Below are 71457 nucleotides of genomic sequence, written 5' to 3' on the forward strand. Positions count from 1 at the left end.
GCATATGGAAACAAATTGGGAGACTGGGTGGATTGGGTTTGGCAAACGTTGCGTACCTCTAGACACATCCTAGCCACGGTCCCTGATTGCATACGTTTATATCTATATAACTTGAACAATGATGGAAGTGTCACAACGCTAGTACTTCCGAGGTTTAAACAGTCCTGATCTCACTGATGTTTTCAACTTCAATTTCAGTGTTAAAGACAATCCCTCCAAAAAATGAAACAGCAAACAATATAGCCAAGCATTTCCTTGGCAGAACGAGTGGAATTCATGGACCTCCAAGCTCCCAGGATACGTATGTGTACAACGTGGCCTACATCATAGACGACTCGGGTTCAATAGGCAACAAAAGTTTCCAACAAGGAATCACAGCTTTACGAATGATGATCGACAGAAAAGGAGATAGATCTGATTATGCCGCCATCAAGTTTTCTACCACCGCTAGCGTTCTATTCCCGTTCGTCTTAGGATGCCAAGCCAGGCAGAAGCTGTTGAACGTGCCTTACACCGGCGGCGCAAGCAACACTCAAGCTGCCTTACGATTGGCTAGAACAGAGCTGTTCGAAAATCCCAATTCGGGTATTACTCCAGGGGGCGGACGCTCAGCATTAGTGATGACGGATGGTCAATCGAACATCAACAAGACTCAAACAATACCCCAAGCACATTTACTGAAGGCCGCGGGAGTCGAGGTGTTTGTTCTAGCCGTAGGAAAATATACTTCCGCCGCCATTCAAGAGATGAGGGGAATCTGCAGTTCCCCTTACCAGGATCACTTGTTCCGCGTCGCTGATTTTAAGTCTTTCGTGGATGTTGTTAAACTCATTCCCACGAGTAATAACTTATTACCATGTAAGGAAACATGAGCATGATTTTTTACATTTTGTTGAAAAAAAATTTCGAAGCTTTAGAATTAGAAAAACTTGACTAAACCTTGGACGAGGTTTTGAAACCGTTTATGGAGTCTAAGTGGTATGAGATTTCGCTTTTGTCGGTGCTTTTAGTTTTGTGGTAATACAGTGATACGGTAAGCACATTATATAATCAAATATGGGCTCGTGTGGGTTCTAAATGTAATTGGCTTGTTTTGAGGGGACGTCGAGTGTGCTATTCTACTAGTGAGCTTAAGCAATGTAGACGGCGACGACAACGAGAACGGCAAAAAGCAATAGGTTTGGATTGGCAAAACAACAACTTTGCACGTGCATCACGCTTTTTTACACAGTTCTTACCTGCCGTTGCACGACTACTGCTTGAAAGTGCCTAATTTCACGTTTTGTCTAGCAGGACGGGAACACAAAACAACAATTTTATTTTTCGTTTCTTGAACTTTGATACAATCCTTTAGAATTCAACTGCAAAGAAATTTGCCAACATTTGACGAATTAAACGAGATGGAATAAGCGCAAAGGGCGACTTCACTTTTTAAGTGCCGTTTTCGTAGCTGTCGCCCCGTTGTTGCTTAACCTCTCTACCATCTCAACTCACCTCACCCTCTAACATCTACCAGAAGTAAGATTCATTAAAATCCTATTATTTTTTCTATTCTTTCTATATTTTACTTTACATTTTCGTTCTTAATTTTTTTCCATTAAATAAAAGTTGGGAAAAAAACTGCCGTACCCTCGACCAGGAACCCTCGCCTTCGACATGGAACCCTAGACCCCTGACCAAAAGATAGACTCGGTCCAATCAAAAAATTTCCCGAGGGAGAATGCGCCCGGGCCGGACGAAGTATTTGATCTTTTTAATCGTACCTCGTACCTCGTTTGTTCGGATTTTGACACAAACAACTCGTGAATATAACCCCGTACACGGCATTTTCTCAGTGACGTAAACTATATTTATTAGCGTACTACACTTACGAGCAACGATGGGTAATTGGTTCACATGAAGCACAAATAAAAAAGGTCTGACGATCGATCCCTGGGGCACACCAACAAAAATAGAGCGAGGCAAAGAGCGAAAACAAGCAATTAAACAAACGAGACCAGCCAGCCACTGTAAAGCACTTTATAAGAAATAAAAGATTTAGTTAAACTTAGTACTTAATTGGTAAGCAAGTGGACACGAGGAACTCCTGTAATGACACCCACCTTTCCAGGACTGCAGTGTCAAGTTCTACTGGATAAAAGGGTTGCTATTTTATATTGGCAAGCAACCCATCGAATTGGTTGGTTGCCTACAACTTCCCCAGTTCGGTAAGCGCCAGTTTGTTATGAGATGAATAACCGGGGCATTGGAGCCTACATTGAAGGGATAAAAATTTTATTTATATCACGATATGTCTATGTTGTTTGCTTGACTGGTTATATTACCTATATTACAATTCTTTAATAAAAGATTTTTTTCTGTAGAAGAGATTTTGCCATTATTACCGAGTTCTAATAACGAACAGTTTCCTCAAATTGTTATTTGAGTTACGTCCACAGCAAGCGGCCTAAAGCTCATACCGAGCCTATCAGAGATTTTTAATCATTCATCAGTTTTTCATCATTCACTATTTCCTTGATTACGAGGATTTTTAATTAGTCTTTTTGAAATAGAGCTATCCGTTCCTGCTGACAAGAAAGTCATACTCTCTTGATAACTCATATGGTTTAAGAGTTAATGTGTCCATGCAACTTGTTGTTTCTTAAACATTGCCAGCACTTGCCCCCTTATTTCTCTTATTCGCCAAAAATAAACAAAAGGATTTAGCGAAGAGTTTACCAGTATAATGGTATATGAAATTGAAAGAATAAAGAAGGTAGAGCTATTAACACCGTACGCAAACTGCAACGCCAGTGCCAAAGAATATGGAACATAGCAAAATAACATGATGCTGTAAATTATAAACATATTCTTGGCGGACTTTTTGTAGATAAGGATATTAAAGTACATTATCTGATTTGATTCAAATTGGCTTTGAACTGGAATTGGAAATGTTCGGCGCTGTTTTAAGCCAAAGAAGATCTTCAAGTAACAGACGAAATTTGTCATGGTACACAGGCAGTTTGCAAGAGCTCCTACCGTGTGACTTGCACTTCTGCTATGGACCCACAATCCTGCCCATAAGATTCCTATAAGCCACTCCAAAGCGAGTACCAAAACAACTCGTTTAACACGTACGAGGTCTTTGTATCTAAGCTTAAGGCAAAAAGCGAGATATCTGTCCACAGCAATTGCGGTAGTGGTCATGAGGGAAACCGACGCCATAACAAAAGCGATCACAGTCGTGGGTGATACCAGCGCACAATATAAAGATGGAACTTCGACTATGGTTGCCAACATCAGGCCAAAGTGTAAAGGAACAACGACTAAACCAACACAAAGATCTGACAATGCCAAACTGCAGAAGAGAGCTTTGGAAGGAGGATGTATTGATTGGCTTCTTCGTAGTGCCACCAAGGTGAGCGTATTTCCAATTGAAGCAGCCAAGAACACAAGGACGTCAAGTACACAGGTAAAAAAGAAGATATTTTTTGAGAACTCTTGTAAAAAGGAATAGCGAATCAAGTCGGGCAGAGAGCAAGTGATCGTGTTGTTCATGACCCGTCGATCAGGCAGAAGGCAATTGAAGATTATCTTCTTCGCGCAAAGAGTTGCTGGGTCAGTACAGGTGGATGGTTCAGTGGGAATATGGCAAATGTTCCTTCAATCATTAGAGCGGTTTTCATTTGAGTGTCGAAAAGTAATTGGTTTTGCACTTTCTACACGATGCGATTGGCTTAAAAGATTCGCGCCACCTTTTCATCCAATCAGAAGTAAAACCAAAGCCAATTGTGACGCGCTCGCATGCATTTTCCCGCGCTTTGCGTCAGCCACATGTAATTACTTCGAGTTTTGATTGGTTCAATGTATTGTCTGTGTCCTATGTGATTGGCCAGAGTAATTACTTTGGTTTTGGTTTTACGACACTCAAACGAAAACCACTCTAATGTGAATGAAAACTTAATAAAATTTACTGCTTGAACGCTTTTATGTTGTCGAAGTAGGCGATATTTACATCAGGTACAAAACACAAAAAAAATCATCAGCGGAAATAAGGTAACAATACAAAATACTTTAGGGTGCAAATAAGTAAAAAGTAATACCACGGGAGTCAAGGCAAATATAGAAATGATATTTAAAATTTTAAAACCTCACAGAATATTCCGCAACCGGGAATTACTTCTAATAAACCCACCTCCAATCTGCCGTTGAAGTAAAAACCTTTTGGCAAGGCCTTATAATTATGTTCTTTCAACTCATGTTAAATTTCAACGTAATTTTCAACTCAATCCGATCATGTTTAGCTACATTTATAGTAGTCTGAGAAGTGCCGGATACAGACCTTAAGTTAAGGGAGGAGGGGGGTCCGGTCTCCCAGAGCCTGAGATAAAGGGGGTGGGGGGGGTGGTCTCCCAAACCTTCGGGCCTCAGTTTGGTCTAAAAATAAAGAGGGGCGGGCCCCCCGGGTTCCTCCCCTGGATCTGCCACTGCTGAGTATCAACGTTTAATTCTGATAGGAAAGGGGAAGAGCGAGGTGAAAAGGGTTAACAGCTGAAGAAAGCGTCCCAGTTTGCTTTCATAAGTTTACTGAGGTCGGTTCGTTTCCTGGCCGTACCACTTTATCATGTCTCGAACGACCCATGAAGTTTTACTCGGATTAACGTTAACACGGCAAAGACTACTCAGGTAGGTACGAATTATCAGGTCTCGTTGGTTCAAAAGCCAGGGCCGAGTTGTTCGAAGGCCGATTAGCGCTTAACCCAGGGTTAAATTTATTAAGTCTTTTTTCTTTTGTTCAAAAGCATTTTCTCGGATAACTTTATCTGTTTTTTTCAAGAGCATCCAATCATCAACTTGTTGCTGACAAAAAGAATTAAAATGAATTTACTTTTTAAGCTTCATATCATGAATTCAAATTTCGCACTAACCCTAGGTTATCTTAACCTAGCTTTGAGTGAACAACCCGGCCCAGGTGGATAACTCTATCCAGAGTCTATCCAGTGGATGAATCTCTATCCACTGTATAGAGCGCAACTGGTTTTTCCCTAAGACTTTAATCCGTTGGATAGTGATCAGTATTCGGGCGGAACTGAGTAGTGCTATCTAACCGTTTGACCAACCGGGGCTAGGAGCGTGTACGCCAGACACACGAGTCAGTCTTTGTCCCTGAAAAAACTGCCACAAGTAAATGACCGTCATAAATGTACATTTAAAAAGTAGATAAAGAAGTAACAAAAAAGTAAATGTTGAAAAGCAAGATAACACGTATAATTGGCTATGTTATTCCACTTTTTGGTTCTTTCAGATAATTTTTCCTAAAGAAAATGTTGTGTTTTCCCTATTTTTTCCACTTATTGTCAGTGCCAACTGAAGAACATGGCCCCTTAACGCCAGGAGAGGTGATTAATCAAGTCACCCGCAAGCATGGCAAGAAAACAATTCTTTGGACGGTTGACGGGGAAGGGTGACAGACTCGTACCCAGTTACTCCTCTATGTTTGCGCTGTGATTAACAGTTTAGTGAGTTCGCGGTGCATCAAGGGGAGGAAAGAAGAAAAACGCTCCCAAGCGCCTTTGCGCAAGTTAAATAAATAAGTGGCGACTGAGTACGAGTCTGGTAGAAGTGTGTGACTTTGAAAATTGTGCGTACCCTGGAAAATTTCTAGCTACGCCCCTTGAACTCAGGAGCGTTGCGTCCTCATAGGCACAAAACCCTTTGCTTACATACAGCTGAAATCTGGGGAAAATATATGTATTTTTTATTTCCTGAAAGCATTTATATCATTAAATCGTGATGACTAATAAATTTTTCGCGTCATATCAGCAGTTTGTATTTGTATTTCCTTTTATGATCCTTTATTATTCTATCAACAGACTATAAGAAACGTTATTGTAGGGTGGCAGACGAGAGATTGAGCTCCCACAAGCACAAGGACGTTGATATTGATGGCCTGCTGCCTGCGAGAACTGCGAATGTAATTAAACCGAGCCGTTTTTGTTATTATGTACAAAAGGGTCACGGTATTAGAGAGAATCTTGTGTCTGTAATAGTTTCCACTTTTCTTTTTTTCATGTTTGTTGATCAGTTGTTACTCGTGCGTGTGTTTTAGTTCTCAGCGGTACTATTTTAAACAACAATGTCGGACTTACCGTTATAAATCGTTAAAATCATGAAAAATCGATACTATCGATTTGACACAGCAATTTAGTCTATCGATTTTCACCATAGAAACCAAGATCACTGATAGCCATTCAAGAGTATTTGGTCCCTTCTGGGTAAACAAAGGGCTAGGGGTTTCTTTTTTTAAGAATACACGAAAAAACTTTAAGTCAAATCTCGTCCTCGTACATGTAGTAGCTAGTGGACGACTGGAGACTACCGGGCCTGGTCTGCTGTGTCTTAAAATTTCTTTCTTTAATTTTTTTCTTTTTCATTAATTTTTTCACTTTTCCTATTTTTGAGAAGAGTATGCGGCACGAGAAACTGAAAAAGAAGAAAAAAAAGTCTAAGCTGTTTGTGTATCTCAAATAAATCGATAGCCAAACCGATAAAAATTACTTGCGTGCTGGAGAGCAAAATTCGTGACGATCGTGGAAGCACGTGATCGATAAAAACAGATGACGCAACTTTTGGACAGCAATGAGCATGCGCAAATAAATCCCGTGACTCGCTGGAAGGTTTTGGAAGGAAGGCAAAACGATTTTGCAGGAACGTGCCTCAGATTGAAGGGATTTTTTCACCGCTTACAGCCAGAACCATACATTATGAACAGCGCACAGACTAACGTGTTGCCATCTGGATCTCGACCGATTCCTTCTAGACGAATTGTGGTTAATGATCCGGGGCAAATGCCTATGGACTATTCTACGACCCCGGGAGGAACCATATTCTCTACGACTCCAGGCGGTATGTTGAACGTGTTTTGGGCTTAAAGTGTTTACTGTGATAAAAGTAGTAGTTAAAAGCGTTAAGAAGCTATTCACTTTGCTATCTTAAGTTTTTTGTAAGCTTCAAGTCTTCGAGAACGTTGTGGCCTACCGGTTAATTTACGCTTGCGTAGGCTAAACGAGAGGGAACGTCGTGTTGATTATACACGTTCTCGTTTCGAGTATAATTTTAACCGATCACAGGCAAAATAAGCAATCATACTTCATCGTAACCTGTGTTTCGACTGTTCATCTTAATATTTTTGTGTTGCCTGTAATGAAAACTAATATTGGTGGTGTTGTACATTGTTTTTCTGTGAAAGTACAAAGCCTTGCTCAGCAAGTTTCGTTTTGTCCAGACGTGCAGTTAGCGAACTCTCGCCTCAAATGTGGCTGAATATTACCACTGTTTGCTTGTTTATTTCAATCCTTGGTGTTAAAACTGTCGCTTATAGTTCGGTTGCATTTCACTGTGCATACAGTTACTTGAAAAAAGTACAAATGTAGATATCGTTGTGAAGGCATAGGCCTACAAACAAAAGCAAAGATGTGTCGTCATAGCTTTTTGGAGCTTGTGGAAATAATGTCGATAGGATAAAGCTTTTGCTTCAGGAATTGCAATGCATTCCTGTTTTTCGCAAAGGGAGTCTAAGAATAATCGTTGCTGTGGCTTGCTTTGAGGTTGATAACTTTCGTAAAAATTTCCAGTGTTTACGTTTGGTGTATTGTTTTTGTGATGGCGATATAAACAATTCCCACGTGTTTTGTTTATGGTCGATGTATTTTTATTTAATATTCAATTAAGTGATGAGCTTTTTTCTAACATTGGTTCCAGAAGCTGCACATTTTTTGCGATGATTTTCTCAAGTGCCTCAAGTTATTCCGAGATTTCGTATTTTGGTAGACTTCTTTAATTTGCGGATGATTTAGTATTCCTTTATATGACAAAAGTAAAAAATAAAATAAGCTGAAGTATTGAAATGTGCATGAAGCTATGTATACTAAGCTGTATTTTTAGCTTCTAAATACACTTTTTTATTGTGAGGTTCATGAAACTCTTCTAAAAAAGATTTACATGTAATGAGATTTTAATGGTAATTTAATGTTCAGATCATACTCTTATCAGTGAGTTTACCCCCTAAGTTAACCATGCAGTGGTTTAACTCCAAATTTTATTGAAATCATGCATTTAGTCATTTACCTGCAGTGAAAAATGTACATGTACCTGTGAATTGGCTTGGGTTATTCAAGGAAATCTCTGTAATCAAAGTTAGGAAATTATTTTTATTGTAGGTCAGTGGCACTCGAAATCTATGACCTAAGACTGTGGAAAAAAAAAGCTGTGTGAAAACAGCATCTCCTTACAAGCTGCTTAAGTTGCTTTTGTAATCAAAGGGTGGAATAAAAATAATAAAGTCAAACTAGGTCAGTTTTAGCCATTTTGAAAAACTGAAATCTACCACACCACACGCTCAAAAGGTTGGCAAAGCCAGGGGTACATAATACTTCAGCCGGATCACGTTTGATATCGAAGCAACCTTTAGTACAGGGAGAGTATGGTAATGTTAGAATTGAAATGGTTCATGGATTGTGGTGTTAATTCTGAACGTTTTTATGGGGCTAACTCTTTATGAGGCTAATTATAAATTGACGATGAGCTTTTATGAATTGAGCTCGGGTTCTCACAAGGGGCAAAGTAGTTTGAGGTAAACTTGTTACTAGGCAAAACCACTGGCTTCCAGTTATTAAGTGCAATAATTTTCACAAATTTACCAAGTTATTGTGACCTTAAATCTCTATATGTCAACCCTGAATTGTTTTGTCTTGCATACCAACAAACAAAATATTCTTAACCTCTTTTCCACTATGTGCTGTTGAGTATTATTCTAGGCAAAATATGCTGTGTAGAAATCACATTAACCTTTCTTGTTGTACCATGTAACGTGCTGGAAGTTAGGTACATAATTAACCTTATATTTTGCCCTTTTGGAAGGTCTGTCTTCAAGAATGTAAATGATGGAAACCGGGGTCAATTCTTTTTTGAAATTACACTGAAAGTGGAGAACATCTACGGTTTATTTCCAGTAAAGTTTCTTGGAAGGAAGAGAGAAAATAGTGCCCTTGAGGTGCTTTTTCCTCCACATGTATCCAATTGCTTTTGTAACCATTGCATGTAACTCTTGACCTATGAGTACTGATGGATTTTTGTACATTGACTGATGTAAAACTAAAACCCCTTTGGATTTACGTTTGCAATTTATTTAGTAATCATCTTTGTTTGTCTCTTTTTATAGGAACTCGCATTATATATGAGCGTAAGTTTCTTCTGGATTTACGTAACTCGCCACTGTCCCGTACTCCTCCACGGAATCTTCCTCTTATTCCAGGTGTTACTTGTGATGAAAAGGTAAAACCTGAGAGCCCTTTGAAGGACAATGGTGTGGTCACCACAGAACCAGAGAGTGACAAAAATGACCATGGTAAGAAGCTAAGTTGAATGTACAGCTGTACCTGGTAGTAAGGGAAGAGTTTTTTGCTTTACACGAAGGCATCTTTCCGTATTTTGACCCTAGCAAATTGTAAGAAAATCAGATTTATATTTTGGGTAAAATCTCAAGAAATAAGTATGCTGTACATGTAGTAGTAGGTACATGTAAGCCTATTGCCAAAGAGGCTTGTAGGGTTTTGTCCACGGGGATAATGAAAGGTGACAAATAATTTTGCAATGACTTGGTACACGAGTGAAGGAATATTAAACGACGTTTTAGTTAATTAACAATACATAACAAACTTTGACTCTTGATGACTTCTGCACAGGCGGTAAAATCATTGGTCACTACAGTGACTGCTGTTGAGGGCTACAGCATCCCTATGAACCACTACTTAACATTAAATTGGGCTGTCACTAAGATTTCTAGTTGCTGAGTAAATACAACAAGTAGTAGGTAGGGTTCTATAATTAAATTTTATCTTCTATTTTCCCATGAAAGTAGCTGGGTCATGCTCATGCATGTGCAGTGTAGTAGCCAGGGGAAATCCCTGGTCCTCAGCCCTTACTGAGGGTCCTGATGAAAATAATGCTGTTATAAATAGACGATGTTACATGGCCGTGCGAAGATATGAAATTTCTGTTCGAGTACATTATACTTTGAGTGCCTTGATAAAGACCAGTAGGGAAATATCTATCAAATGATGCTACTGGAAAAAGTGCTGTAAAATATTTATTATTTCAGTTACCAAGTTTAAAGATGATATGTCCAAAGAGGGCAAAGATGTTGCTCATTAAGGCACACAATTTTACTTTTCTTTGTATGGTGGGGTGCACAAACTTTCACCCCATCATATAAACATCTGTAAAATTTAGTGACCTTCAGAGCTATGTCTTCTTAATTTCACTGATAAAATTATTCTGGAACATGTACATGTACATCTACCTTGTGTCCATAATATTTGTCCACAACTTGTTTATTATTGTTTATTTTGTAATTTTCTTTCACCAGCAGAACAGGAAGAACCACAATTTGAGATGGACATCTGAAGAGGTGCAGATCTTCACTTACACACGCATGACACCCGTTAAAATTATGATGTCACAACGGATGTAAATATTGTCATAGTGTGGAGGTCCTGAATGGAATTGACAGAAAATTTGGTCTAGCTTTGAGCCAGTTGGTCTCCTGTCAAAATAAGGAATAACTCACTGGCAGGCTGACATCAAATGAAGTTGTATATAAAATTGCTTTTTCTCGACACTGGCCATGTCAAAATAAAGATTTTGGGCCAACTGCACGATATCTTTTGTCTTACATGTCTCTTTGACTTTCTTTTGGCCACACAATACAGTTAAAACCTGCGAGTGTGAACCTGGTTTTTAAGAACCTGTTACACTCTAGGCTAAAATTTGCCCGTTAGGTCCCCTTTTACAAGAACCCATTTAGCCTAAAATTTGAAACAGGTTCTTCTTTTCTAAAATCTATGAAAAAATTCTGTACACCTGGCCAAATACGGTAATTCAACATTTAGGATTCTCTATGGAGTCATAGGTCTCTTATCACTCCAACTGCAATGTAATGGTCTGCAGATTTTATAAAAGGAATGAGCAGAACACCACTAACTACTCGTAGCCTCCAGGAATTTTTTTCTTCCAGAAAATGAGACTCTATCTAAGAACCTAAATAGCCTAAATTTGTGTTTTTTTTTCCATTTATGTTGTAAGAACCTGTCAAGACTATTTGGGGAACTGCAGGTTCTTACTGACGGGTTTTTACTGGATAAGCATGAGATTGACAGCTCCTTTCGTGCCCTAGCCTGTTAGCAGGCTCTTTATGTGGAACTTGTGGGAGTTAAAGCCCTTGTGCGAGTGAGCTACAGAAGGTTCAGCAGTCCTTTCACGCACTACCATTTACCTCTGTTTAGCTTGCTTGTACACTGTAGCCTAAAGTTTTGGTAAAACGTGCAACTTGTTTTGCAACTTGATTTGCTGCAAGACGGTTGTTGCGGGTAAAACGCGCAATTGTCTTACAGCAATGTGGCAAGACAATTTGCATGCTTTTTGTTGCCCGTTTTACCGTACCTTAAGGTACAGGCGTCATACACAAACAGTTTATCATGTTGGAAAAGCTCTTTTAGGGGTGATCAGTTCGTACCGTAAAATAAAATCAATACTACATACTAGACTAGTTTCTTTTCTGGGCTTTTTTTATTAGTATTGGTATTGAAGTCGATAATTAGGTGTCTCTCATCTCTGTGTTGCAGACAGTTACTTTGCTGCAATCTATATGTTGGTTTATTATTATTATTATTATTACTATTATTATTATTATTATTATTATTACTACTATTATTATTATTATTATTATCATTATCATTATCATTATTATTGTTGTTGTTGTTATGATTGCCATCATAGTTATGATCGGTATGTAAAATCTGATAGTACTTTGAGAAGTCAAGAAAAAACAAACTAAAACACAAAGCCTGACAAAAGAATTGTCAGACAATCACGTTTTTAATCTTCATACAACACCCGTACATCGCCAGGTAACTGGTCAACATCAAGATATTCCCACGGAAACCTATCAGACCCCGGCATTATAAAGCTGATTTTAGGATAATACTCAAATTTGTTACCTTTCTTCTTTTGCCACTCCGCCCAAAGTTTGTCAATAAACCCATGGTGAAGCCAGAATTCCGGAGTGTACGCGGCCGTCAAAGAACAATACATGCTTTCACCCACGCAATCGTGAAATTTTGAGTGGAAAATCTCACGAATTGTTTTCTCAAAAACAGTAAAATTTTCCTGTATGACAAGGTTTTGGGCACAGTCTGCGTTTGGTGGGTTACAAGAATTATTAAAATTTCTTTTCAAGCAACCACCACCCGCAGCCTGCGGTAAAGAGAATTCACCCTTCTGAAATGGGCCTTCAATTACGCAGTTATCAGGGAAGACTCCATTGCCTCCCAGACCGTGAGGACCTGGGTTCCATGTATCCTCCATCTTAGAGCCTCGGGTCCAGTGTTCCTCATCTTTGCTCCAATTCCAGTAAGGAATCGTAATCCGGCAGTCGATTTGGCGAAGAAAGTTCTCGAATTCAAGCAGATACCATCTGTGCCATGGTAGGAATATCTGAGGCATGTGATGGAGTAACTTGCTTGGAATTCTTAAGTGAATGTTCGTTATTTTGTCATATTCGCCTGTGTATCGTGCATCAGAAGAAGCCAGTTTGAAGGCTTTTATGAAGCGTATTCGTTCTTCAACGCTCATTTTAGTGAACTCTTTCCTTACTCTGTAGCAAGATATATAGTTGCCATCCTGACATTTGCAACTCCTACCACATACATCTTCAACTTTTTCGTTGTTTTCACATGCGATCGTGGGAACTGAAAATAAAGAAATCAATAAATTTACTATTCTGGCGACCCCCGTGTTTCGAATACATATATCAGTTTCCAGCGACACTTGCCAAATTTTCACAGTGAGAAACTTATAGACATCTATTTTAGCTACATAAACAAAAAAATAAATGATAGTAAACCAGGCGCGTTTTCACATCGTGAGAAATTACCATATTTTTTGTTAAATTAGTTTTAATAATGTATATGACCTATGCATAAGGACACACAATTTCCTTATAGGCAGGAAATCCAGGAATTGACTTTTTAACATAATGCATGATACATAACAGATATACAATGATAATTAAACCAACCTTTGACGTAACGTTTCAGGATACTGACGTCCAGTTTGTGACAGGCGTCTGAAGTTTTCTTAAGGGTGGTTGCTGCAGTTAAAACCATGGAACGAAAAGCTTGCAAGATGTTTCCCGGGCAACGAGGAAAGGAAAGGCAATCAATGGTAACCTTTTAAAAATAAAACAATGTAAGTCTTTCACTCGGTTTATTTTTTCCTATTCCGATGTTGTCAAAAACCAGTATTCTCCATTTTCACATCTCCCATAATTCACCTTGTTCCCTCCTCTCCCCCAAAATTTTGCGTAACCTTTGTTTTTCATTTCCCCTTGGTATTAAAGCCGCCCCAAGAGAAATTGACAACAATGCTTATGCAAAAATTTTGGGGAAAAACAATGTGCATTTTGGAAGATGTGCAAGTGGCGGATGGTTTTAAAACCAGAAGAGATAGCGAGGAGGAATCACAACGAATCAATTGTATCAGAAAGTTAAACAAGATCACAAGATAGTGACATTTTGGCTAGATCATCTGATGTTCATAAGTATTCAAAACCAATTGTTATTTAACTTTTCGCTTAATTTTTTAAAGATATATATGTGGTTAAAATGATATTGTGAAGTATATATATGAAATAATTCATTTTTGAACTGCGGCTGTAGATGAAAGTGAAGAATGATCATCGCAGTAAATTTTCCAATTTAAGCAATTTGAAGGAAGAAGCCTGAAAAAAAATCAGGGCTTCAACAGTCGTATTTTGGGCTTGGGCGTAATTCGGCGAAAAAAACTCGCGATATTATATCGTCGCTTTTGTCCAAACTTGACAAAATATAGTAGAACTAGACAAATACATTTTAAAGATACCTCCTTTTTCTTTGTAACTGGTAAACGCATGGAAACAAGATACGGCAGAAGAAATTAAAAATTAACTAAAGGATAAAACTGAACGGCAACCAAGTACGCTTAAAAGCCCATTAACAAAGCATACAATAACATATTCTCTTGAAAAGAAAAGCCTTTCGCAGGACTGTTCTGTGATGCCGGCATAACAAATTGTTCCATTCTAGCTACCGACAGTCTCAGTCAGAAACTAGCAAGTGAAGTATAGTACACGTACTCTGCAAATTATGCTAGTCTTTTCCAGTTTCATTTTCTTACTGCTTGAATTAGCACTTGCTATATTTCCAGTAGAATTGTTAAGATTATGGCTAGAATAGAGGGCAAGATATTGACCTACCTGCAGCGAGTCACACTCCTCTCTCAACACGCGTTTATTTCCACTTTCGATAGCTTTCAGAAGCCCTTGAGACTGATCAGAGCATTCTTGAATCACCTTCGCTTGGCAAAAAGAATCTTGTTCTACTGCCGAAACGTCCTGTCTTTTTAGGTACATCAAAAGCATGGAGAAAAGTTTTACAAACAGCATGGCTTGTTTCTTGACAAATTCGTTTTTAGTTCTGAACAGCGTCTTGCTATACCGGGATATCCGGCCTTTAAACAGGTGTTTTACTAATAAAAGTTTCTTGGTTATTAAAAACTGTTTTCATCATACTTCAAACAGAGTTTGCTAATATGACTTTTCGTTTAAAATCAGCTTACTTTAATTGCCGTTCACTTCTCCGGTCAGCTTTAGGTCATAAAAAGTGTTTGATCGCCGCATAAAATTGCCGAATAGAAATTTCATGTTCTTCTTCATTGAATAAATCACCAAGTAAGAAATTTAAATTCTTGTCAAAGGTTCAAGTTGACTAGTTTTGGATTATTTCGCCTCTTCAGGTAATTTTCGTTGGTTTAATGGGAAGTGTACGAACGAACTCGGCAGGGGTCATCCATTAATCGGAACGCAGGTGCAATTTTAGAAAGCCTTACTATTTCTCGGTGAAACTAAATCTTTTTCGCAGGTTAACACAACCAATATGTACTAAGTCAGGGACCTATTACAGCTCTTAATAAAGTATATCATCAGAAAATTAGTCCTCCTTAAAAATGAAATGATGTAAAAGTTATTGGGGCACGTGTGACGGAGAGAAAGAGTTTGTTTCTGATTCTTATTTTCTCACCCGAGTTTTTAAAATCTTTAATCTTTAATCATTATTATTAATCATTCAAAATATTTCACTGTTTCTTATTGGCTAAAAGCACACGCATAATTCACCATAACCAGCCACTGTTGGCCAAATTTGGAAGGACTTTGCGATTAATCAACCAATGAAGTCAAAAGCGCAACACAATTGACGGTTTATGCACCGTTAACCGAGAAGACCTGGGAACGAGGTTAAGCTTTCCATTTACGAAAAAAACCCGGAAATTTCGGTGGGAGCAAAAGTGGAATTTCCGACTGGTAAAAAGTTGTTCCATTTGGTCGTAAATCCCGGTACGTCGCTGTGCCCGACCGTGGACCTAGAACTGGTACAAACTACTAGAAACGTAAATGGAACACGCGATTCCGTTCGGAAATTCCAACCGGGAAAACGGGCCCACCTTTTTAGATTTTCCACTTTTTCTGGGAATTTTCCAGTGGGACGAACCGACGAAATGTGTTCCATTTACCGCCGAACCGGAAATTCCGGAAATTTTGACTAAATGGAAAGCGCCCGTTGTTTTGGTTGTGAAAACAAACTTGGCGGAATAGTCTGCGAAGCATTTTACTCGTTCCACAACGAACTACTGTCTAAAAAGATAGCAAGAAAGACAACTCGACGGACAACATCTGCTATTTGGAGTATATTTGCAGACCTGAAAGGCATTTTATCTTCTAAACATCCACTGTCGAGGTTAAATTAACATCGACGAAGGTAAGCATGTTTTAGCTTGTTTTCAAACGAGGAATTATTTTGAATAAATAAAAAAGCGATTAATGATTCGGCTTTCTTAGGATATGAAGAATTATACAGATCTCGGAGGGTGTTATCCACCTCGGCCGATAACACCCTCCTCGATCTGTATAATTCTTCATATCCTACGAAAGCCGAATTCATTAATTGCTAATTTATATACGGTAAAAAATTCATCAGGTACAATAAATTCCAATATAATGACTAACATCCTAAAACCTAAAATCCTAATCCTAACTTCATTATATTAACCCTTGGACATACAAGCGGGGGGAGGGGGGGGGGAGGGGGGGAGGGGGGATGGATGCCCTTCCCGCTAAGGTTTTTCTGAGTTTTCCCCTAGAGGATAAAACATCAGCACCTGATGTTTTCAGTAGCTGTTCGTTCATCCCTCGCGTGCATTTTGAGTCAAGTTCAGTGATGGCCAGTTTCTATGGTTACGAGATATGACGTCATAAGTAGGAGGTGGTCAAGCCATTTTTGAGTAAAAGTACATGTTTTTACAACTTTTTTCAACAATAAAAGTAATTCGTGTGGCTAAAATCATGCAAAGTGTTTATTTATGTGTTATTTTTTATGTCAAGCACAAAAAATCACCATTTCTCGCGTTTTTAACCTGATTTCTAATTCTTGGTAAAATCCAAGATGGCGGCCAAGATGGCCACCATTGTTAGTGACGTCACAGAACCCCATCAGCTCCACCACCCATAAAATATACTTCATCTTGTAGACGAGATCAAAGGCTTTCCACTAAATGTAAAATCGTTTTGAAATACTGGGTTGCCTGCGTGCAGACGTCTCCCATTTCCTTCGTTGAAATAAGAGACGTCTACCCGCAGGTAAGGGGGCGGGGAGCGGGGGGCGGGGGGTGGTTCCATCCACACCTTCCCCCCTCTTGTACCACGGTGGAGGTATGAATTTGTGTGTACGTCCGAGGGTTAACTTACAACAATATCGTATAATTCCGAAAATAAGCCCCTCCAAATATAAGCCCCCCCCCCCACAAACCTCGTAACGCAAAAACCCTCAGTTAAATCGCCCCTCCGAATATAAGCTTCTACCCTCAAATACAAAAGTAAAACAAAGCAAAAAACTTAACGGTAAATTTCCTTCCAATTATTAACAAGCCCAATCGATTTTGAAACGCAAATTTTCCTCAAAAAGGGCCTTTGAAAAATATGAGCTCCGGGGCTTATTTTCGGAATTTTAAGGTATGCCACTAAAAAAGCTGATTTCCATGAATGCTGTGTTTTTAAAAATTATGATAGAAAAGGCGTTTAGATTGATTTAATGAACTAGACTCTCTTAAATGTTACAGGGTAAGCTGCTCTAAAGGGTTGCGCCGCTGTAACTAAAACTATTTTTCATGTAGTTAGTTTTTGGAAAGGGGACAACAAGTTTCTTTACCGAGTTCCACGGAGAATATAGTTTGATTCATTTCGCTTTATAAATTTAGGCGTGAGATATTCGGGAACCAGAACGTTTAAAGACTTGGAAACCATTAAGGTGTTCTGAATTTGACGTTGAGATTTCAAATATTTCCAGTTGAATTTGTGAAACAAGGAATCGACATCTACGGGCATTGTTTTTGATGAAGTATTACTCTTGCAGCACGGTTTTGTAGTTTTTGTAGCTTGTTAGACAATGTTTTGCCACAATTACCCCAGACTAGGCTGCAGTAATCAAAGTGAGATTGAACTAGTGAGTTGTATATATTGAGTAGGGTGGATTGAGGCACCGCCCCTCTGCGTACTGCGATAAATTACATCAAGGGGAAGGTGTAAAGCAGTCACGCTGAATACGAAACAATTTTTGAAGATGGGGAGTCGGGCTTATAATACTGGATCAACTCGCATGTATGTACGTACGTACTTACTACCTTAGGAGGAAATGTGACAGTCTCAAACTGTTGGTTGATATAAGGAATTTTACCCACGGGATATTTCCTAGCCTGCTAGCAAGCTCTTCATCTAAGCTGCGAGAGAACGCGCGAGTGAGTGGCAGTCGCGTCTCCTTTTGCGTGCTGCTCTCGAATGAATTCTCGCGACTCATTGAAATAAATTTCCTTTATTATCATTATTTATTGTTATTCTATTTATTTATTTTTTGATAAGGTATTTTGTCAATGGGGCATTGCTAACCCCTGCCGTTACATCGAAATTTCTTCTTTCCGTTTGGGATCAAGCGCCGTGTTTTCAGAGTTGCTAACTAAGGTTTTTTTTAACTTATCGATCAAAAACTGCCCCTTCGAAGAAGACTTCTCGGGAGTAAAGCTTACAAGGTCAAGGAATAAAGATATTTCTTTGTTGGGGCCAGCTATTTAAACGTATAGTTTAGCCAGTGTTTAACAAAACCGCGTTCTAAGCCATTTTCACTTTGCCCAACGCTTTTATCTTAATACCATTTATCGTGAACAGTTTCATGATAGCACATGGCGTACACTTGAAAAGCATTTGTCTTCTTAAAATGACCCACCAAGGAAGATATCTGGACTGAGGACCAAAGATTTGCTAAACGGCGGCCTAACTTAAACGCCGTTTAAATAAACGACTCCAAGTTTCTTATCGATTTGCTGGCAAAACTACAGACAAAAGACTAATTATAATTCACCACGTTACATTCTTTCATTCTTCATATGACACTTGTACGTTACCAGGTAAGCGGTCCGCATCAAGATATTCCCAAGCATAGTGTCCAGTCTCATACATCAGATACTTAATATCTGTTAAATCTGACTTACTATCCATGTTATTTTTCTTCCAGTCCACCCAAAGTTTATCGAGGAAACTGTGGAGAAGCCAAAATTCCGGACTGTATGGGGCCGTCTTAAAAAAGGCCAGTGTGGCACCAACACACTGATGATAAGTCTGGTGGAAACGGCGATAAATTGTGTCCCTAAGAGTAGTATAACTTGGCTGCTTGACAATCTCTTTGGCTTGTTCTGCATTTTGTAGGGTGCAAGAATAATTGAAATGTCTTTTTAAGCAATTCCCACCAGCAGACTGTGGTAAAGAGTATTCACCCTTTTTAAACGAACCATCCATTACGCAATTGAAAGGGGAGACTCCATTACCTCCCAGACCGTGAGCACCTGGATTCCACACATCCTCGATCTCAGAACCTCGGGTCCAGTGCGCCGCGTCTTTAGTCCAATCCCAGTAAGGAATTGTAATCCGGCAGTCGATCTGGCGAAGAAGGTTCTCGAACGTCAGGACATACCACCTGTGCCAAGGGAAAAATAACTCTTTGCCTGGTACCACTGTATGCACTTTTCCTATTTTTTCATATTCGCTGATGTATCTTGGGTCAGTCGTAAACAGCTTGAACACTTTTAGGTAGTGTGTTCGTTCTTCAAGGCTCATTTTGGTGAACTCTTTTCGTACTCTGTAGCAAGAAGCTAGGCCGCCATTCTGACATTCGCATTTCCTATCACAGATGTCTTTAACACTTTCGTTGTCTACGCATGTCATACTGGAACCTATGAGAAAGAATTCAAAAGGCAAAGAATCCGTCCATCCTCTCCACTGGAGCTATTCTAAAACAATTAAATTAGAACGCAAAACTAGATACCAGCTCTTCTCATCGGCTGAGAAACCCAAGGATAAGCCACGTGCACATCTCCCATAATGCACCTTATTTCCCCCCACCCAATTTTGCATAAGCATCATTTCAGTTTCTCTTGGGACGGCTGTAATACCCAGGAGAAATGAAAACAAAGGTTATGCAAAATTTTGGGGGGCAAATAACCAAAGTGCATTATGGGATATGAGTCGAGTTTACAAATATATAAGCTAAAATTCAAGGTCAGGATTGCAAACGTTCTAACTCGAATTCCTCGTTCTAAGCGATCATTAGAGTAATATTATTGTTTTGAGCAAACGTTTTTAATTTTAAATCATTCAGGAAAATTTCATATTGAACGCCGGCTGTCATTTTGTTTGTATACAGTAGGTAATAGTATGATTTGTAGCGATATTCGGCATAAATACCAGGAGTGATATTTCGAAATTGTTGTACATAATTTGACGAGCCGTCAGGCGAGTGAAACTTGAGACAACTTCGAAATATCACGAGTGGTATTTATGCCAAGTATCATGTACAAATCATGCTATTATTTCTGTATACTACTACCCCCAAAAGGTTCATGAGTTCTTACAATTGGCCATGTCCTATGGGTCATGTAGTAGGGAAGCAGCTCTCCGAAGCTGAAAGCCAATTGGTTTGCTACCCAATCAGGAAAACAATGGAAAGCAATGGTAAGGAATGAATTACCATTGTTTAAAAGAACGAATCACAAAAGACCTTACGAGCAGCTTTTACATTTTACCGTGTTCAAACGAGCGGGGAACTTGTACGACTTATGACCGCATAGGCTCTAGGGATCGTTTTTGAGAACCGGCTAAAACATGGCGGACAAGCCACCTGTTAAAGACCTTCTCAAGTTTATTCTAACTGAAGAAGACAAACCTGGTGCATCACGGTATTTAAAGAATTCTGTAATAGTTGAGAATAGTTGCAGTTCTAAAACGTTATTTTATTGTAAATTGGAACACAGCAATTGTAGTGCACCATGTTTGTTGACCTTTGTGTTGTCCCTCCAAACGACCCCAATAAGCTTTGTGGTCGCATATCGTATCCGGTCTTTAACTCGTTTAGAATAAGGCAAATGTCTTAGACCCTCCCCTGCTGTTGCGGTATAAACCGGTATTTCTTAAAACTACGTAGATGCTAGGTTCCCTTTAAAAGTCATCCAATAAAGATGAATGACTGGCAATAGCGGAAACACCCCCCCCCCCCCCCCCCAGAGAACAGAGAGCTTCCTCGCAGGCTATACAAACCGTGGAACAGAGCATGATAATATACCTTTTTTGAAGAACCTTTCCAAGATTTCGAAGTCAAGATTGGGACAGGCATTTAATGATTTTTTGAGAGTGGCTGCCGCCGTCAAAGCAAAGTAGCGATACGAATGCGAGAGGTTTCCAAGACAACGAGGAACGGAAAAGCAATTGATTGTGGCCTGCAAAGATAAAAATTTTAAAGCACGGATTTTATTCTCTCGATCTTTCCATCATTTCAAATTATTCATCATTAACTAAGCCTAAGACTGAAATTCACACCAATTTAATATAATTTGCCACAAAAGAAAATAAGGATGGTGAGGGATATCTCACGCAGCCGTTTTTATCTCGTAACGCAACACTCCTCCAATAGTTTCTTAGGATGGATCGTTGTGTGACGAAACAAAACCAGCTGCGTGAGAGATGCCACCTTCCTTATGTATCATATATTCGATTGAATTCGAATCATGGTAGTTCGACGTTTGACCTTTCAGCTGGAATTTACAACTGATCTGTACAACAGAACAAGGGACGCACTGGGAGAAGACAAACAAAGGACATTACCATTGTAAATAATTTGATTTAGTATTTACTAAATCAGGGAATAGCAATTTTCGCGCGTTTTGATTTATATTGGCTCCCGTAACTCGGAATATCTTTGGTTACTCAAGGGTATTCACTGCTTTGCGAGCGAAGCCAAGATGGCGTCTCGTTTCAAGACATTTTCGAAAGACGAAATTTGGGCGATAAATGAAGCAGTCGTACATGCTGAATTTGCGACAAAATCGTAAAATTGCACCTGAAAATTGTAAACAAAGTTCCTTCTAAATGACGTTTTTAATTTACAAATGGTTACTATTTTCATTTTTATCCAACTGATTTGGTAAATACGAAAACAACTATCCCCCTCAGGGTCAGTGATAGAACTCGACCCTTCGCGTCTTGCTATATATCCACAACTATTCACCTCCCCTTCGGGGGATAGTTGTTTAGTACTATTTTTTCTCTTCCCTCAGTACACCTCCTTCTCTCCACCATGGCGGTTTTGTACCAAATGAATGACTTGCTGCAAAGGGCCTACTACTTTTCATGTGTATATATATCTAGCCGGATTTTTGAAAACGTCACCGCCAAATGGACCTTTTGCGTCCAACAGTTTGTTTTTCGTCCAAAGTAGCCATTATGAAAACTAAGAGTGCAACCATTACTTTTTTCTCTTCTCCTCCTTTCTTCCTCCACGCTCTTTCTCTTTCTCCTTTCTTTTTCCTTTGTCTTTCGCAAAAAAGTTTGTGTACTTAGCCTCGTTTTGAAATTGACAGTTTTTGGAAATTGGAAATGACTTGTTAATTTTGCCCTTTGCACTTCCTAAATTTTGCGTGTACATATGCACGTGAATAATAATGATTTTAAAATGAAAAGTGTTCTGGAGTGTCTACTTCGGTATAAAGATTTACGTGTTTAAACAAAAAAGAAAAGTTTAAATATCAGCCTGCCAGTAGGAATTTCAGTAGAACACTTTTTACTGTCATTAACAACAACTTTCAGGCAATTTGATATTCTGCTCTTATTGTAAAAGATGTTACTACTTAGCAATTACTGATGATCCTCATTTGCATGGTAAATTGGGCTTATTTCCAGATGCTTCAATTTGGATATCTGGTTTCCTTTTTTTAACACTACATTTTTCATGGCATTTTTTAAACACTATTCCGTTGTCTTTTTATCTTTCTCTGTGTTTGATTTAACAACTATATACTTTGACTTTTTCAATGAGGCCCACGCATGCGGACTGAGAAAATTCATGATTCAATTAAAGTAAAGTAGAAAGCCGAAGCTAAATTAGAGAGAGTTTTAGCTGCTGCTTTACACCAGCTCTTTTCTTGAATCTGGAATATTTTAGATAAAATATTTATGTATTATCATAATTCAAACAGACCTTTCGTAGAAAAAGGTACATTGGTCATTTTTCCGAAAAGAAAAAAGAAAAGAAAAGAAGTTCCAAGCAGGCATAATAGGGACACTAAAAACATGCTAATCTTCCGTATGGCAAAACCAGTATTATATAGAATTGTTGTTTGAAAAGTTTCGCTCCCTGGCTAGCTGCAGGGCCGAGTTTTACAGCCTAGCTTTCCTCTTTTTGTCGTCGTATAGATTCCTTTATAAGGATAAGTACAAATGTTGTGTGAATTAACTCATGAGAGAAGATTCAGAATCTAGAAATATTCAATAAACTTCACTGTGCGTTAATCCCAGTAAAGGGAATAACAGAACAGCGTGAGTCAATAAACAAAAATCCTTTCTTTGATGGGGATCTAATCCAGAGATAAAAAAATATCAAAGATTTTGTTTGATGCCTCGAGTTGCTCTCTTATTTCTCAAGCACAAGCGCTAATGCTCATTGACGTTTATGGTTTAATCTCACGATCACCACAGAGTTCAGTACTTCTCATTTTTCTCTTTTAGAAAATCTGAAATTGAAACTATAGTTCATGTAATAGCAGGCAAGGATTTTCAAACAGCTGACTTACCTGCAGCGAGTCACACTCCTTCATCAACAGACGTTCATTTCCACTTTCGATAGCTTCCAAAAGTCCTAGTGAATAATCTAAACATTCTCGAATCACGTTCACTTGACATAGTTGATCTTCTTCCGAAGAAACCCAAGAAGTGCTCTTTTGTATTTGGTAAAACAACCCAGTGAAAAAAACAATATGTAAATATAGCATGTTTGACAATTCGTTAGGCTCTGACCAATTTCAGTCTACACTTGGTAGCCGGGTGAAAGAATGGTCATCCAGTTTTATAACCGATTTAATTCCCTTAATAGTGTGAATAATTGATTGGGGAGTGATTGAATGAATGACATACAGCTATTTCGAGAAAGGTTGTCGGGAAAAGTGCAAGCGACAATCCTGAAAGGCATTGTGGGTGGTTTTGAGTTCTCTTGTTTTCAAAGAAATTTGAAAGAATTGGCACGAAAGGCCATGGAAATGTGTTTGCGAGCGCTAAAGGAAAGCAACAAAAGTAGTTTCGACAGCTACAGTCGTCAGGAACAGTGTATTGATCATTTCCCATATTACCTTTCCAGATTGTCGCGTGCACAGTTTTTCCGACAACCTTTCTCGAAATAGCTGTATACGGATTAAGGCCTGGGTCTAAGAACAACAAGATTTACATAACAAAGCATGAAGGGTGTCAACTCCAGCAGCGTTTCACCTGTAACTATAAAGTGGAATATTCCGACAGAGCTGAATTACGTAGTTCGCATGTCCGTGACATCACTTGTTTACCCAATCTCGACCCAGAGCTCTTCTGGGCATGTAGATGCGCGCATTCCCAAACCCGTAAGCACTGGGGTCGAGAATGTTGTTTACCAACCGCAACCCGTGCGCGAAGCACTTGTGCTGCTTGTGCGAAGTGAATTTGACCATCTGTGAAACTCATGTTTGTGAAAACTAACGAAGGAGAATATTTTTTTCGTAATTGGATGGAGATGAAAAAATAATTATTTCTCTCTTTGGCAACGGGAGACATAAGATATTCGTTAAATTACTGCTAATATTAAAATAAACTAAATAATTATTCTGTTTATCTTAAAGGACATCCCCCCCCCCCCCCCCACCCTCCACTTTTAATGCCCAATCTGCAAAAGGTACTAAAATCTATTTATATTCAACAGAAGTTTGAAGATTTTATTTCTGGGGAAAGACTCACCTGTGAACTGTGTATCAATTCTTGACCAGTTAGGCGACAGTTAGTTAACAATTTCCACAAACATAAAAGAGGTTTTACTATTGAAGACATTACTGGCCGCAGTTGCTTGATATAAAAGAGGAGGCCGGATTTAGGCACTCCAGAACAGATGTCAAGTGCCCCATTACGTGGTCATAAAAATAACATAGCTGTTGATCTCTGCCTGTACTTTCAATAAGTGTCGACTATCTTTGCATCATTTTTATGAATTAATATTTTTGTACACCGTAATTTTTAGGGAGTTATTATAACTCCAAAACTGGAGTAAAAATTTTAGGTACAGGATAACCCCTTTTTTGGGGTTATTTTAACTCCTAATTGAACTCCGAATTTGGGGTCATTTTTGCTCCTGAAAAAGAGTTCTTTTTACTCCCAGTCTGGAGTTAAAATTACTCCGAAACGGGGTTACTTGTACTCCTTACATGGGTTGTTTTTACTCTTTTTGGAGTTAATTTAACTCTGAAAGTGGAGTAAAAATTTTAAGTGCAGGATAACTCCTTTTTTGGGGTTATTTTAACTCCTCAATATCTGGGGTCACTTTTACCCCTGAAAAAGAGTTCTTTAAACTACTTTTTGGAGTTAAAGTAACTCCACGAAAAATAACTCCACTGTAAGGAGTTAAATTAGCCCCACTAGAGGAGTTATTATAACTCCCTGAAAATTACAGTGTAGTCAAAAGATAGATGATATGAAGCTAACGTAAGGATTACAGCTACCTTGATTTACTCCGATGGTGTAAAATACTAAGACAGATTGACACACTTCAATTTCATAAATGACTCGCTGGTATTTAAAAACGGCAGGTTAGGCCATGTTGTTTTAGAGAGGAAAAGGGGGTTTTTCCAGACGCACCATACAACAGCGCAAGACTGAATTAAGATTTTGATTTAGATTCAAAAAGCAAAATTTCGGTGGCCTAGCTTTGTAATCTAGCATGTACTTTATTAGTAAAACTGACTGCAGTAGCCTTATAAAGGTTGCTTCCTAGTAAAGGGAAATAAGTTTGGAAGAAAGAAGAGAATTCGAAACATCAATGACATTGTTTTGTGTTCTTACAGTTCTAAAAGTGAAAACTAGCGAGACGTAACAAGAGAAATAACTCAAGGCGATCACTCAAGGAAAAATAAAGATAAATATCAAAATATATCTTTATAAATGCTAATACTGATATGCGATGTCGGGACGATATTCTTAGAAATGATAACATGTTATAGTCTGTCTTTCATTTCTGTTCTCTGCTTCGTACGTGCATCTTCTTTTGTTCATAGCAAAAAACGGATGAAAAATTACGGAGACGGAAACGAAGACCTGGATAAAATATCAAATGTTGTACCTTTAGTTTAAATGGGAAGCTTAAATGTTCGGAAACCACCTTAAAAATCGGCAAAATGTGAGGATGTTTTGAAACTCCTTTGCAAACGGTACTAATTTAGTACCCAGGCGCTTCGTAGGTGCGTCTTCTTTTGTTCATAGCAAAAAAGTAGAAGAAAAATTACAAAACTAGAAACGAGAATTGAATTAAGTATGAAATAATCTACCTTCACTTTAAATGGGAACCTTAAATATTCATTCCTCCTCTTTATCAAAGGCGGCAAGTTGTAGCTGCGACAGTCCTGTATAGGATGCATACCAGTCTGTGCCCCTCTGATTTGAAAACCATGTTTCCTCAACCCTACCGCCCAATACGAGCAACCTGCGCAAGCCTGAGTATATGCCAAGCCCGTACCCTGGAAGAGCCGAAATCAAGATCGTATTCTTCAGGAAGAAGTTTTATGTATCGCGCTGTTAAAATCTGGAACAGCCTGCCGGACAACATCGTCGGCATTAAAATGACGCGGGAATTCAATCTTGAAGAACCGGTTGCACAAGTTCCTCCACCAATGTTGACTAGAAATGGAAACTGCTGACTGTTTAGTTCTAAACATTTTCGTTTTTTCGTTTTGTACACTGTAAGTGTGATATGTTAATATGTTGAACAATCGAATAGAGAGTTATATAGCTCCAAGAATCTCCTGTTTTAGAGTTTGTACCTGTCTCATGTAATCAACGAAGTGTTTCATACCGGTCTCAAGTAAACGACTGCAAAAATTACAAATTCGTACCGGCCTGAGTTCGTCCTGGTCTCATGAATTACCCCCAAGACAGAAGATTCTTGGAGCTATATATATAACTTTCTTACTAAGTCGATTATTTAACATATTTTTCGCTGACTGTCCTAACTGGTACACAATTTACGCCAATTAAGACAGTGAGTAGAGAACCGTAGATTTTACTGTTCCCAGAAAATTGTAAACTTTAATATCTAACGCTCATCTGGTGGCATGTAAAATGCTCAGATCTCAAAATGGTGCAGTCCATAACATTAACCTAAGCATATATTCAGCTAAAGCTACTTCCAAGTCTTGTTTACAGTTATTCAAAGCGGTGTTCTTACTTTGCTAAGGAAAAGCAAAAATGATGGACTTATACGAAGAAACATGCTATTTATGGACCCGGCCTGAGATTCGTTTCCGTTTTACATGAGAACGGTACAGTCTTAGACCGGTACGAAAGTAACTCGTGTTGGGTCAGCGACCGACACGAAGTCAGACCGGTATGAGTTCATTTTTAGGCCGGTTGCATGTAAACGCATGAAAAGAAATGTATGGAGACTGATACGAACTCATACTAGTCTGAGTTCGTCTCGGTCTCATGTAATTACCGCCTAAGATAGTACGCGCATTCTGATTGGTTAAAAACCTATGGTTTATTGTGCCGGTAAACTCGTGAAAACTCCGTTTTACTTGTAGTTATTTTATAAAAACAATAGACCACACTTTCTATGGGTTTACCGCCGTGATAAGAGATGTTGTAATTGGCAGAACACGATAAAAGCTTGATTTACAAGCTTTTCGAGTGTTGTCCCAACATCTCAGTTGCTTACAGAAACTTTCCTATCACGAAGGCTTCGTTTTGTTTTACCAATGTAAAAATCTTTACAATCCCAACAACTGGCTTTGTAGAACGATTCAAGCGGTCCTTGTAAGATTTGATGCGGCCAGTGTTTTGAAGATTTATTCTCACCAGTCGTGAAGTCTTGTACACGTATTCTTGCAAGCGTCATCAGTTCTTGTATTGCAAAAAAAGATGGTTCCAAAATACGGATTTTTCTCTCTTAAAATGTCAGCTAAAGCGAAAAAAACATTGACACAGCATGTTTGCAAAGATTCTCCAAGTTCCCGTCTACGAGGGAATGTGTGAATAAAGTAAACTTGTCGAGTTTTCATCTCAAAGACTCATGCTTGCGTGATTAACGCGCGAAAAGAAAAACATCTTGCTGTCACAACCATGTTTACGTACACTCTCATGCAAACATGCCTCTTGGCCAATCAGAGCGCGCGTACTATCTTTAGTTAGTTATTTTAATAAGACAAATAGTAACAGCAACGTCTACCCGAACAGACACAGTTCTACGTGTCCACACGCCAAACCCACACTAAAACAATCGTGCAGCCAACGAATCGAAAAACCCTGCAATTCAGGGTGAAAACTCGAAGTTTCTCTTATCTAGCGATTGGTGAAACGAAGGAAAACGGTCTAAATTATTGTTGCGATAACTCTAATTATTATCTCACTCCTCATACAGCACTTTTACGTCACCAGGTAAGTGTTTCTCATCAAGATATTCCAAAGGATAATGTATAGTGCCATACATAAGATACCTAATACGTGATAAACCTCTTTTACTACCTTTGTTGTTTTTTTCCCATTCCACCCAAAGTTTGTCGAGAAAGCTGTGGTGAAGCCAAAATTCTAGGTTGTATGGAGCCGTTTTGAAGTATTGACTAGCACCAATACATTTATGGAAAATGAGGTGAAGACCGCCAAAAATTGTATCGCTAAAGACAGTATAATTTGCCTCCTTGAGGACCTTTTTTGCTTGTTCTGCATTTGGTAGATTGCAAGAATAATTAAAATGTCTTTTTAAGCAATTCCCACCAGCAGACTGTGGTAAAGAGTATTCACCCTTTTGAAACGGACCATCCATTACGCACTTGAAAGGGGAGACCCCATTACCTCCCAGACCGTGAGGACCTGGATTCCACACATCCTCGATCTCAGAGCCTCGGGTCCAGTGCGCCGCGTCTTTAATCCATTCCCAGTAAGGAATTGTAATCCGGCAGTCGATCTGGCGAAGAAGATTTTCTAACTCCAGGACATACCATCTGTGCCAGGGGTAAAAATACTTCGGTTCTGGTACTATTGTATGCAGCTTTCCTAATTTCTCATAGTCGCTTTTGTATCTTGGATCAGACGAAAGAAGTTTGAAAGCTTTTATGAGGCGTGTTCGTTCTTCAACGCTCATTTTTTTGAAGTCTTGTCGTACTCTGTAGCAAGAAACTAGTTTTCCATTCTTACATTTGCATCTCCTATCACAGATGTCCCGAAAGGTGTTTTTGTCTCCGCAACCTATCAAAACGAAATCAAGAGTCACAAGATCTCCAGCTTCCCTGCCGGACACCCTACTTTCTTTGAACACGAAACGAGAACATGACTCAAACATAGCCTGCGAGCAGGCTCTCCATTTAGGGGAGTCGCCAGAATCCACTCGAGAGCCGAACACGACAGAAGACGCGAGCTCTCTCGCGGCACGCTTCACTCGCCACATATTGGTAAGCTTGCTCTCAGGCTACGAACAACTGAAGCAGGAAATCGACGGAACTGCACGTATTTGTATGCCATGGAAAGGGCGATTAGAGGTTCCTAAAAATTAGCTTTATCGAGATCGACGCAGCCATGGTCACGTGGGGACACCATTGCCATTAATTTTTATATTTCCTCCATATGTGATGGAAGCGAGACATTCTTTTTTGAAGTTGTTCAAGATTTGCACGTCATGTAACTATGTTTAGCTTCACAGATTGTAAACCATTTTTATACGAGCGTTTTCGAGAAATGCCTGGTTGAAACTTTTTGCTGTTAAACTTGCCGAAACGAATCATAAGCAAAGCTTTTTGCAAATGATAAACGCACCTTAAGTCCGTCCTTGAGAAAAAAAACGGAAAACGTTTCGTATTACTCTAATTGTAATTTACGTGACAGCCAATTTTCTAGTCCGTACTGAAATAAAGTTGGGTATCTTGCCGTTGTTAATTGTTGGGAGCCAATTTTTTTTCCTTTTTGCTGCTGGCGGGTAAAGCCAGTGACCACTTTCTCATTCCCAATAATTCATCTTCGTTCGCTCCCCCCCCCCCCCCCCCTCGCCTCCTTGCCCCCAAACTATTTGCACAACATACTAACATACCGTAAATTCCGAAAAATAAGCCGCGGGGCTTATATTTTTCAAAGGCCCTTTTTGAGGGGCTTATATTCGGAGGGGCTTATCTACGGAGAGAAATTTGCGTTTCAAAATCGATTGGGATAGCTTATATTTGGAGGGGCTTATACATGAAGGGGCGTATTTTCGGAATATACGGTACTAACTTTATTCAAGATGTAAACAAGCTTATTTACAGGAAAAACATAGTATTAAAAGACATCTTGAAAAGAGAGTTGAGAGGTTAGCCCTGTATTAGAACTCCCAAACAGAAATAGAAAATGCTGAACAATACAAGTATTCAAAAATAAAGGACTTGATTAAAGCACGGTTCTAGTTTAAAATTTATTAAATAGATCATATAATGATGAAGCTTATGTTTAAATGATGAAGGCTTTCAGCCTGTGCTATGTCTCTTGGTAAATCGCTCCATTTCGAAAGTATTCTATAAAAATAGAATATTTGTAGCAATCGCGCCTTGTGCTTTTAACATACAATTTGAAGGGGTTGATTGGCTCTTGTTGACCCAGCTTTTGAGAATTCAAATTATAGTATCCAAAGACGAACTCACTCAATTAAAGATAAAATGATAATTTCTACGGTCAGTTAGCGACGGCCAGTTCAACAATTTACAACGATCGACATAACGCATTTCTCCTTTGTGTTGATTAAGTGCTAATCTATATGCCCTTCTCTGTATACTCTTCAAGGCGCGGATGTCTTTGACGAGGTAAGGGCACCAAACGGGTACTGTTACAACGTATTCAAGAATTGGTCATACCAGAGATAAATACAGCGTGGAAAAAAAACGCTTGCGTTGGTGGTGCCATCAGGACGTTTGATTAAACCTAATAGATTTTAAGCTTTGTTCACAGTTATGCTAATATGATTATCCTGTGAGAGATCCTTCGATATCGTAACGCCTCGGTCTTTGAAGTTCTTCACCAACTTCGTTCCCAGGGTTCTCTCCTACCCGCCCTCTCGCTCGGGTAGAGCGGGTAGGAGAGAACCCTGGGAACGAGGTTGCGGGTAGGAGAGAACCCTGGGAACGAGGTTGGCTCTTCACGTCCTTCAAAGGCTTATCTAACATATGTTGCGTAACAGACTTATCGCGTGTATGAGTTATGCGCATAGATTCACACTTGTCCGTATTAAACGGTAACTGCCACTCGCGCGTCCACTTCATAAGGTTGGACAGATCCATTTGTAAAGGCTGAGGATCCTTAATAGGGTCGACCATTTGACGATAGGTCTTTGTATCGTCGGCAGAAAGTTTCACAGTTGATGAAACACAATTGGTTATCTCGTTGATATAGATCAAAAACAATAATGGGTAGAGAATGGTCCCTTGTGGAGCACCAGAGCTAACACCAGTGGCATTACGGTGGATCTTCCTTTCAGAAAACCGAATTGGTTGTTATTTATCAAACCCGTTTCTTGCCAAAACTTATGCAACCTATCAAAACAAATCAGGGAAAAGCCGGTTCTAACTGACTGGTTGTGACTTGTTTCTCTTTGACTGCAGTGTTTTTTTTTTTTTAATTAAGATTTATTCTCAAAACATAATAATTTGTTCAACCGAACTTTTCTGGCAAAGATACTTTAGAAACTTTTAAACAGCTCGTCCCAAGCAGGCATTTATAGGCAATACGAAAATACATAAGTCCATACGACACAACCAATCAGACGTAGTTCCCCTCAGTTCACGCGCTGCCTGCGTCCTGTCAGGAAGTGCCTGAGCCAGGCATGCAAGCAGCCGTCAATACACTTGCCTTTCAGCTACAGCGGGAACCTTTCGTGAGCCAAACTGTCGCATAGCTTGGCCAGGCCAGGGAAAACCACCTCCGTTGGGCGAGACAAATCACACGATTTAGCCCAGTCATTCATTGACTGGACGGTGGATCTTCCTTTCAGAAAACCGAATTGATTGTATCAGAGAAGTTTCTTGCCAAAACGTATGCATCCAATTAAAAACAAATTTTTCCCCGATTTCACAAAATAATAATAGATGTGAGAGAGATTGGGTGGTAATTTTCGCTGAGAGATTTAGAGTCCTTCTTGTGTAATGGTGTGATATCAACGCATTGCAATTAATTAGGTAATAAATCGGATGAGAATGATTTGTTTAATATGCGCCATTAAAGGTGCTAGTTCCGGTGCACATTTTCCCAAAACGCAAGAGGCGATATTGTCAGGCCCAGGGGACTTTTTATTAGGCTTGAGTTTCAGAAGGAGGCGTCTTACTTCATCAGTACTTCAATTGATATTTTCGAGTTTCATGACAGAAACGCAATCTGGGGTACCAAAACACAGAGAGGAAGTAGGAGTTGATGCACTGAACAACAGAGAGGTCGTCTGTCACAACAGCAATGTCTTCTCTTGAACTTAACAAAATTCCAGAAGGGTATGAGTTTTCATTTTTTTTTCAGATCGGAGGCTAGTCTTTCAATGTATGCCCATCGAGCTGTTTTGTAGTGTGTCTTTACAGAATTGTTCACTCGTTGGTGTTTTTCCCAAATGGTTGTTTTGTTACTTCTGCGAGGTTTGTACAAAGATCTTTCCTTTTTGCACAAGGCAATAAGTTCCTTGGTGATCCAAGGAGCACATAGACGTACGGGCCGGGGGGCGAGTGGGAATGCAGACCCCCCAAAATTTGGGCAACTCGGATTTTTTGGTCAGCAAGAGAAAATTTGGGCAAAGCCAGTTTTTAAGGAGTGACGTTTCCATGCTTTTTATTATTATTATTTTTTTGAAGAGATATATATTTTCTATTTTAGCCTGAAGTCGGTGTAATAATCCAGTTACATTCACACGAGACGGTGGTTGCCTAGCACGTGATGAGTTTCTGGTTAATATAACTGACGGGAAGGGTATCATATGCTGATTTTTTTTATTGTTGGGAACTGTGCTGCACTGTACTGCACTGCAATAGCTGGAGTGGGCTATTTCCAGTCCTGAATTGACTAGAAAAAACTCAGTCCGCATAACTTTCTAGAGTCATCTCCGCTCGCGGAACAGTGTATGGCAGATTGCATCAGCTCTTAGTTTTTTAAAAAAAATCTATCGAGCGGTTTAAAAATTATTCACTAATTTGTTAAAGTAGACCGAGATGCTTACAAAACCACTAACGAGAGCGCCATGATACAGACTATTCAAATCCTTCTTTGTAGCAATTGGCCAGAACTATCTCCATGATCTTTCATACACGTTTTTAAAAGGATTGAAGCTACTGTGAGGTGAAATTGCATTTCAAAAGCGCTTCTTTTTCTACAGATAACGGCCAAACATCAAGATTTTCCTTTTTTACCGTATTTCTAACGATAAAAACTTCATCCCAAAATATTGGAGGAAAAAGGTCCGGTGAACGATTTTGTGAGAACAGTTCCCAGTGACAAATATTGCTGCAAGTATAATAGGTACTGGCGTTATTTCGTTGCTATGAAAACTCCGATGTCGTTGCGACCCTGATCATGACAAATTTTCATCTTTATCTCAATAATACAACTGTGGTGGCAATTTTTCCAAAAGCATTGTCTGTAGCAACGTAGTTTATGCTCAAACTTGGCAGGTATTGACCATGAAAAACTGTATCGAGCCACTTTCATATACATACATAAATACATACATATACTTTATTTATGTTCCAAATTTACAGAGTAGCTGTAGAGCTAATGTCTCCGAGAAAAGAAGTTAAAATAAAATAAATTAAAATATGTTATATTACAATTCCAATATCATTTATAAACTATATACAAGATTATGCATGCAGAGGGAAATATAACTTGTAGATCTGCTGTGGAAAAGTTTCATATGTCTGAGGTTCTCCCGCTTGATGTTTTGAAAGTGTCTGGGAGAGAGTTCCATATTTTGCTAGCTTAGTATGAAAAAGAGTGCAGACCGTAAGTCGTTGTTTTTGGGTTGGGAAGGGCCAGGATATGATTTCCGCGCAAATTGTAGGAAGAAGACCGTACGAGTGAACATATCTTTTAAATAACCTGCCGTGGATAATTCGTAAAGAACAGACTCTTATATTTAAATGTGATCATGAAGTTCTGGAGGCGTTTAATGAATAGAGATTTCATGTTAACTTTGCTTAGTAAAATGTCATATGGAGAGCCGTAGTCCAGTAATATAAACCTAAGAATGTGCTTATTTAAATTATCTACTTTGTCAACATTGCGGGCACCACGGAAATGCCAAACAGAAGAACAGTCATGAAAATGTGGCAAAATAGAGGGTTGATAAAGCTTCAATAGCGTCTACTTATTTATAAGTTTGCGAAATCTAAGCATTACGTTAAATTGATTATTTATTTTCTTACAGATAACTGATACGTGGTTATCAAAAGAGAGCCTATTATCTATTGTCATCCCAAATATATCTATTGAGTTATTTACTGGGAAACATAAATTGTGCTCAGTTTTTCCCAGGATTAGAGCTTGGTGGTTTTTCTCGTTAACAATCATGCCATTGTTTTTATACCACTGATTTGCGACATTAACTTCTTGACATTAACTTCTTGACAAATGCTCTCTTCCACTGCCAGTACAGCCTATGTTGTTGCATCGTATGGCCCTCGTTTTTTCGACTGTTTTGTAAAAATTTGGGCAACTTGCAAGAATTGCTTGGGCAAATGGTTTACCGCCCCCCCCCCCCCCCCCCCCTTAGCCAAAAATTGCCCGACGGCGTTCGCCTATGTCAGTAACCAATTATACTTTAGGAAAAACCCTAAAGGACGTGAACTGGTTCAAAGACCTTGGGGTCAAATTACAAAGGACCTTTCCTGGGGCAATCATTTCAACATGATTGCCAATAAATCAAACAAAGTATTAGGCGTTATTAAACGTTCCGTTGGAACTTCAAATGTAAATATATTTTCTATGCTGTACAAATCTCTCGTACGGCCAATCTGAGAATATGCAGCACCAGTCTGGAGCCCTTATCTGGCTAGGAACATCCATTTACTTGAATGCATGTGTACAGAGAAGAGCGTCGAGAATGCCGGGCCCTAAACCAACGTAAAGGAGAGATGTCTTACGAAGAGCGATGCCCGGCGGCTTAACCTACTTTATCTGATCGTAGGACTTATTTATCTTTAGTCGAATGTTACAAGATGGTCTTTGGTTATTGTCATCTTAACTTTCATTGAAGATTTTTGTTTAATTCGCTACTTCTGAATCTATTGGAGCAAATCATTCTTAGTAAACTTTGTGTCAAATCAACAAGACTGAATTGTTATAAACATTCATTTTTCGTAAGAATAGTCAGGCTCTGGAACGATTTACCTAAAGAAATATTTTAAACTTTAGTTATAGTTGAAGTCATAATTGAAGACATAGTTCAAGCTAGTTGAAGTCTTCGACTATTTAATTTCAAGTTAAAATTTTGTCTCAATGTCTTACTAGGAAGTGCCTTTTACTATTGTTATTATGATATTATCTTTTTCTTTTTATTTACTTGTTATTTTGGGGAGTTTTAACATAGGGATAACCTCATAACCTCCCTTTCAAGATATCCTTTTTAAACCTTGTATATATTTTAATGCATCTTGAATAAATTACTTGATGTATGTATTTATGTATGTATGTACTCTTCAGTTTTGAAAGGTACCCCTTTCGAATACCTTCTATTGAGAAATGGTACCCCTTTAACATACCTAGTTTAGAACTTTGCATCTCTTTAATTAGCTACTGCAAGTGCACTTTCTTTAAAATATGAATGTGTCCCAAACCACTGAGAAGTCAACGTTTTCAAGACTTTTTCACAGCCATAAATACATCGAACTGACAGATTACTCTACCCTTTCAAATACTTCAACTAGTGAAATCCCTACCCATTCATATATCTGAAGCCAGGAGCCTAAAATGAGAGCTTCCCCGTATATGTCATTATAGGGATTACCTCCCCGGGATTCCTACAAACCTTTATTGACGAATCGTTTCAAGTTTTCCACGACGTCAAGATTGGGACAGGCATGAAGTGATTTCTTGAGGGAGGTTGCCGCCATTAAAACGAAGTAGCGAAATGTCCTCAAAAGGTTTCCAGGACAACGAGGGATGGAAAAGCAATCAATCGAGGCCTGACGAAAAAATCAGATTTTGAATTACCACTTTATTCCCACGTCCTTCCCATTCATCACCTTTACCATCAACACAGCTTATATATAAGGCTCGTTTACCGTCAATGCGATATAATTTCTACGGTAATGGCAATGAAGAAGTATTTTTCTTCGCTTTAACATTTTGATTTTATTATATTATTTTGTTTTCCTCCGGCACCATATCATTAAAATTATTGCACCGTAGTTTTTATAATCCAATAACTGATTTTAATTAATTATTGTAATCGGTCATTTTTGTACTGTGTCTATGTAAAATATTTCTCCGTTTCTGATTGGTTTAAATATCCCAAACCAACTAAATATCCCAAACCAACCAGCTAAGATAGCTAGGTACCGACAAGCCCGGGAGACAAGAGAGTTCAACAATAAGTAAACAACTAGCTTCTACTAATTCTTCCTTAAAATTATCGATGTCACCGCGCCGTAGTTTTCAATGATCCAAATTTTCCGTTTAAAACTCATTTAAAATGGTAATCTAACGTTTTTGATTGGTAAGATCTCGACCGAGAAGAACTTAAAAAAAAAAAACAATAGTTTAAGACAGCACGAGAACCCTTAATCATTAACAATATTCTCATTCTGGAGGACATCTAGCGCTGAATTACCCATTGGCAACCTTTAAGACCTATAAACTTCTGTGAAATTGTTTGAAATATTTTATTTAAATGTAGTTTAAGCGGAATGTTTTAGTGTTTTTGTTTCGAGCTTGTTTTAGAAGAAACATTTGTGTAACTTTACGAACTAATTACTCCGGTCAGTTTACACACGACCCCTCAAGACCCCTTATAAAGTTTTAGATTGATGGTAAAGTCCTGGAATTTCGATTCCGGTGCGAACCGGGGCACTTGGAATATATAACAATTATTGACCGAAGTGGAGGTAGCTAGATAAGATTATCCAATCGCAACGCTTTAGGAATTAAAACAAAAGATTCTCAATTTTCTCTTTTGGAAAAGGACCCCTAACGTTCAAGTTTTCCAACAATGCAACCGTCGAAAAATTTAAAACCGTTTGAACTTTCCTGACCTTCCTGGTAGGTAACTGCCTTCTTTTGTGATTGGTCAATTTCGATCCGAAATTTTTGTGAATGTCTGATATGATTAGCCCGCAAAACATGTTCTCAGATACGCTACAGAATATAAATTCAAGTTTGAAACTGCTATTTAATTTCTATGTACATCAAAAAATGTCTTTTTAAAAAATATTATACTAAGATTGAATCAAAAGGGTGGTACTATACGATCATGGTCGCCGACATTCCCAACTTTTGCGGGAACCTGTGTTGGATTTACGTCACATTGGGCTCCATCAGCAGCTGATCGCTAAGTAGTAAAAATCAGACTTTCTGTTGGTATCAAGAATTGGGCGATTAAACAGCGAACACAATCTGCAATAAGAAAAATTTACCAGACTTCCTACTGACATTAAAATAACTTCAACTCGATATTCTGCTCTTATTAGTTTCTACAGGCAGTTACAGCAATTACTACTAAGCACCCAAAACTTCGACTGGCATTATTAATTGACACTTTTTCCAGATGTTTCAGTTCGATTTCGGTTATCTGGAAGAAAAAAAAACTAAAATCCTTCCTGATAAAAGTGCCAAAACGCTATATCCCATTCGTTTGATTCCTTCCTTGCTTAATTTGAAGTTTTTACTGATGTTTAGTCATAGACTTTAGTGGCGGATCCAGGGAACGGGCTAGGGGGGCCCGCCCCCCTTATTTTTAAACCAAACTGATGCCCGAAGGGCCGAAAAAAAATTTTTGGAGACCGGGCCACCCCCTTATCTAAGGGTCTGGTTGACCGCCGCCCCTCTCCTCCCCCCTCCCTTTATCTCAAGGTCTGGATCCGGCACTGGACTTTCAATATGCATGAATATGTAGCCGACAAAACTTATGCACATAAAGGTGACACTGTCGTTCTTGTTAAAATCAGGGAAATGGCGGTTCTAACTGACTGGTTGTGACTTGTGACTCTCTGACTGCCTGGGCTTTTTTGAATGAAAATCATTTTAAAATAATTCGTTCAACCGAGCCTTTCCGACGAAGAAAAGAGACATTAGAAACTTTTTAACAGCTCGTTCCAAGCACGCATTTATAGGCAATACGAAAATACATATAAGTCTATATGACAGAAAAGGTTATATAATAACCCCTCCTTTGCCCTTTTCTCATGACCATTCTAAAGGTACAAAACACGTAGCACTGTGACAAGTAATGACGGAAAAGAGAACTAACAAGACATAAAAATTTTAGGTGCAAAAAGTTGCCAATAGATTCCAATGACCCTTGCTCCTAGTAAAAAGTTTAAAACGAGTGATGGAACCAAGTGAGGAAATTACGCAAAAGACAGAAATATTTGTCTCCTGAGGAAATTGAACTCATTTAACCTACCCCAAACTAATCCGACGATCATCGCCTTTTTTGTTTGCTCCTCCAGGTTTCATGATAATCATTTTAATTTCAATACAACTAACACTCTGAAGTGGGGCTATTTAGGCGCCACTGAATTTATAAATTCTTAATGTTTTATCTTTTAGCAAAGGTCTCCCTCTAAAGCTTAGACCCACTTTATGTGGAAGAGGATTGTCCCGGGAAAGAAAGCCACCTTCCCGGGCGAATCATCATAAGCGACAATTTAAGTGAGAAAAATAATTGACCCCTTTTGCCTGAGCCTGTGTATGCTCTGATTGTCTCGCCTTGACCGAGTTGACCCGGCTGGGTGAGTTTAAGTGTTTATATGGAGAAAAGTTGGCTCCGCTAGGAGAGTGACCCTACTATCGAGAAATGGTAACCCGGCTAGCCATCATTTTGCCCAAAGTGAGTAAGAAATAAGTGTTAATGTTAGCTTAGGGGTAGGGTAGGTGGGGTAGGTGGGCAGTTATTTCCAGGAACCTAAATTGATCGGCCAACTTGTTGTTTCTCATGTAAATGGTTCGCCACGTTTTGTAGGGAAATGGAGCCTCGCCCAAGGTAACCCGCGTAGGCAAGTGACCCTTTTTACCCGGGACAAGTTTTTTCCAGATAAACAGGGCCTTAGATAGCAGGCACCTTTTTTGACCGTGCCAGAGGACTCACCTGCAGCGAGTCACACTTCTCTATCAACAGACGTTCATTTCCACTTTCGATAGCTTGCAAAAGCCCTAGTGAATGATCTAAACATTCTTGAATCACTTTCACTTGACAAGACTGCTCTTGTTCTGAGGAAATGATATTTGCTCTGAGGCCAAAAAACAGCAGAAGGAAAAATCGTAAATATACCATCTTCCTCTTTGACCAATTTCACATCTGCACTTCGTCACCTTTAAATGAAAAATGGTCACTCGCTCCTAAAGTGGTTATTTAAGTGTTCTTTTCAAAGCATAAATAAATGATGACGTAAGAGATTGAATCAATGAAATCAGCTTTAAACACTTTCTTTTTTTAAATTTTTTTTATAAGTACCTTCAGGCTGTTGTTAACCATCATTTTAAGAACATAAACAGGCTTTATTTTGTTTATTTATTTTATCGTCTTAATGTTTCAACGTTACTAAAGCACAATCCAAAAAGGGCAGCCGGCCACTGACCACGAAAATGCGCGTGTCCAAAAGAGGTGTAATTATATTAATTTTGCACGCTGATATATTCGCTCTGTTTTGTTATTTCCTCTGTATGAGTTGTTTTCTCTTAATATCAAGAATTGGGCGTTTAAACTGTGAAAATACCAATATGCAAATAAAAAATACAATAGACTTTCCCTGACGTTTACAATAGCTTCCAACTGGATATTCTGCTCTTATTAAGTTTCTACAGTTACAGCAGTTACTACTTAACACCCATCACTTCAACTGTCATTATTTCATCTTCATTATATGCCATGATATTATTTGACACTATGCCAAGGTCTTTTATTAAGTGATTTTACTTAGCCCGTGAAATATATAGTATAGACTACTACGCTGTATTAGTCCAATTTCATTTCATTTCATTTCGCGCTGGCGTTATTTTCCCTCGGTTCTTGTACTCAAGTGAGAATTTTACTCCAGTGTCATATAAACGCGAAGCAACCACTCCCTTCGATGTGAAATCGGCCTCCCGGTGGACTGGAACGGGTAGAGCATGCGTAGTTTTCGTCAATTCAGGATGGCGTCGTCATGTTGGTCATGGGACGACGAAAAAACATACAACATGAAAAAGCGATTATGAAATCAAGAAGTTAGCCCAGTATAGAAACTCTCGCCGGTGCGAGTTTCCTCGTTTAAACGCCAGCTTTTGTTAGATACTGTTTCACGGTTTATGTAAAATTACTCCTGACCAGTTGGTGTTCGGTTACGTGAGGAAAACATAAATACTACTAACCTCTTTTACTGATAAAAGTGCCAAAACGCTTGCCGACTCCGACTACATACATTACCCTACAGAACGTGGCAAACCGTTAACATGAGAAACAAAACGATGGCTCGGCAGTAGACGCTGGGTGACGAGATATGTGAAGAATATCTGCTTTTGGTATATAGCTGGAAATTTTTTCCCAACGGCGCGCGCTCTCATTGGTTACTTCGAGTTCACAAAACATCTAACAATGAAACTGTTTCCCGTTCGAGAGAAATTCTGCCTTCTGCTAGGCAAAGCAACACCACGAAGAAAAATTGTAAGCGGAGTATGTTCGTCTTCCAACAATTTCACTTCTAAACTTTGTTAGCAGTAAAACGAATGGCCAGCCCCTTCTATAATAGTTTGTTCAAGTATTCTCTTCAGAACATGGATAAGTGATGAGTCCATGATTGAATCAGTGATATCAGAGCTGCCTTCCCACACTTAATTCTTTACCTAATAATTACTGGCGTGGATTTGACTCGCCTGTCTTACCAAATCCACATTTATACCTAGTATCAATTTAGTACGTTCATTGATAATTCGTTTTAAAATAGGGGCCCGCGCCGTAGCGGTATACCTCCCAGCCTTTTTGTACAACACGAACGCTAGATCCTCACTTTTGAAATTTGTTTTTTTGCAGGGATATCTATTCATTATATAAACACCAATGAAATACCAAGTGAGCTTTCGCGCGAAAACTTGATATCTTCACATGTGAAAATAACATGCTTAATTTTTTCTAAGCTTGCGAGCGGGCGGAATCCTCCGAATCCTGCAATCTGATTGGTTCCGAGAGCGGGCAGTTTTTTTACGATCTTGCCCGCTAACCCGGGCGGAATCGTTGGCAGCTTCATTCACAAGTTTGTTTGTTGTTAGGGACCGGTCATTATTTATGTGGAAGGGGGGGGGGGGGGGGTGGGTTTTTTTTTTTTGTTTTAGCATGAAAGAAAAAATGTGACCCACCCCTTTAAGGCCATTAGTTAATTCTTGACCCACCCCCATATAACTTTATATAAGAGGTGACCCACCCCCAACCCCCTTCAATCTATACCTCTATAAGGAGTTCCTGTTCACTGAACGAAATCAGCATATCTTGTGGACCAGTGTCCTACTCTGTGGCCACTTCTTGTTGATGTGCCTTCTTGTATTATTACAGTATGACTGTCATCATCTGATTCACTTTCGCTTTCACTTTCATCAAACAAAACAAGGTCATTGTCACTGTAACTCTCATCACTGTCCTCACCAACACTGATGCTTGAAGGAAATGTAGATTCCTTTGAAGTTTCATAATAGTGTACTGTGATTCGCTTGATTTTGTCGATTTTCTTTCCGTTCTTGCCAAGTTTATTATGCTCAATGTATTTGTGCAACTCGGGGACTTTCAGAGTGTCAAGCTCCCCCTTCTCTACAAGTGTTTTCCAGTCATAGCAATGTACATCTTTTATGGCTCCAACAAGCTTTTCTTTTCTTCGCTCTTGCTTACGGATTTCATTGACATTTTGCAGCTGCGACAAGTGCTCAATGTAATTCTTCACCAGTTTTTTTTTTCGTATTGCGTTAGAATTTATTTAGGTCTTCCACATGAATTGTAGTGAGTGTGATTCTTTACAAAACACACGATGACCCAACCCCAATCATCATGAAATTCTCTTTCGGCCCACCCCTTTTCTCTAAAAAAAATAGGCCTGGCCCACCCCATGATTTCCCCCCCCCCACCCCCCCACATAAATAATGACCGGTCCCTTATGAATGAGCAAAACCGGTGATTCAGAACCATTTTTCTTTTAAAACTTGCGCTATTATAAGCGTTAGCTAGGGAAAAGTGAATTTTGTTATTCAGACAAAACATCTGAAGGGAGAATCAAGCAAGTCAGCCAGGAAAACCGCTAAAGTAAAGCAAAACAGGCGGCTCGTGATGTCGATTCACCAGTTTTATAACCTACGCTGTAAGTACTGCAATCTTGCTTTTATGCACTGTTTATTGGACATTTTTGCTCGGTTTGAAGGTTTGTTTTCCATTTTTGCTGTCTGAATATAGGTTCTGACGTTTTTCATTGCATTTGGCCTCGCTAGTTTTCTACTTTTCAGAAAAGGTTGTTGTCAACGATTGCATGTAGCTTTCAATCTTGAATAAACAACACGAACAACTTTTCCAGCAGTCGATTCGAAGTCGATTATCGCCGTTTTTATTTCTTTGTTTATATACTTGTTTAGTTACCCACATCGCCTTCTTTTATTCGCATTCACTTCAAAACTCTAAGATTGGTATGTGTAATTAGCTCTTTTTTTAAAGCCTTCGTGCAGTTTTAATCCCGCTCGACTGAATTAATCTTAAAGTAAATATTAATATTCAGCCGAGGAAAATCTTTGATGTATTTTCTTTCTTGTGGCTTTTAAGTTCGTCAATTCTTTTATCCTTGTTTGACACTCAGATTATGAATTGTCTACCAAGACACAAAAACCTTTCTTTATTCTAAAAGAGAGCTTAATTGTGATATTAAATATAAATTACAAGTTAAAAATTATGTTGTAATCATTTGTTTTGGTTTGCAATCGATCGCGCGCTTTGAATAACATCAACACGAACACGCCCTTCTTCAACACACATAGGTTGGAGGCTGAAGTAAAATTTTCCTGAAACTTTTAAATCTCAGTAGGAAAAAAATAAAAATGTTATTCACCGGCCTAGGTCGGTCCGTATTGGGAGAAACTGTGCCCTCGGTCTGAGTACTCAAGACCTCGGGCAAAGTTTCTCCCAATACGGACCTCCCAGCCGGTGAATAACATATATATCTTCACATGTGAAAATATCACCATTGCTATGGCTTCATAATAAACTGCACCTTTCAGACCAAAAAACTATTTAAGTAAAATGGTTTGGCATTTCATTGGTGTTTATATAATAAATAGAACATTACATGGTCGCTTGAAGATACGAAATTTCTCTTCTCGTGTTGAAAAAAATATTTCACTCGTTCGCGCATAATTTTCAACACTCGAAGAGAAGTTTCGTATCTGCGCGCGGCCATGTAATATCCTCTTTTTATGAAAAGCTTTACCTTTTGAATTAAAATTGTAATCCAAAATAATTTCTTTTAAATTGCAGTCTTTTTTCTATTAAAATTAAGTGTTGTCTTAAGTTTGTTCATAACAATCTTCATACTTACACCTGTTGTTAAGGTAAAATGAGCGGTTTTGCCAGATGTTGTTGTTAAATTTTATTTCGTTATACTGCTGTCAACATTTTTTTTTCACTGTCTGTCTCAGCACTTCAGAAACTACTGTAGAAGGAACACATTTTCTGACCAGTACTGTCAGTGAGTTTGAGGATCGACAAAGGTGAAAAGTAGCCCTTTCGTTATTAAAGAAATAACAAATTTTAACTGCAACAGGAAAGAAGGCTTAAGTTTGCAGCTAGTACCCGGATAAACTGGACGGTGAGTAACGTTTTCTTTTTTAATTTAATTTGTCCATTACAAATTACATTTTACAACTCTTCTAATTAGGGAAATACTTTCAAAAACGTAATTGTCTTGGCCATAGAGTGCAAAATGTACCTGAAAATTCAGCAAAAACTTCACTACCTTGGTTGCATTTCAAAACAGACCATGCGCTACGTCGAGAAGAAAACAAGTTTGAATTCTTCGAAGGACGATTTCTTGATGAAAAGCTTGCCTTCCTTCGCAAAAAGAAAGCTGAGCATTCTTTTGAACCTTTTCTTTCCATTTTTTGTCTTTTAACGGTGTATTTTTAACCTTGAAATGCAGAACCCTTGTCTTAAAAAATCTGCATGCTGATCGCGCGGCAGCCATTTGTTGAAAATGGATATCTGTCACTAAGGTTTCCAAATATGGTAAAAGTGAATATTCACGAGCATTGAACGCGAGTTACGTTTCAACCCCTTATGAGTTTCTGCTTTTATTTATTAACTTCTCTAATATTTCACCAAAACAAGGCAGAACGGAGATGATTCTATACACTGTAATTACAAAACTCTTCCTTATTGTTCGCTTTTAATACTGAAGTAACCAGTGCAACTTAAAGGTCACTATGAATAATACCAGAAAGGAAGACTGGTTAAATATGTATGTTAATGGTTGAACTATATACGTACTTTAATTCAGTTCATATGTCCTTGTTGCCAAAGTTCTTTTTGTGGGAAACAAACTGGAAAAAAGCTTGTCACAAGTGTCTAATCACGTCCTCAAGGGGCAGTATCACGGCTGTCAAGTTGATGTTGTTAATACTGTCTATTGTGCCTTCTTGTGTGCTATGGAACTTGACGTTAACAATGAACTTATTTCTACGCGACAAAATCACAGGTTCTTGTCCAACAATTATATTTCCCAACAAATGAACAGAAATGAATTTTTAAAAACTATTAGGCTAACAAGTTTTCAAAAACCCACAATAATAACAAAAAACAAGATAGTTTAGCCTGCAAATATCACAAGCTATTGAGGCGGGCAAAAACAAAGCCAAAAACTAATAGTGTAGTAATTGTAGAAACTGGCAAAACCACGCAAAATATGCTGAATTGTCGCGGTTGTAACATCTTACATTACCATTGATTTTAATCTCATTCCTCATACAGCACTTTTACGTCTCCAGGTAAGTGGTCCTCATCAAGATATTCCCAAGGATAGTATCCAGTCTGAAGCATAAAATCACTAACATTTGATAAACCTATTTTACTACCTTTGTTGTATTTTTTCCATTCCACCCAAAGTTTGTCGAGAAAGCTATGGAGAAGCCAAAATTCGGGACTGTATGGAGCCGTCTTAAAATCGGACAAAGTGGCACCAACACATCGATGATAAGTCTTGTGGTAACTATAAAAAATTTTATCTCTAAAGACAGTATAATTTGCTTCCCTGAGGATCTTTTTTGCTTGTTCTGCATTTGGTAGATTGCAAGAATAATTAAAATGTCTTTTTAAGCAATTTCCACCAGCAGACTGTGGTAAAGAGTATTCACCCTTTTTAAACGGACCATCCATCACACAATCGAAAGGAGAGACTCCATTACCTCCCAGACCGTGAGGACCTGGATTCCATATATCCTCGATCTCAGTGCCTCGTGTCCAGTGCGCTGCATCTTTAATCCAATCCCGGTAAGGAATTGTAACCCGGCAGTCGATCTGGCGAAGAAGATTTTCTAACTCGAGGACATACCATCTGTGCCAGGGGAAAAAGTTTTTCAATTGTGGTACTACGGTATGCAGTTTTCCTAATTTCTCATAGTCCCTTATATATCTTGGATCAGATGAAAGAAGTTTGAAAGCTTTTACGAAACGTATTCTTTCTTCAAAGCTCATTCTGGTAAACTCTTTTCGCACTCTGTAGCAAGAAACTAGTTTTCCACTTTTACATTCGCATTTCCTCTCACAGATGTCTCTAACGGTTTTGTTGTCTTCGCACGTCATTCTGAAACCTATGAGAAAGAATTCAACAGTCACAAGAGCATTTACTTAACATTTACCGGCTGGGAAAACTGGAAAAACGGGTTGGAAAATCAAATGGTTTGCGCCTATTCCGTTTGGGTAGCTTCAGAAAAAAGGGAGGATGCAATTTTTCTAGCCCTTTCAGTCTGTTCAGAAGATATGGATACACACTGTAGCCCTACCACGTGAAATTTTACCGTTTTCACTGCGGGTCAGCTGTCATCAAAAATTGATCTCTTTCAAACGAGTTTTTCAATTTTTAGCCGTTTGAGCTGAGACCTTGCACGATAATAGACCTTTGTATTCCCAACAATCGCATGTTTTTCGATTTTTGATTTTAACGGTTTTGGCGCAAAAATGACTTAATAAGACTGACAGTAAAATATAACTTTAAACTTATGCCATAAAAGGCTAGCAATATTGAAAGAGTACCCAGAGAAGTACTTAAATGTGAAAAAAGGTTTTGAAAGCGAAGATACCACATTCTAAAGATCAACAAGTTTCTAAAAATAGTAACAAAATGGCGGAAAATACGAAATTCACAGCTCAATAACTTTTCAACTAGGTAAAAATACGTTCCTCCATACTAATTAAGTGCCTTCCTCCTATGTAATGAGCGTCTCTCTACTATAATAGGCACAATACTGGGTTGCCTAGATTTGCCCGGTCTCTTTTAACCCTGATTGGCTTATGTAGAATCCTTTATGTGTTCAAAATAAAAGCGGGCATTTTTTGAAAGCGCTATCTTTCTTGCAATCGCTTTGCTAGGAAACAGTTTGTTCGAGTTCGCTTGTTTGAGAAAACGTTTATTCACTTTTTATCACCGTGGCTTTCGTTACGGATGTTACGGATGTTCGCGAATTTCAAGCTCTTTTGGACGCTTGTTCCTCGACCCGCGAATGGGAAATGTTCTATTTAGCGCTAAACATCTAATATATAAACAAAACACACACACATACACAAAGTGGAGTCGAAAACTCTCTATTTCAATTTTTTCTGACTATTACCAAATCGTTTCTCCTATCTATCTGGAAGAAATGAAGGTAGTTATGCGAGTTCACAAATCCACCGTTGCATACAAATTAGTTGATCTCTACAGTAAGGGAGCAACTTGGCACGCGACTAATAATTGCTAGCAATAAATTCAGACACGAGATATCGTTTTAAAAACGTTTTTAAAAAAACAATATCAAAAAGAGTCAAATACACAGCGATTTGAAAGGAATCTATTAAAAAAGTCAAAGAAGCAAGCTATCTTTTTTTACACTACGTTTTCCGCCTCAATGTTTTTATTCCCTCCTCCACAATTTTAATCTTTCCCCACCTCCTCCTCATTCTTGAATTCCCTCCTCCTCAATTCTTTTATTTTCCCTTCTCATTCTGTTTCATTTTTCCCCTCCTCTACAATCTTTTTATTTTCCCTCCTCAATCTTGATTTTCCGCCTCCTCCATAATTTTATTATTTTTCCTCCTTCTCCACCTCCTCATTTATTCCATATATTTTTCCATCCACAAATACGTTGACCTCATATCGACCCTACATCGACTCTAGACTCAACTTTTTTTCATCAAAGGCTTCGTGAATAGAAGAAATATATACAACCACCACCACATTTTTATTGTTTTCCCTCTACCACCACCACCACATTTCTATTGTTTTCCCTCTACCACCATCACCACATTTCTATTGTTTTCCTCCACCACCATCACATTACTATTGTTTCCCCACATCGCCACCACATTTCTATTGTTTTTCCTTCCTCATCCACCTCCACCACCTCCTCTTCCTTCTCATTACTATTTGAGTGTGGCCTTCTAGGCTTTATTTTGGCCTCTTTGGCCTTTTCGAGGGAAAACAATAGAAATGAGGAAGAGGAGGTAGAGGTGGAGGAGGATGATGAGGAGGAAAACAATAGAAACGTGGTGGTGGAGGGAAAAATAGTAATGTGCTGGTGGTGGTGGTGGAGGGAAACAATAGTAATGTGGAGGTGGTGGAGGGAAAACAACAGAAATATGGTGGTGGTGGTGGTGAAGGGGAAAATAGTGATGTGCTGGTGGTGGTGGTGGTGGCAGGAAAACAAAAGAAATGTGGGAGAGGGAAAACAGTAGAAATATGGTGGTGGTGGTAGAGTGAAAAATAGTAATGTACTGGTGGTGATGGTGGTGGTGGGAAAACAAAAGAAATGTGGTGGTGGTGGTGGTGGTGGTGGAGGGAAAACAAAAGAAATATGGTGGTGGTGGTGGTGGAGGGAAAACAATAGAAATGTGATGGTGGTTCTATATAGTTTCTCTATTCAAGAAGTTGTGTTCAAAAAAACTTGAGTCTACGGTCGACGTAGGGTCGATGTAGGGTCGATATGAGGTCAATGTATTTGTGGATGGAAAAATATATGGAATAAGTGAGGAGGTGGAGAAGGAGGGAAAATAATAAAATTGTTGAGGAGGTGGAAAATCAAGATTGAGGAGGATTGTGAAGGAGGGAATAATAACGTTGAGGCGGGAAACGTAATGTAAAAAAAAGATAGCTTGCTCTCTTTGATTATTTTGATAGGTTCCTTTCAAATCGCTGTGTATTTGACTCTTTTTGTCATTGTTTTCTAATAAAGTTTTTAAAACGATATCTCGTGTCTGAATTTATTGCTAGCAATTATTAGTCGCGTGTTTTAATTGATCTTTGTTATGTTCCTAATTGTTTTTATAATAACAAGTTAAGGTGCTCCCTTGGGGTTTTTACTGTTGAGCTGAACTAATTTGTATGCAACGGTGGGTTTGTGAACTCGTATAACTACCCTCATTTTCTCCAGATAGATAGGAGGCAACGGTTTTGTAATAGTCAGACAAAATTGAAATAGAGAGTTTTCGGCTCCACTTTGTGCATGTGTGTGTGTTTTGTTTAGACAGCCGATGTTTAGCGTTAAATAGAATGTTTCCCATTCGCGGGTCGAGGAACAAGCGTCCAAAAGAGCTTGAAATTCACGAACATCCGTAACGAAAACCATGGAGATAAGAAATTAAAAGTGAATAAAAGTTTTCTCAAACGAGCGAACTCGAGCAAATTGTTTCCTAGCAAGCGATTGCAAGAAAGATAGCGCTTTCAAAAACTGCCCGCTTTTATTTTGAACACATTATAGACTCTACATGAGCCAATCAGGGTTAAAAGAGATCGGGCAAGTCCAGGCAAACCTATTGTACCAATATTGTAGTGGAGAGAAGCTTATTACATATGGAGGAAGGCACTTAATTAATATGGAGGGACGCATTTTTACCTAGCTAGCTAGTTACTGACTAGGCACATAATTAATATGCAGGAAGGCACTAAATTAGTATGCAGGAAGACACTTATACATATTAATAAAGGGAAGGCATACAGAAGGCAAGGGAAGGCACAAAAACGGCGTAAAAATATAAGTGTAAGGAGGGCCCCTGTTTGATCTTTTCTCTGTGTTCGACGCCCCTTTTGCTGCCCCCACACAATTTTCTCAAGGACTTTTCCTCGCCTCGGGACTGATATCTAGTTTGTCCCTCCCTTAATAGTTCGCCTTATCACCCTTCCTTGCTGGACGCTCTTCAAGAATGTAATAATCACTAAAGATAATTATTTACCCACTCGCCCCTGAGAATTTTGCGGCAAAACGTGTATTGAAGCTAGTCGAACCGTTTCCTGGTCACTCTCTGGCTATGAAGGGATAAAACTTGCCACAAAGCCGTTTACAGGCGTCCACTTCCCGGCCTTCTCATCCAGATGCATATATTAGCTTGCGAAGTTTGGGCGTGCGCAGAAAGTTTTTGGGTTTTAAATGTTACAGGTGTAAAAGTCAGTCTTGACTTTTTCTTTTCGCTTTCTCTCCTCCCCTCTTCTTTCGCTTTTCTGGCCTCATTTCCTTTTCTTTTTCTGGGCATTTAGTAGGCTTCATTTCGGTGGGAAAGTTTTAGTGGGGAAGTTTTCGAGAAAGCGTTTAGGATCTTACGGTGGGTAGTGTAACAAGACTTTCATGAGAATCTCCGAGTCAACTTTCCATGTAGCCTGAGAAAACAGCCGATATTTGGCGACGCTACAACTGGTTTCCCCGCCAAATGACGTCTGAGAAACGAGCGCAGAAATTCCATACTGATGACGCGTCACTATCAAGATCTGGGTAATGCTTCTGATTAATCTTGCCACGTGGGAAATTTGATTCAACCAATCGGAAGCACTACCCAGATCTTGGGAGTGACGAATCATTAGTCTGGAATCTCTGCGCTCGTTTATCAAACGTCATTTGGAGGGGAAACCAATGGAAACGTCGCCAAATGTAAGCTGCTTTCTCAGGCCTCTTTCCATGTTTTTGTTGCCTTTTTCTCCGGCTTCCTTCATTGAATCGTGCTCATTTTGGCATGGTTTGAAACATCTCTTCACCTTCCACAAGTTAGCAGACAAAGTCGTCCTTGACCGTTAAAACTGATGATGTCACAGGCGGTAGAAGGAATTTGGATCTGCTCGGGTGGTTCAGGGGCGAATGGGTTAATGAAACAGGTCGGCTCACCCTCCACTAGTCTTAAGGAAGTCTAATTTCTGGATGAATTCCGCTAGGCGAATTTTCGTTCTGGGCAAACTTAACCTTAAACAATGTATCAATGGCAGTAAAAATTCAGGATTCAAACCTACCTTTATTGACAACACTTTTCAAGGTTTTGACGTCAAGATTAGGACAGGCATGTGGTGATTTCTTGAGAGTAGTTGCGGCCGTCAACACAAGGTAGCGATAAAAATACGAGAGGTTTCCAAGAAGACGAGGAACGGAAAAGCAATCAATTGAGTTCTGCAAAAATAAGATTTTTTAAGTCATAACTTTATTCCCTCGGCCTTCCCATTCTGACTGAAGTAAGTAGCCTGGTATGTTTACATTTCTTGGAAAGTCCAATGGACAGTAAATACCTCTTATTAGCTGAGTATGATTTAGTTTTACCTTTCAGAGACAGAATGCAAATGCGCCATATTAAAAAAGTATATTCGATCAAAACTAGGAGCACTGTAAGCTTTAGCTCGCCAATGCAACATTCGAGTCCTTTAAAAATTGGACACCGTGTCTAGTTCGAAGTCGCTTCCGTCTTTCGTTCGTTGGTCTTCGAAAAAAACACTGCTAATGAGAAAGAAACTTGTCAAGGTTAAAAGTTTGTTATCGTTTCAGTATTCGGCAAAACGTCTCTAATCTCTGCCAGTCCGGATCCATTCTCGTCTTCTTGAACGTGACCAGCGATCACAGACTAAAATTATCTTCTTCGTTAAGATTACGATTCATGCAGTTGAACCTTCAACAGTTCTTAAATAAACACAAGTTAAAATTTAGAAGGACGAAAGCAACATCCGAGTCCACAAGGTTAACAGACATATATAAGATAACTTTCTTTTAAACAATTTTGTTCGAGATAAAAAAATATCTATATCTAGAGCTGCAAAATAATCATTAGCTTTTGAAATTTTGGTCCTTATAGTAAGTTATGGACCGCACCCAAACTGACCAGTCGCAGGGCGAAAACAAACTTAGCCATAATATATAGATTTAGCCGGGGCTAAAAGCGAATCTCTCGATAATATTTATGGTTTGCTCAAATAAAATATAAGATCGTGTAATGTTAGGTGGCGAAGACAATGAGAACGGTGAAAAAACAACAATAGGTCTAATTAGCAAAAAGCAACTTTCACACGTGCAGTACACTTTTTTGTATATTTCATTGCCGTTGCTTTGCATGACTACAACGTGAGACTTCCAGAAACTTCCTGGTTACACGTTTTATGCAGAAAACGTCGTACGTGTTCTTGTTCCCTTTTTTTCACTGTCGCTCATTTTCACCCTGGTGGCCGCTCGCATTTCTCTTTTTCTCACCACTGCTACAAAATGTCATGTTGTTCCTCCAACAAAAAGTGTCTCCTTTGTTTTTCCTCTCTCTCGCTCTACCTGTTCGTCTCGTTGAGCTTCGCTTTCCTGTCCTCTACTTTCTCTTTTTCTCTGTCTCTCTCAGTTTCTCTATCTTCCAAATTTGTGGACATGACAATTAATCCAAGCTTAACACTGTAGACAACACGGATACAGAAACAATGTCTGCTTTCCGTTTTCGTCTTTATTGACTCTTTAGTTGTCTCTGCTTCACAAGATGCGGGTGGCCATACGATTTACCACCAAAATAACCAGCTTACATGTGGTAGGTTTACGGACGGTCGGCGTTCGTACGCTACGTCATAACCAAATTTTCTTGCTTCCATAGGTTACCAATTTCTCTTAGCAATGGGGCTCCACCGCGGGCGCTTCGCTCGCGCGGAAGCTCCGCTAAAATAATCAAAATTATTGCGCTGTACAGGTTAAGGCAGCGATAGGATCTCTTTATTTGACATATTCTAATAGAGAGGAGAAGTCGTTTTTTAACGTTTGGTAGCAAAATTTCTGGATCGCAAAAAGACCGTGGTCCTGCAAATATGACAGAAAGAACTATATTGACATGAATGACATGATAGCACCCAGGAGCACAGCGGTAGCCCATACATCGTTCGACAATCCAAATGGCCGTCTTCGTCAAGAAAGATGTGGTGATTCGGAAATTTTGCTATCATGATAACGTAACATTACATTTCTCCTCTCTATTCCGCAAGACAGCTAGATCGGCAATGCAATAAAACGGAGGAAACCGCTAGAGTACATGTACGCAGCCTTAACGAAGCTCTCTTCGTAGCTTTATTGGCATTGTTTATTTAGTAATACGGTTGAGAGAAAATTAATTGTCACTGGAAAAGAAAATTACATGATTGAACGACCCGAGGTAAATGCATGGTAACTTACTGGTAACTTACTTTATTAAAGATGCGGCTATAATCAAGTTTCCTGGCCCCAGTTGTTGAAAAAGTGGATAGCGCTATCCACTGGATCGATCAATCACTATTCAGTGGATAACGGAATTGGTTTCCTTTATAATTATCTGGTGGATAGTGCTGTCCACTGGATCGATCAATCACTATTAAGTGGATAACGGAATTGGTTTCCTTAATACTTATCTGGCCCCAGTTGTTCAAACGTTGGATAGCGCTATCCACCGGATAAACCACTATCCAGCGGATAGCGTAATTGATTTCCGTAATACTTATTGGCTGGATAGTGATTTATCTGGTGGATAGCGCTATCCAACGTTTGAACAACCACGGCCTGGTGGACAGCTCTATCCACCGGATCGATCAATCACTATTCAGTGGATAACAGAATTGGTTTCCTTAATGCTTATCTGGTGGATAGCCCTATCCACTGGATCGATCAATCACTATTCAGTGGATAACGGAATTGGTTTCCTTAATACTTATCTGGTGGATAGCGCTATCCACTGCATCGATCAATCACTATTCAGTGGATAACGGAATTGGTTTCCTTGATGCTTATCTGGTGGATATCGCTATCCAACGTTTGAATAACCGAGGCCTGAACTTACCTCCACACCTCTTTTCATTATGGAGTGATCAGACCGCAATTCTGCACTTTTCTCCAATCGCCTGCCGGTGCGGGAATTTCATGCTTACTCTTATTTGTATCTTGATGACGCTGCAAAATCTAAGTTCTAAGTTCTGAACTTTTAACCGGAGCACGAATCCTTAAAAATGAAGGAAAGTAGGTTTTGACGTAACCGGCTCATGGACTTCATACTAACCACACAGATGCGCACATCCAAAAGAGGCGTAATTGATACTGATTTTGTAGACTGTTTTTTTCTGTATGAGTCAAGAGCTTCTCTTGGTGTCAAGAATTGCGCGTTTGAACAAAAACATATATTAAAATACCAATACCAGTTAGTAGGAATATTAAACAGTCTTCCCAATAAATATAAAATAACTTCCAATTGCATCATCTTAAGTTCTTGCTTCTTGGGCTTTAACCGGAGCACGATCTAAAAAGGCAGTCGGTTTTCCCGTGATTTTGCCAACCACACAAATGCGCATGTCCAAAAGAAGCGTGATATTAATTTTGCACACTGAGATCTTCGCTCTTGTTGTGTTTTTTTCTCTGTATGAGTTATTATTTTTTCTTTTGTTTTCAAAAATCGGACGTTTAAACAGTGAAAATGATGTGAGTTATTTTCTGTTGATATCAAGAATTGAGTGTTTAAACAATGAAAATATCAATCTGTAATAAGTAGAAAATACAGCAGACTTTCCACTGACATTAACTAATTTGATAATCTGCTCTCAATTAGTTTCTTGACAGTTGCAGCGACATTTACTGCTAGCACTGATATTTTCGATTGGCACTATTTGCTTTATTTCCAGATGCTTTAGTTTTCATACCTGGTTTTCGGTTTGTTTGACGTTCAGGTTACATGAAAAAAAGGATAGTACATCTTTCATGATAAGAAATGAAACACAATTTCATGAACTCAATGAACTCTTGATTCCTTCCTTGTAATGTTCAATTTGATCCACTTACCGGCTTTGAATTTTTCAATGACGTTTAGTCGTACATGGACATTCAATATGCATGTTCGTTTACCGTATTTATTCGATTGAACGCCGCAGATGGAAGTAAAATTTCCAAAAATTGCCGCCCTCGAATAAACGCCGCACTTAATCAAATGAGGATAATGAGAAAAAACACGGTACAAGTTGGTAATCTGCACCATCCAGACAATTACGATTCTATCTCAGCAAAATAATTAATAGAAACATTGCAACCTTTGAAGTAAATAATGTTTAAAAACGATTTACTGCAACTGTTGTCAGTGATTTAAGAAAAGTGATTTCGAAACAAACGCCGCCCTTGAATAAAGACCGCATCAGAAACGCTGAAAATAAAATAAACGGCGCGGCGTTTAATCGAATAAATACGGCAGCTGAAAGGAATTTTTTTTGGATTTTTGGGTTTCTGAGTCATTCAGACATGATACTTGCTGACTGTCCAAACCATTTTCCAGATTGCAACTTGGAAAGCTTTTCTTTTTTTTAATCAAAAATATATTTATTATGAAAAATCTGACAATTTCCATAAAACAGTGGAAACCGATGTGGATCCGCGCCCGCTGTTTACAATTTTTTTTCCCACTACGCAGAAAACAATAACCGCATCTGCTTATCAGCGCATAGTTACTCATTTTGGCCTCATTACATTAAAGGCTCATACAGTCAAAAGTTCTGACGGTTGTTAAGTTAAGCTTTGATACTAGTTTGCTTGTGTCTTTTTTTTTTTCACTTTTGCAAATTGATTCACAGCATTACGTCAGATCAAAGATGGACCAATTGGGACTCTCGTGGGATACTGACAAGAAGTAAGTCCTTACCTAAGTACTGTTTGACCTAGATCTACAGGACCTATAATGTTTCATATATTAAATATTAAAGGCCAACCTTAGTAGGTCAAACTACCTTTTTTTGCTCTGTTAAAAGACGTGCGCATGCAGAAAACCTAGCATCTTAGAGAGGGCATAGTGACAGGTCGACTATTGTTGGTCATCACATGACGTCACTAAAAAAAAACTAAAAAAAAATATCAATCCTACCGGGATTTTACTTTCACGATGCATTAGAGCAGCTGAAAACTAATTTTCATACAAATTTTCGCTTCAAAAGGTTTCTTGGTTTTGTGATAGAGTACGCTTGAATTTCTAAGTTTTTGTGTGACGGGGCATTTACATGACGGCCAATAGAGCTGTCATGTAGGTTAAAAAAATAACTTATTGAAAAAGTATTAATTTAATGTTTATGAGTCTCTCGAAGAATAAATTCACGCTTTTGTAGCAAAACTCGGTAACAGATGTTTCTGCTGGTTTCCGTCCGCCATGTTGGAGCTCATTAGGTGAGTACCAGCATGGCGTCTCCATACAAATCCCTATAAGTTTGGGTAAAACAATTCTTCGGATATCTCGTATACGAAATATTCCTCTGACCTGAATCTTAGCGAGGGTCTTTGTATATGTACCTTCTTTCATTTCCCAGATTCTGGACTTTATTTATTAAACGGTTTTGATTTTTGTTTTGATCTATTTTGAATGGCGTGACACTGAAAACCAGCAATAATGATGAATCAGGGAATCAATAGATCTTGTAAGAAGTATGTATACTTAAATTTAACTATTTCCAATAAAACTAGGAAATCTATTTTGAAAATAGGGAAACTATGAGTCAAACAGGTTCATTTTCTCCAAAATTGGTTGTGGAACATGTATAGGGTGATCTTTTATTTCATTTCTTGTCCAGTTACTAAGTCTACCAATGTAACATCACAGATTATGCCATGTGCTTGTTCACTAAAGCTTTTAGATGAAGAGGTTATAGTGTTGAATTACAGAAGTAACTATGTTGTTACATCCACAAACATTATGTTCGTTTCATTAACTGAGTCGATAAAGGTAAATATACCACAGCAGAAACAGTTTGTGGCAAAAGTATTGTCCGTAGCCTTGGGCTAGTGGAGCAACCCGCTTGGCTAGTATGTTTTAATTTATTAGGAGTTGTCCTACAGGCAAACAACATTTGCTAAGATAGAGTAAATGTTGGTGTAAAATGGGGCGAGGCCTTAGGCCCCCACCACCGTTCTGGGCTAGTAACTATACTTTTTAAATAAGAAAAAATTTCAATCTCACCCTAAAAAAGATTCAAAGGCTTTGGTCACTTTGAGCACTAGCCCTTAGTGCCAAAGGGGCGTTCAGTCACCCTTGGTTAACTTACAGAGAATAGGAAACTAGGCAGAATTCCCACACAAACGAACGATGACTTCCAATTTGATATTCTGCTCTTATTAGTTTTTTGACAGGTGTTGCAGCCAGTTTACTGCTAGCACCCCATTTCGATTGGCGTTATTTGCCTTATTTCCAGATGCTTTAGTTTGCACACCTGGTTTTGCTTTGCTTGTTTTTATTTATTTTTTTTTTTTTTTGGCGTTCAGTCGTTAGGTAAAAAAAAAACTAATCTTTCATGATAAAAAATAAAACACAATTCGATTCTCTTGTTTCTTCTTTTAGTAACTGGAGCAACTGAGAAGCTTTGAATTTCAGTTTCACTGACGTTTAGTCATAGACTTTCAATATGCATGAAAATTTAGCTGATTTTAAATGTGAACCTGTATGTATAGTCAGAATGGTGAGGGTTTTAACTGACTGCTAGTGGCTTGTTATCCTCTGCGAGGATTTTGTTGAAAATTCCGAATATAAGCCCCCCAAACCGGTAAAACAAAAATCCCTTTGTTAAATCGCCCCTCCAAATATAAGTCCCCCGGGGGCTTGCACTTGGAAAATTTCCCTCAAATACAAAGTAAAACAAAGCAAAAACGGTAAATTTACTTCCAACTATAAGGCTAGCCTAATCGATTTTGAAACGCAAGTTTCAAATAATTAATAAGGATACGTATAAATGCTGTTCCACCACAAAGGTGCTGTGACAACTAGCTTTGATGGAGAAAAATCAACTCTGGAGTGAAAATTCAACCGCGGAAGAATTAGTGTAGCTCAGGCAGAAGAGCGCTTGACTGTAGAGCGGAATGTGGCGTGTTCGTTTATTTTCATTCATTTCCCCTGGATTTCATCATACATTTACTATAATTTTACCCTCGGTAACTCGAACCCTCGATAACTCGAACCTCCCACTAACTCGAAGTAGTTTTTGTTTCCCCTCAAATCATTTTTATATAATTTACCCTCGCTAACTCGTACCATGTTTGAGCCATTAAAAAGTCAGGAAAAAACAGTCTACTGGCAGCTTTACTTCTCAAAACAGTAAAACGCATGCTTTATTGAGGCTATGTTTTGTTACGTAACACGTTACGTTCGGATTTATAATCTAGAAGCATCTTTTAATTTTCCCTTGACATTTCTACAATTATATGTGACTAAAATGTTCACTGTGTATGAAAAACTGTTTTTTTCCTTACTGCCGGCTATTTTCTTGGAGCTCCCGATAACTCGAACATTTTTCGATTTCCCTTGAAGGTTCGAGTTATCGGGAGTCGACTGTAGGCACTTTCCTGCTTAATGCATCGACACTGAAATAGAGTGATTTTTTTTAAGGTACTAGAACTAGGCCATAGACCCAACCTTACCTGCAGCGAATCACACTCCTTTATCAATAGATGGTCATTTCCACTTTCGATAGCTTCCAAAAGCCCTAGTGAATGATCCAAACATTCTTGAATCATCGTCAATTGACAAAGTTGGTCTCGCTCTGAAGAAATTCTGTCATCTACTAGGCAAAAAAACACTATGAAGAAAAATTGCAAGTGTAGCATGTTTGCCTTCGACTAATTTCACTTTTTAATTTCGTTAGCTGTAAAACGAATAGCCAACTCCTTCTTTAACCGGTTATTCAAGTACTCTCTTCACCATGTTCATTGCATTAATATATGATGAGAAAATGATTGATCATGATTGAACGAATGAAATAAATCAACCTTTTACATGCCTGGCATAACGACAGACATCTCAGACCTATTCTTTAGCTATCAATTATTGGCTAGGACATTTTGATTCGCCGTGTGTTTTTAAGGCCCCGCGCAAACGTATCCGGATATTTTTGAATCCGTAACTTTTTCTTCCCGGGATCAAAAATTTCCACGTCCACTCGTACCTGTATTCAAATCAAATTTGCCCGTCCACGCGCATCCAACACGTATCTCGATACACTCTAGTACGCAGGACTCCTCTAGGGACGGCGACGGCTACGAAAACGTCACTTAAAAAGTGAAGTCGTACTTCTTCGAACTTTTATCTCACTTATTCCGACTCGTTCATCGTCAAATGTTGGCAAATTTGTTTGGAGTTGAATTTTAAAAGACTATATCAAAGTTCAGGAAAAGAAAGAGAAGGTCGTTGTCTTGTGTTCACGTGCTTGACACAACGTGAAATGAGGCACGTTCACGTTGTAGTCGTGCAGCGACGTCAAAGAAATCTACAAAAAAGAGTGATGCTCGTGCAAAGTTGTTGTTTGAATTCGTACTTCTTCGAACTTTTATCTCACTTATTCCGACTCGTTCATCGTCAAATGTTGGCAAATTTTTTTGGAGTTGAAGTTTAAAAGGCTATATCAAAGCTCACGAAAAAAAAGAGAAGGTCGTTGTCTGGTGTTCACGTGCTTGACACAACGTGAAATTAGGCACTTTCTCGTTGTAGTCGTGCAGCGACGTCAAAGAAATCTATAAAAAAGAGTGATGCACATGCAAAATTGTTGTTTTGCCAATCTAAACCTATTGCTTTTTTACCGTTCTCGTTGCCTTCGCCGTCGTCGTTGCGTAAGCTCCCTAATGGCAACAGAGCATGCGTCGTAAAGCGGCAGCCATTTTGAACAACCTCGTTACCAGGGTTCCTCTACTACCGGTCCTTCGACTTTAAGAGAGAGAACCTGGGAATGAGGTTAATTGCTATCTTGAATACAGTATTCAAGGTAAAGAATTGAGCTCGATCTTGTTAGGTCGCTGGTAACTTGAGATCAGCCTCTATTTTGGTTTCCCTGTGCAGCTCGTTATTGCTTACTGACGTCACGCAAGCCTTCGTGACATTTTGGTACACTCCACGCTACACAACAACACACCTCACACGCAACAACCTGCCGGAGTCTACAAATGTAACCATCCACGCTGTCTCACCCATCCTTTTCTCCAGGAATGCCAAACAAATTACATTTTTACCGCAACTAATGAATGGATAACGGAATTGGTTTCCTTAATACTTATCTGGTGGATAGCGCTATCCACTGGATCGATCAATCACTATTCAGTGGATAACGGAATTGGTTTCCTTAATGCTTATCTGGTGGATAGCGCTATCCAACGTTTGAATAACCGAGGCCTGAACTTACCTCCATACCTCTTTTCAGTATGGAGTGATCAGACCGCAATTCTGCACTTTTCTCCAATCGCCTGCCGGTGCGGGAATTTCATGCTTACTCTTGTTATCTTGTTGACGCTGCAAAATCTAAGTTCTAAATTCTGAACTTTTGACCGCAGCACGAATCCTTAAAAATGAAGGAGAGTAGGTTTTGATGTAACCGGCTCATGGACTTCATACTAACCACACAGATGCGCACATCCAAAAGAGGCGTAATTGATACTGATTTTGTAGACTGTTTTTTTTCTGTATGAGTCAAGAGTTTCCCTTGGTGTCAAGAATTGCGCGTTTGAACAAAAACATATATTGAAATACTAATACCAGTTAGTAGGAATATTAAACAGTCTTCCCAATAAATATAAAATAACATCCAATTGCATCATCTTAAGTTCTTACTTCTTGGGCTTTAGCCGGAGCACGATCTAAAAAGGCAGTCGGTTTCCCCGTGATTTTGCCAACCACACAAATGCGCATGTCCAAAAGAAGCGTGATATTAATTTTGCACACTGAGATCTTCGCTCTTGTTGTGTTTTTTTCTCTGTATGAGTTATTATTTTTTCTTTTGTTTTCAAAAATCGGACGTTTAAACAGTGAAAATGATGTGAGTTATTTTCTGTTGATATCAAGAATTGAGTGTTTAAACAGTGAAAATGTCGATCTGTAATAAGTAGAAAAATACAGCAGACTTCCCACTGACATTAACTAATTTGATAATCTGCTCTCAATTAGTTTCTTGACAGTTGCAGCGACATTTACTGCTAGCACTGATATTTTCGATTGGCACTATTTGCTTTATTTCCAGATTCTTTAGTTTTCATACCTGGTTTCCGGTTTGTTTGACGTTCAGGTTACAGGAAGAAAAGAATAGTACATCTTTCATGATAAGAAATGAAACACAATTCCATGAACTCCATGAACTCTTGATTCCTTCCTTTTAATGTTCAATATGATCGACTTACCCGCTTTGAATTTCTCAATGACGTTTAGTCGTACATGAACATTCAATATGCATGTTCATTTACCGTATTTATTCGATTGAACGCCGCAGATGGAAGTAAAATTACCAAAAATTGCCGCCCTCGAATAAACGCCGAACTTAATCAAATGAGGATAATGAGAAAAAACACGATACAAGTTGGTAATCTGCACCATCCAGACAATTACGGTTCTATCTCAGCAAAATAATTAATAGAAACATTGCAACCTTTGAAGTACATAATGTTTAAAAACGATTTACTGCAACTGTTGTCAGTGATTTAAGAAAAGTGATTTCGAAACAAACGCCGCCCTTGAATAAAGGCCGCAGCGGAAACGCTGAAAATAAAATAAACGGCGCGGCGTTTAATCGAATAAATACGGCAGCTGACAGGAAATTTTTTTGCATTTTTGGGATTCTGAGTCATTCAGACAGGGTACTTACTGACTGTCCAAACCATTTTGCAGATTGCAACTTGGAAAGCTTTTCTTTTATTTAATCAAAAATATATTTATTATGAAAAATCTGACAATTTCCATAAAACAGTGGAAACCGATGTGGATCCGCGCCCGCTGTTTACAATTTTTTTTCCCACTACGCAGAAAACAATAACCGCATCTGCTTATCAGCGCATAGTTACTCATTTTGGCCTCATTACATTAAAGGCTCATACAGTCAAAAGTTCTGACGGTTGTTAAGTTAAGCTTTGATACTAGTTTGCTTGTGTCTTTTTTTTTTTTTTTACTTTTGCAAATTGATTCACAGCATTACGTCAGATCAAAGATGGACCAATTGGGACTCTCGTGGGATACTGACAAGAAGTAAGTCCTTACCTAAGTACTGTTTGACCTAGATCTACAGAAACAATAATATTTCATATATTAAATATTAAAGGCCAACCTTAGTAGGTCAAACTACCTTTTTTGCTCTGTTAAAAGACGTGCGCATGCAAAAAACCTAGCATCTTAGAGAGGGCATAGTGACAGGTCGACTATTGTTGGTTATCACATGACTTCAAACTAAAAAGATATCAATCCTACCGGGATTTTATTTTCACGATGCATTAGAGCAGCAGAAAACTAACTTTCATACAAATTTTCGCTTCAAAAGGTTTCTTGGTTTTGTGATAGAGTACGCTTGAATTTCTAAGCTTTTGTGTGACGGGGCATTAGAGCTGTCATGTAGGTTAAAAAAATAACTTATTGAAAAAGTATTAACTTAATGTTTATGAGTCTCTCGAAGAATAAATTCACGCCTTTGTAGCAAAACTCGGTAACAGATGTTTCTGTTGGTTTCCGTCCGCCATGTTGGAGCTCATTAGGTGAGCACCAGCATGGCGTCTCCATACAAATCTCTATAAGTTTGGGTAAAACAATTCTTCGGATATCTCGTATACGAAATATTCCTCTGACCTGAATCTTGGCGAGGGTCTTTGTATATGTACCTTCTTTCATTTCCCAGATTCTGGACTTTATTTATTGAACGGTTTTGGTTTTTGTTTTGATCTATTTTGAATGGCGTGACACTGAAAACCAGCAATAATGATGAATCAGGGAATCAATAGATCTTGTAAGAAGTATGTATACTTAAATTTAACTATTTCCAATAAAACTAGGAAATCTATTTTGAAAATAGGGAAACTATGAGTCAAACAGGTTCATTTTCTCCAAAATTGGTTGTGGAACATGTATAGGGTGATCTTTTATTTCATTTCTTGTCCAGTTACTAAGTCTACCAATGTAACATCCCAAATTATGCCATGTGCTTGTTCACTAAAGCTTTTAGATGAAGAGGTTATAGTGTTGAATTACAGAAGTAACTATGTTGTTACGTCCACAAACATTATGTTAGTTTCATTAACTGAGTCGATAAAGGTAAATATACCACAGCAGAAACAGTTTGTGGCAAAAGTACTGTCCGTAGCCTTGGGCTAGTGGAGCAACCCGCTTGGCTAGTATGTTTTAATTTATTAGGAGTTGTCCTACAGGCAAACAACATTTGCTAAGATAGAGTAAATGTTGGTGTAAAATGGGGCTAGGCCTTAGGCCCCCACCGCCGTTCTGGGCTAGTAACTATTCTTTTTAAATAAGAAAAAATTTCAATCTCACCCTAAAAAAGATTCAAAGGCTTTGGTCACTTTGAGCACTAGCCCTTAGTGTCAAAGCGGCGTTCAGTCACCCTTGGTTAACTTACAGAGAATAGGAAACTACGGCAGAATTCCCACACACACGAACGATGACTTCCAATTTGATATTCTGCTCTTATTAGTTTTTTGACAGGTGTTGCAGCCAGTTTACTGCTAGCACCCCATTTCGATTGGCGTTATTTGCCTTATTTCTAGATGCTTTAGTTTGCACACCTGGTTTTGTTTTGCTTGTTTTTTTGTTTTTGTTTTTTTTTTTTGACGTTCAGTCGTTAGGTAAAAAAAAAAAAATCTTTCATGATAAAAAATAAAACACAACTCGATTCTCTTGTTTCTTCTTGTTTACTAACTGGAGCAACTTAGAAGCTTTGAATTTCAGTTTCACTGACGTTGAGTCATAGACTTTCAATATGCATGAAAATTTAGCTGATTTAAAATGTGAACCTGTAGGTACAGTCAGAATGGTGAGGGTTTTAACTGACTGCTGGTGGCTTGTTATCCTCTGCGAGGATTTTGTTGAAAATTTCGAAAATAAGGCCCTCCAAATATAAGCCCCCCAAACCGGTAAAACAAAAATCCCTCCGTTAAATCGCCCCTCCAAATATAAGCCCCCCCGGGGGCTTGCACTTGGAAAATTTTCCGTCAAATACAAAGTAAAACAAAGCAAAAACGGTAAATTTACTTCCAACTATAAGGCTAGCCTAATCGATTTTGTAACGCAAGTTTCCGTCTATAGATAAGCTCCTCCGAATATAAGCCCCTCCGAAAATAAGCCCCTCAAAAGGGGCCTTTGAAAAATATAAGCCCCGGGGCCCATCTTCGGAATTTTACGGTATTTCAACACATTTCACTGCGAGTTATTTTCATTCTTAAAAATAACTACAGTAATTCAACTAAACCTCTAGGCCAAGATAAAATACTTCAGAAGCGTTTTCTTCCGACCATGCGACACAAACAGTAATATATTGAAGGACTTCTGTTTTAAAAGTTACGTAAGCAGTTTACCCATCATTTTTGTCCTTGTTTTATAGAAATCTTTAATAAGGATACGTATAAATGCTGTTCCACCACAAAGGTGCTGTGATAAATAGCTTTGATGGAGAAAAATCAACTCTGGAGTGAAAATTCAACCGCGGAAGAATTAGTGTAGCTCAGGCAGTAGAGCGCTTGACTGTAGAGCGGAATGTGGCGTGTTCGTTTATTTTCATTCAGTTCCCCTGGATTTCATCATACATTTACTAAATTTTACCCTCGGTATCTCGAACCCTCGATAACTCGAACCTCCCACTAACTCGAAGTAGTTTTTGTTTCCCCTCAAATCGTTTTTATATAATTTACCCTCGCTAACTCGTACCATGTTTTGAGCCATTAAAAAGTCAGGAAAAAACAGTCTACTGGCAGCTTTACTTCTCAAAACAGTAAAACGCATGCTTTATTTAGGCTATGTTTTGTTACGTAACACGTTACGTTCGGATTTATAATCTAGAAGCATCTTTTAATTTTCCCTTGACATTTCTACAATTATATGTTCACTGTGCATGAAAAACTATTTTTTTCCTTACTGCCGGCTATTTTCTTGGAGATTCCGATAACTCGAACATTTTTCGATTTCCCTTGAAGGTTCGAGTTATCGGGATTCGACTGTAGGCACTTTCGTGCTTAATGCATCGACACTGAAATAGAGTGATTTTTTTTAAGGTACTAGAACTAGGCCATAGACCCAACCTTACCTGCAGCGAATCACACTCCTTTATCAATAGATGGTCATTTCCACTTTCGATAGCTTCCAAAAGCCCTAGTGAATGATCCAAACATTCTTGAATCATCGTCAATTGACAAAGTTGGTCTCGCTCTGAAGAAATTCTGTCATCTACTAGGCAAAAAAACACTATGAAGAAAAATTGCAAGTGTAGCATGTTTGCCTTCGACTAATTTCACTTTTTAATTTCGTTAGCTGTAAAACGAATAGCCAACTCCTTCTTTAACCGGTTATTCAAGTACTCTCTTCACCATGTTCATTGCATTAATATATGATGAGAAAATGATTGATCATGATTGAACGAATGAAATAAATCAACCTTTTACATGCCTGGCATAACGACAGACATCTCAGACCTATTCTTTAGCTATCAATTATTGGCTAGGACATTTTGATTCGCCATGTGGTTTTAAGGCCCCGTGCAAACGTATCCGGATATTTTTGAATCCGTAACTTTTTCTTCCCGGATTCAAAAATTTCCACGTCAACTCGTACTTGTATTCAAATCAAATTTGCCCGTCCACGCGCATCCAACACGTATCCCGATACACTCTGGTACGCAGGACTCCTCTGGGGCCGGCGACGGCTACGAAAACGTCACTAAAAAAGTGAATTCGTACTTCTTCGAACTTTTATCTCACTTATTCCGACTCGTTCATCGTCAAATGTTGGCAAATTTGTTTGGAGTTGAATTTTAAAAGACTATATCAAAGTTCAGGAAAAAAAAGAGAAGGTCGTTGTCTTGTGTTCACGTGCTTGACACAACGTGAAATTAGGCACGTTCACGTTGTAGTCGTGAAGCGACGTCAAAGAAATCTACAAAAAAGAGTGATGCACGTGCAAAGTTGTTGTGTTGAATTCGTACTTCTTCGAACATTTATCTCACTTATTCCGACTCGTTCATCGTCAAATGGCGGCAAATTTTTTTGGAGTTGAATTTTAAAAGACTATATCAAAGTTCAGGAAAAGAAAAGAAGGTCGTTGTCTTGTGTTCACGTGCTTGACACAACGTGAAATTAGGCACTTTCTCGTTGTAGTCGTGCAGCGACGTCAAAGAAATCTATAAAAAAGAGTGATGCACGTGCAAAGTTATTGTTTTGCCAATCCAAACCTATTGCTTTTTTACCGTTCTCGTTGCCTTCGCTGTCGTCGTTGCGTAAGCTCCCTGATGGCAACAGAGCATGCGTCGTAAAGCGGCAGCCATTTTGAACAACCTCGTTACCAGGGTTCCTCTACTACCGGTCCTTCGACTTTAAGAGAGAGAATCTGGGAATGAGGTTAATTGCTATCTTGAATACAGTATTCAAGGTAAAGAATTGAGCTCGATCTTGTAAGGTAGCTGGTAACTTGAGATCAGCCTCTATTTTGGTTTCCCTATGCAGCCCGTTATTGCTTACTGACGTCACGCAAGCCTTCGTGACATTTTGGTACACTCCACGCTACACAACAACACACCTCACACGCAACAACCTGCCGGAGTCTACAAATGTAACCATCCACGCTGTCTCACCCATCCTTTTCTCCAGGAATGCCAAACAAATTACATTTTTACCGCAACTAATGAACAAAGAAAAAATATTGACCACTTATCCTGCAAATCCAAAAATCTTATCTACTTAATTCAATGCAACAAATGTAAATGTCAGTATATCGAAGAGACCAAACGCCAACTAAATGAACGATTTGGAACAGAACACCGCCGATCCATTTTGAACCACCAGCAACTCACACAGTGATCCCACTCCTGTCTACTTACATTTTATCTCGATAACGCTCTTAAAGATTTCGCTTAAACTTCACGAACATCGAGGCTGCTATTGGAGGAAAAAGCTCCCTTCAATGATTTTCGAAGAACAGTTCTCAGTGCCGAGATATACTGGTGGAAGTAAAATAGGTAATAGCGTCATTTCGTTGCTATGACAACTCCGATGCCGTTGCAACCCTGATCATAACAAATTTTCATCTTTATCTAATACACCTGTGGTGGCAATTTTTCCAAAACTTTGTTTTTGGCGACGTAGTTTATGCTCAAACTTGGGAGGTATTGACCCTGAAAAACTGTATCGAGCCACCTTAATCAAGCTGGACATTCAATCAACGACGTCATTCTAATCCCACTTGAACTCATACGCAGCAGCAGTGATGCAGTAAGAAAGGCTCTAAAAGCTCGTTTAACACACAAAGGGAACATATTATCTCCTCTAGGAATAAATAGACGTGTCGAAGCTCATTGATATATGATACCACCTAGTCGTCTATACCAATAAAAATCCATTGTTTTTATTTTCACATGTTCAAATTCTTATTTGTAACGAACTTTTAGTTTTATTTTCATTTTTCTTTTAGCCCCTGAAGAAGGTTTGTTTTCAAACCGAAATATTGGACAGTTTGTTTAAATATATATTTTGTTGTGTTATTCTTTTGTTTACTTCTTCATCACCTTGCCGTAAGGATCAGTTTGAAGTTTCATATTTTTTTAAACAAAATCGGGCCGGAAAGGCGAAACGAAAAGAGAGCCTGATACAAATCTTTAAAAGATTTACCGCCCATTTTTTATTTTAATTAATTAATTGACATTTACCTAAACAGCCAATCAGTATTACTTCCGTTCCAAGATATTCACGAGCGCTCTCGTGTTCTAGGGCTGCCGAAAGAGCAGTAGTAAGCCATTTTATTTATCGCGATTGACTGCACATGTGTTCGTTCTTGTGTGCTTTTTTCAGAGTATTCTAGTTTTTACTTGATAGAAGGTGCCTAGTTTAAGTATTTTTAAAAGCCGATAAATGCGTTGTGTGTTCAAACCTTGCCAGTAGACGATATCTTTTTGGAGCTCAAGGAATTTCGAGTTGCGGCTGAGTTTTATTTCCAGCGTGACTGAACTTTGATAAGCCCTACTGAACTGAACTAAAATATCACTATTTTGCAAAGGGAAAAAAGGCTATTCAAGGAAATGATTGTTAGTAGAAAAAGACAACAATGCCTTGATCTGTGTATGGAAATTCACATTTTATAATAAATATATAGTGAACAGGGAAGAAAAATTCTCCCCTCTGCAAATGGCGGATCATTCGCGAGGATGATCAAGAAAGCTGCGCGAGGATTTTAGTGCTTTCCGCACTTTCTGTGATTCCGACTGCCAATCAGATCTTCTTCAGCGTTGCCGACAAAATCTGGCCGAAGCAGGACAGGCGTCAGAGGCTTTGTATCAGGCCCAATTTTAGCTCGACTACGTAAGAGAAAATGTATGGAAAATTGGGCGTTTACGTCACCGCCAAAAAAATATCCGGATTTATCATCCACGCGATTCTGGATTCATACCGTATTCAAAAATTTCCACTCTGGAGATCTAGAGCGGATTCAAAAAGTTGCAGATTCGTATGGCGGATTGACCGGATCCGTGTGATTTCCATTGACATGTGCATTAGATTCTCACCCAAGAGACCAATGAAATTTCTAATAAATATATTCTCACCTGGAGCATCAACACACAAAGCTAAATGAGCCTAAATGCATATTAACATATGGGAGAATCGGCCAGAGGCTTTGCAAGTCGATTAACCAGAAGAGAATACAAGGTATGCCCATTGCCGCAGGGGGGAGGCTGGGGCGAGAACTACTATCGAGGGTGCCCAGACCTAAAGTTTTGTAAACCGAATAAGTATTGTAAATAAAAGCCACATGGCATAAACAGAGAGAAGGACCGTTAAATTTATTATTATTTATTTCTCTATTTTTCTTTTTTATTATTGTGTTTTATTTTATTTTTTAACACTTGTTACATCAATTTTTGTGTATTATATGATGTGATATATTTTTATATAATTATATATTTTCTCCTTTATTAATATTGTACCTTTTTTGCCATTGTAAACTAGCCTGGGCGTATTTCAGTTACTGTATTGTTTAGGTTATTCCTATTGGCCTATTCATTTTACAGTCAAACTAGTTCAAGCGTTCCCGTCGCTAACGAACTAATCAATTCATTAACGGAAGAATGATTTCGTTCGTTGATTCAATAATCCATTCATAAAATGAACAATCCAATATTCATATTTAGCCTCGCTTCCATAATCGAATGTTGATTCGAGTACCGTTTTTTGAAAAACTACACTTTCCACAATTCGACCTCAGAATTTTGTTTTTTCTTCTTTTTTTCTAAGGGTCGAGTGCGGACGAGTTCTGAAGTTCAAACCCAAACAAACGGTTACATGTACGCCATTTTGCTGCCAGTAATCAGTGCAACAGACCTGACCTCTTAGAAAACAGGATGGTCAAACTAAGGTCAGTGTATGTGCGGTGATTGGTGGATTTCGATCCCCGGCCTTTGTCAGTTTCTTTGTGTTTGCGGTCTGTCTATTCTAGCTGTTATTTTGATTAAAAGCAATGAAAAACCCAATCGTATACGGCAGCAAGAGGAAAAGGGAAGCAAATACAGGTAGATTTTGTTCATAAACCAAATCAACATTTAATGATCGAGTCAAGGTCCAATTTGACTGTTGGATTATTCATTTTATGAATGGATTATTGAATCAACAAACAAATCATTTTTCCATTGATGAATTCATTAGTTTGTTAGCGACGGGAACGCTTGACCTGGTTTGACTGTAAATTTTTACTTGTATCAAATTGCCAACTGTACATATATATTTGCAACGACTTTCCGTTTCTTTAGTAAATCCCTTGAAGAAAGGCTTGACCGTTCGAAATATCAAAACAGCAAATAAGCGACTTAAAAGTCGCTTATTTGCTGTTTTGTTATTACTGACAGTTAATTGATGTTTGTTAAAACAGCAACATTTGGGTACCGTCATTAATATAAAAGTTACTATAGCTAAAACTGTCCGAATTACCATGCAGGCTGCTCTTTAAACCGAGGGACAAGCTCTTTGGGTATGCTGTGTATTCTCCCGGGCCACGCTGAGAATGTTAGAAAGTGCATTGAATTACTAATTTAGGCTTTTGTGCGTGTTTTCCCCAGTATTGTTCACAGTACCCTTTTTTTTCGTAAAATCGGTCAGGATCGAGCGCTTTTCGTTACGGGCAGCCATCTCGGTTTCATATGTACCGAGGGGACGGACGTCGTCGTTTATAGCGGGGGGAGGAGGGAAGCGAGAAAAAATAGCCTCCTCACAAACCGTCCTCCTCCTCCTAAGTATATTTGACACACAACCAACATGGTTGCCCGTAACACATAGCGCTCGGTGAAGTTCGGTCAGTAATAAGACCGGTCCCAAGTAATCATAACTTATATCCTTGTGACAAGGTTTACAAAATGAAGCTACCAAAACAAAACTAAAACGACTAACTGAAACCAATCGTGACTTTTCCGGTGATTCATTTATTAATGCTTTAGACATGGAAAGAATATAGCCCTCGTAAAAAGGGTTGAATGTGTGACATTGAAATGAAGCTGCTATTTTGACTAATTTTTATCTTACTTGTGTGCAGTGACTATTTACACAACATCGCTTAGTCTCTTAGTCTTTTTCCTTTATAAGAATTATCCCCTATTCATACCCAACTCTGACGTCACCAGGTAAGCCATCGTTGTCAAGCAGTTCCCATGGGTATCGCTCTGTTAGTGGCATCTCGAAGGGAATGCTAGTAAAATATTCAAACTTTTGCTCATAATTTTTGGTCTGCCAAGCTTTCCAGAGTTTATCGACGAAGCTATGATGGATCCAGAACTCGGGGGTGAACGAAGCTGAGTGGTGCTTCAACATGTGACCGCCTACACAATCATGAAAAGAAGGATCAATCTTATCGCGAATGAACTTTTCAAACTCAGTAAAATTGGAATTTTTATAGCGTTTTCGATTTGGTCTTTGCTTGGTAGAAAGCATGAGCGATTGAAATTTCTTTTCAAACATCCGTAGCCGATCGTTTCTGGTATAAAGAAGATCCCTTCTTTGAATGGCCCATCCGTGACGCAACCTTCAGGCAACTGACCGTCACCTCCTAAGCCGTGAGGCATAGGACTCCAAACGTCACTCTTCTCTGTCCCACGGGCCCAGTTATCCAAATCCTTGCTCCAGTCCAAATAAGGAATTGTTATCCGACAGTCGATTTGGCGAAGGAAGTTTTCAAATTCAAGCAGATACCATCTGTGCCATGGTAAAAATATCTGAGGCATGTGATGAAGGAACGTGCTTGGGATCCGCGAATGAAGCTTACATAGTCTTCTATACTCCTCTTTATAAATCGGGTTCGTTGCTGCTCTTCTTAAGCCTCGAACAAATCGGTATCTTTCTTTAAAATTCATAGTTTTGAAGTCTTTTCTAATGCGATGGCAAAGAAGAAGTTTTCCTCTATAGCAAGTACACCTCCGATTACAATCATCGAGGTATACTGTGGCATTATTTTCACAGGGCGCTGAATCCCCTACATAGAGAAACAATAGTTGATGTTACATGTCCTAAACCAAACAGTTACCCAGTGCAAACAGTGTGCAAATACAGTCAAAGCTCTTATAACCATGTTACACAGAAAAAGGAAACGTAACACCAACAAATTCAAAGTATGGAGTTTTACTGCGTAGTCGTGCATCACAAAAAAGTTGTTGTTTCTCTAATCTAAACCTATTGTGTTTTTGACCTCGCGTTCTCTTTGCAGTTACCGTGGTCTTTGCTGAGCCCTAATTTCAAGGAAAAGGATTGAATTGTTTTCTTTTACTTTTTCTATTCGCCTACCTCGAAGGTATCGTTTCAAATCGTTGTATTTCAAATCTGGACACAAGTTACTTGCTTTCATTAAACTGGCTGCAATCATCAAAATGGAGCGAAACGACCACATTAGCCCTCCAGTACAGCGAGGAATGGAGAGACAGTTGATAACTTCCTGAAATAAATTGTTAACGCCAAATGCGAAATGTCAGGATGATCATAATCTGTCTAAAAATAAGAGTCGTTATTGAGAAAAACTTCATTTAATTACATCAAATGTAACAACAACAACAATAACGAGTACAGCTAGTTACCTACCATTTACACGGGAAAACCGGTTGAAAAATCGAATGGTTCGC

The 71457-nt window shown here is 38.7% G+C and overlaps 6 protein-coding genes and 1 pseudogene across 7 annotated transcripts in view; 2 read left to right on the forward strand and 5 right to left on the reverse strand.

Annotated features, from left to right (window-relative positions):
• Window positions 1-872, forward strand: part of LOC140934619 (cartilage matrix protein-like) — a 2418-nt gene extending 1546 nt beyond the window's left edge. The window contains exon 2 of the mRNA XM_073384215.1: window positions 199-872. Within this exon, the coding sequence (XP_073240316.1) occupies window positions 199-872 (674 nt within the window). The remainder of the gene's footprint in view (window positions 1-198) is intronic.
• A 5760-nt stretch (window positions 873-6632) lies between these two features.
• Window positions 6633-10694, forward strand: LOC140933474 (eukaryotic translation initiation factor 4E-binding protein 2-like). Of its 2 annotated transcripts, none has more exons than XM_073383034.1 (3): window positions 6633-6885; window positions 9200-9385; window positions 10406-10694. In XM_073383034.1, the coding sequence occupies exons 1-3, from the start codon at window positions 6744-6746 to the stop codon at window positions 10441-10443; spliced, it is 366 nt and encodes a 121-aa protein (XP_073239135.1). In that variant the 5' UTR covers window positions 6633-6743; the 3' UTR covers window positions 10444-10694. The 2 variants fall into 2 exon arrangements, with proteins under 2 accessions (XP_073239135.1, XP_073239136.1); XM_073383035.1 differs by having other exon boundaries at window positions 10409-10694.
• A 1217-nt stretch (window positions 10695-11911) lies between these two features.
• Window positions 11912-13261, reverse strand: LOC140932604 (tyrosinase-like). Its single transcript, XM_073382116.1, has 2 exons — window positions 13115-13261; window positions 11912-12785 (listed from the first exon to the last, which is right to left on the reverse strand). The coding sequence occupies exons 1-2, from the start codon at window positions 13200-13202 to the stop codon at window positions 11914-11916; spliced, it is 960 nt and encodes a 319-aa protein (XP_073238217.1). The 5' UTR covers window positions 13203-13261; the 3' UTR covers window positions 11912-11913.
• A 4785-nt stretch (window positions 13262-18046) lies between these two features.
• On the reverse strand, window positions 18047-23569 carry LOC140935568 (grixazone synthase-like). The gene is made up of 3 exons (XM_073385131.1): window positions 23293-23569; window positions 20790-20943; window positions 18047-19404 (listed from the first exon to the last, which is right to left on the reverse strand). The coding sequence occupies exons 1-3, from the start codon at window positions 23488-23490 to the stop codon at window positions 18551-18553; spliced, it is 1206 nt and encodes a 401-aa protein (XP_073241232.1). The 5' UTR covers window positions 23491-23569; the 3' UTR covers window positions 18047-18550.
• A 4558-nt stretch (window positions 23570-28127) lies between these two features.
• On the reverse strand, window positions 28128-29165 carry LOC140934620 (grixazone synthase-like). The gene has a single exon (XM_073384216.1). It carries the CDS (start codon window positions 29163-29165, stop codon window positions 28128-28130), a length of 1038 nt encoding a protein of 345 aa, XP_073240317.1.
• A 15019-nt stretch (window positions 29166-44184) lies between these two features.
• LOC140933475 (tyrosinase-like) lies at window positions 44185-58243 on the reverse strand. Its single transcript, XM_073383036.1, has 3 exons — window positions 57779-58243; window positions 50386-50539; window positions 44185-45730 (listed from the first exon to the last, which is right to left on the reverse strand). Exons 1-3 carry the CDS (start codon window positions 57962-57964, stop codon window positions 44877-44879), a joined length of 1194 nt encoding a protein of 397 aa, XP_073239137.1. The 5' UTR covers window positions 57965-58243; the 3' UTR covers window positions 44185-44876.
• An 11669-nt stretch (window positions 58244-69912) lies between these two features.
• LOC140934621 (tyrosinase-like) overlaps window positions 69913-71457 on the reverse strand; it is a 2574-nt pseudogene continuing 1029 nt past the window's right edge.

Source organism: Porites lutea, chromosome 4 (genome assembly GCF_958299795.1).
Source record: "Porites lutea chromosome 4, jaPorLute2.1, whole genome shotgun sequence".
NCBI lineage: Eukaryota > Metazoa > Cnidaria > Anthozoa > Scleractinia > Poritidae > Porites > Porites lutea.

Bases quoted from the DNA above. Each gene is read 5' to 3' on its own strand.
- LOC140933474 (XM_073383034.1), top strand. From the start codon at position 6,744: ATGAACAGCGCACAGACTAACGTGTTGCCATCTGGATCTCGACCGATT. The intron at 6,886-9,199 runs GTATGTTGAACG...CTCTTTTTATAG, and splicing joins ATTCTCTACGACTCCAGGCG to GAACTCGCATTATATATGAG. The intron at 9,386-10,405 runs GTAAGAAGCTAA...TTCTTTCACCAG, and splicing joins GAGTGACAAAAATGACCATG to CAGAACAGGAAGAACCACAA.
- LOC140932604 (XM_073382116.1), bottom strand. From the start codon at position 13,202: ATGGTTTTAACTGCAGCAACCACCCTTAAGAAAACTTCAGACGCCTGT. The intron at 12,786-13,114 runs GTTGGTTTAATT...CTTTATTTTCAG, and splicing joins CCTGAAACGTTACGTCAAAG to TTCCCACGATCGCATGTGAA.
- LOC140935568 (XM_073385131.1), bottom strand. From the start codon at position 23,490: ATGCTATATTTACATATTGTTTTTTTCACTGGGTTGTTTTACCAAATA. The intron at 20,944-23,292 runs GTAAGTCAGCTG...TTATCTTTGCAG, and splicing joins AGGAGTGTGACTCGCTGCAG to GCCACAATCAATTGCTTTTC. The intron at 19,405-20,789 runs GTATATTATCAT...TCTTTCTCATAG, and splicing joins GGAAAGGTTCTTCAAAAAAG to GTTCCAGTATGACATGCGTA.
- LOC140934620 (XM_073384216.1), bottom strand. From the start codon at position 29,165: ATGTGGCGAGTGAAGCGTGCCGCGAGAGAGCTCGCGTCTTCTGTCGTG.
- LOC140933475 (XM_073383036.1), bottom strand. From the start codon at position 57,964: ATGCTACACTTGCAATTTTTCTTCATAGTGTTTTTTTGCCTAGTAGAT. The intron at 50,540-57,778 runs GTAAGGTTGGGT...TTATTTTTGCAG, and splicing joins AGGAGTGTGATTCGCTGCAG to AACTCAATTGATTGCTTTTC. The intron at 45,731-50,385 runs GTAGGTTTGAAT...TCTTTCTCATAG, and splicing joins GAAAAGTGTTGTCAATAAAG to GTTTCAGAATGACGTGCGAA.